This window comes from Dipodomys merriami, unplaced genomic scaffold (genome assembly GCF_024711535.1).
Source record: "Dipodomys merriami isolate MVZ:Mamm:240054 unplaced genomic scaffold, mDipMer1.0.p SCAF_7, whole genome shotgun sequence".
Lineage (NCBI taxonomy): Eukaryota > Metazoa > Chordata > Mammalia > Rodentia > Heteromyidae > Dipodomys > Dipodomys merriami.
Genome location: NW_027206290.1, coordinates 34,959,130 through 35,031,218, shown reverse-complemented (window position 1 = coordinate 35,031,218; position 72,089 = coordinate 34,959,130). Strand labels below are relative to the sequence as shown.

General features: G+C 39.1%; 1 protein-coding gene and 1 pseudogene across 4 annotated transcripts; one reads left to right on the top strand and one right to left on the bottom strand.

Moving 5' to 3' along the window:
* Positions 1-19,148: 19,148 nt before the first annotated feature.
* Positions 19,149-46,511, bottom strand: LOC138816528 (guanylate-binding protein 7-like). 4 transcript variants are annotated; one of them, XM_070006323.1, is made up of 12 exons: positions 46,437-46,492; positions 43,980-44,033; positions 42,114-42,309; positions 33,766-33,893; positions 30,876-30,985; positions 30,479-30,675; positions 26,118-26,363; positions 24,527-24,807; positions 22,594-22,806; positions 20,531-20,633; positions 20,033-20,226; positions 19,149-19,656 (listed from the first exon to the last, which is right to left on the bottom strand). In XM_070006323.1, the coding sequence occupies exons 3-12, from the start codon at positions 42,301-42,303 to the stop codon at positions 19,435-19,437; spliced, it is 1,884 nt and encodes a 627-aa protein (XP_069862424.1). In that variant the 5' UTR covers positions 42,304-42,309; positions 43,980-44,033; positions 46,437-46,492; the 3' UTR covers positions 19,149-19,434. The 4 variants fall into 4 exon arrangements, with proteins under 4 accessions (XP_069862424.1, XP_069862425.1, XP_069862423.1 ...); XM_070006324.1 differs by lacking the exon at positions 46,437-46,492 and adding an exon at positions 45,269-45,342; XM_070006322.1 differs by lacking the exon at positions 43,980-44,033 and having other exon boundaries at positions 46,437-46,511.
* Positions 46,512-54,281: 7,770 nt separating this feature from the next.
* On the top strand, positions 54,282-56,332 carry LOC138817090 (uncharacterized; annotated as a pseudogene).
* The last annotated feature ends 15,757 nt before the right edge of the window (positions 56,333-72,089 follow it).

Below are 72,089 nucleotides of genomic sequence, written 5' to 3'. Positions count from 1 at the left end.
ATAGGTCTATTTATGTATACAATATGTTTTAGTCAAAGTTATGAATTCTGTTATTCTCTCTCCTCAGAATTCTTCCTTTGCAAACAAGTCTTAGGAAGATTCACTGTTCCATTTTCACACCTGAACATTAAGCATTTGATCACATTCACTATTCTTCCCTCTGTGTGTTTACCTACTCACTCCCATGCCATCTCAGACTGAACAAATTTCAACTTCCTAATATTCCTTTTGTGAAAGAGCATGTTAGTTGTTCAGAGGAGCTTCACAAACGCTGTGAGAGATATGTATAGTGATTAAAGGGTATATAAGTGTATATATAATGAGAATCTGTATCTCTATCATTATGTGTTTACATGTATTTTTATCTTTTAACTCTAGTATCCAGATATGAAAGAAAACAAGTCTTCTTTTGTCTTTCTTGACCTGGTCGACTTTGATCAATATGACACTTTTCCAATCTATTCATTTCCTTTCAAATGATGTAATTTTATTCTTCATTATGGCTGAATTGTGTATCACATTTTGTTAATTCATTCACAAGATAGCATCAGCCTTTCTCTACATTCATATGCCATCCAATCACACTTCCTCTACACAGTCATAGCTGGCACAGGGATTTAAGGTTACCACTGTGTGGAGGCTTTAGAATCCTTTGGTATAGTACTATATGATCTTCGAACACACATGATATGGCATCTTCTTTCCCTATTTGATCCCTTTTTATCTCTTTCTCTTGTCTTATTCTTCTGGCTTAGAATTCTTATTATATTAATTAATGTAGAGAGATAGACACTTTTGTTTCACTCTTGATTTTATAAGAGATAGGTTCAGTACAAGACCCATCACCAACAAAAACAAAAACAACAAAGTGACAAATAGGTTAAATTTGACCCTATTTACTGTAATATTGGCTATAGATTTGTCATATAAAACTTTTATTATGGTAAAGAATGCTCCTATTACTAGTTTCTTCTGAATTTAAATCATTGAAATTCTTTCAAAGGGCGTTTTTGCATCAGTTAATAATTGTGTGATTCTTGTCATTAATGAAGTTTATGTGCTGTATTATGTTTATTGATTTATATATGGTGAACCAATCTTGCATAGCTGGATTGAAACCAAGTTGAGCATGGTGTATGATCTTTTGGATGTATTGTTAATTTTCTTCAGCAAGTACTTTTTTGGTCAATGGTTGTCTTCTTTTTTCTTCCAGGTATCACTGCTCATTCTCCTGAGCAGACTTTATTTTTTATGTATAGATATTATTTTTATTGTAATAGTATTGTACAGAGAGGTTACAGTTACATGAACAGGGTAATGAGCACATTTCATAGCTAGCTTTGTTACCTCCTCCTTTCTTTTCCCCCTACCATCACTTCCCTCCTTGCCTACCCAACTCGTACCGCTTCTCCCCATCCCGACATTGTAACGTTAATTTTCAATATAGTGTCCTATACATCTCATCATCACAATGGGTCAGCCTGCATCCCCATTTAAGCAATCTGCAATATCCCTTCCCCTCCCCAAATTACAAAAATGCATATACAAGGTGCAGAACACCAGCATCAAATCCAGTGATAACAGGGGTAATTCCATGGGGGAAGAACATACAATAGAAACAAAAGACTCACATAGTGCATTGTAAGTACATTAAGAACACTAGCAAGAAAGAAAAAAAAAGAAAACCTCTCGTGTCCCTGTCTTGGGGTACATTTTGATTAACATAATCTCATGTGGTGGTATGTACATAGCCTTTGACCTTCTCTGTTGTTGTAGACTTGTACTAGTCTCTGCAAACAAGGGAAACCATGGGACCTATGTTTCTTTGGGCCTGACTTACTTCACTTAATGTAATTTTATCCAAGTCTTTCCATTTCTTAGCAAAAGAAACAATGTCATTTTTTCTGACGGTGGGATAGAATTATATGCATACACACACACACACACACACACACACACACACACACACACACACACACACACACACACACATATATATATATATATATATATAATTCTCTCTATATATATCACATTTTCTTGATCCATTCATTTACGGAAGGGCATCTGGGTTGGTTCAATATCTCAGCTATGGTAAATAATGCAGTGATAAACATAGTTGTGTTGCTAGCTTTGGTCTAACCTTGTTTGTAATCGTTTGGGTAAATGCACAAAAGTGGGATTCCTGGGTCATAGGGGAACTCTATGCGTAGTCTTTTGAGGAACCTCCATACTGCTTTCCAGAGTGGTTGAACAAGTTTACACGCCTACCAACAATCCAATAGGGTTCCCTTTTGGCCCCATTCCCTCCAGCATCTGTTGTTACTGGATTTCTTGATTATAGCCATTCTAACTGGAGTGAGGTGGAATTTCAGCGTTGTCTTGATTTCCATTTCTTTTATGGATAGAGAGGTCAAGCATGCATCTATTGGCATTTCTTATTTCCTCTTCAGAGGACTCTCTCTTTGAGTTTGTAGCCCATTTGTTCATCAGGCAGTTGCTTCTTTGAGGATTTGTTGTTGGGGGATTTAGTTTTTAGTTCCAAGTATATTTTAGATATGAGACCCTTGTCCATTGTATGACTAGTGAAGATCCTCTCCCAGTCTGTGGGCTAGCTCTGTCCTTTGCCTTGCAGAAGCTCTGCAGTTTTATGCAATCCCATTTTTCCAACCTCTCTTTGATTTGTTGTGCTTCTGTGTCTCTATTAAGAAATTCTAGGCCTGTGCCCTGGAGCCCTAGAGTTTTTCTTATTTCTTCCTGTAATGTTTTCAGGGGGTCTGCTTTGACATTGAGGCCTTTGGTCCATTTGGAGTTGATTCTGGTGCAGGGTGATATATATGGATCTACATTTAGTTTTCTACAAGTGTTTAACCAATTTTGCCAGCACTGTTTACTGTCTTTCTTCCATTCTATTTTTTTAGCTCCCTTATCAAAGATTAGGTGGCTATAGGACTATGGATTCATTTCTGGTGCTTCAGTTCTATTCCATTGATCCTCAGGTCTGTTCTTGTGCCAGTACCAAGCTGTTTGGATTACTATAGATTTGTAGTAGAGTATGAAGCTGTTCTTTCTACTAAGGATTATTTTTGATATTTGGGGTCTTTTATTATTCCATATGAATTTTTGGATTGCTTCTTCTATTGCATTGAAGAATGAGGTTGGAATGTTCATGGGTATTGCATTACATTTGTAGATAGCCTTTGGGAGTATTGCCATTTTCACGATGTTAATCCTACCAATCCAAAGGAATGGGAGGTTTTGCCACCTCCTTAGTTTTGCTTTAATTTCCTTTTTCAGGTTTTTAAAGTTTTAATCATAAAGGTCCTTCACCTCTTTTGTTAAGTTAGCTCCTAAGTATTTTATTTTTTGTGGGGCTATTTCAAAAAGAGTTGCTTTCCTAATTTCACCCGTGCTTCTCTTATTATTGGCATACAGGAAAGCCATTGATTTCTGAGGGTTAATTTTATACCCTGGTAGTTTGCCAAAATTTCTGATAAGCTCAAGTAACTTGGGAGTAGAGTCCATGGGTTTTTTTAAATACAATATCATGTCATCTGAAAAGAGGGGAGTTTTACTTCATCCTTCCCTATTTGGATTCCTTTTATGTTTGCACCTTGTCTTATTGCTGTAGCTAGGCATTTTAATACTAGGTTGAAGAGGACTAGGGAGTGTGGACACCCTTGTGTCTTTACTGAATTTAGAGGAAATGGTTTTAACCTTTTGCCATTAAGTATATTGCTGGCTATGGGTTTGTAATTTATTGCCTTTATTATATTGAGGAATGTTCCATGGATTCCTAGATTTTCCAGAGCCTTCACCATAAAGGGGTGTTGGTCTTGTCAAATGATTTTTTCTACATCTATTGAGACAACCATGTGGTTCTTATCCTTGCTCTAGTTTATGTGATGAATCACACTAATTGTTTTCAGTATATTGAACCAGCTTTGCATCCCTGAAATGAATCCTGTTTGATCATGGTGTATGATTCTTTTGATGAGTTGTTGAAGTCGATTTACCAAGATTTTGTTGAGAAGTTTTACGTAGATATTCATCAAAGAAATGGATCTCAGATGGGAAAAGATGGGAAGGGGGGACAAAGGAAGAGGCAACAATGTTTGATAAGAAATGTACTTTTTATTATCTTGCCCATGTGATTGTAACCCCTCTGTATGGTATTTTCATAATTAAAAAAAAGAAATGGATCTATACTTCTCTTTCTTTGATGAGTCCCTGCCTGGAGTTGGGATGAGGGCCATGCTGGTTTCATATGAAGAGTGTGGTAGTGAATTTTGGCTTTCAGTTTCATTAAAGAGATGGGGGAATATTGGTGTAAGTTCTGCTTTGAAAGCCTCTAGAATTCAGCTGTAAATCCATCTGGTCTTGGGCTTTTCTTAGGTTGGAGGTCTTTTACTGCTGCTTCTATTTCTATGCTTGATATAGGTCTACTAGGTTGTTTTAAATCATCATGGTTTAGTTTGGGCATGTCAATATTTGCTAGAAATTTGTCCATATCTTTCAGGTTCTCAGATCTATTAGCGTAAAGATTTGAGAAGTATCCCCTTATTATCTTCTGAATATTGGCTGTTTCTGAATTGATGTTTCCATTTTCATCTCTGATTTTGTTTATTTGGGTGTGTTCTCTTTTTTCTCATAAGATTTGCTAAGGGCCTGTCAATTTTAGTAATTTTTTTGAAGAATCGCCTCTTTGCTTTGTTAATTCTTTCTATAGTTTTTTTGGACTCTATTTCATTTAATTTGGATTTAGTTTTAATTATTTGTTTCCATCTACTGGATTGGAGTTTAGCTTGTTGTTCTTTTTCAAGGAGCTTTAGATGCCTCATTAAATTGTTGGTTTCAGATCTTTCCAATTTATTGATGTAGGAATTCAGAGCTATAAACTTGCCTCTGAGTACTGCCTTTGCTGTGTCCCAGAGGAGCTGATAGTTTGTTGAATATCAAGAATATTTTAATTTCCTTTCTAATCTCTTCCACCACCCACTGCTGGTTCAACAGTGTGTTGTTCAGCCTCCAAGTGTTTCAGGATTTTCTTTGGTGGCTTTTGGTGTTGAATTCTAATTTAACTCCCTTGTGGTCTGAGGGAATGCAGGGTATCATTTTGATGTTTCTGAATTTGGACAGATTTGCTTTGTGGCCTAGAATGTGGTCTATTTTGGAGAATGTTCCATGTGCTGCTGAGAAGATGGTGTTATCTGATGCTGCTGGGTGAGATATTCAGTAGATGTCCATTAAGTCTATTTGATTTATGCAGATTTTAAGATTCACATTTTCTCTGTTGAGTTTTTGCCAGATTGATCTATCTAATGGGAATTGTGGCGTATAGTGTTATATTAAAGTCCCCCATGATTAATGTCTTTGGATCGAAGTGATATTTGAGAGAAAGTAGTTTTTCTTGGATAAATTTTGGTGCTTCGTTATTTAGTAAGTAGATGTTTAGAATCCTAATATCCTCTTGAAGGTGAGATCCCTTAATTAGTATGCAGTGATCTTCTTTATCGGTTCTCATTGATTTTAATTTGAAGTCTATTTTATCTAATATTAGGATTGTAATTCCCACCTGCTTATGGAGGCCATTTGCTTGATATAGTTTATTCCAGCTTTTGGCTTTGAGAATAGGTTTATTTTTGTGGGCAAGGTGTGTCTCTTGAAGACAGTAGATAGAAGCATATTGTTTTTGGATCCAACTGGACAATCAATGTGGCTTAATTGGAGAGGTAAGACCATTAATATTAAGGGTTAGGATCGAGAGGTGTTTGTCTGCCCCTACGTTTTTATCCATATTTTGAGGGGAAACCACCTTGGCTGCTGTTGATGTTATTATGTATTTCTCTGTTTGTGGACTGATTCATTGCCTGTACTCTGATCTTGTTGGTTTTCTATATGTTGAATGGCTTTGAGGATTTTTTGGAGAGCTGGTTTCACAGAGATATATTGCTTCAGATTTTCCTTGCTGTGGAAGGTTTGCCTTTGTCCTTCTGCTATGAATGAGAGCTTATCTGGGTGGAATAATCTTGGTTGGTAGTTATTTGACTTTGGAGCGTGGCATAGCTCTTTCCAGGCCATCGTTGCTTTTATGGTTTCTGCTGAGAAGTCTGGGGTAATTCTGCTTGGGTTACCTTCATATGTGATTGTTCTCTTCTCTGTGACAGCTTTAAGAATTCTCTCTTTAGTGGCGCTGTAGCTCAAGCGGTAGAGTGCTTGCCTTGAGCTGAAGAGCTGACGGACAGCGACCAGGCCCAGAGTTCAAGCCCCACGATCGACAAAAAAAAAAAAAAAAAAAAAAAAAAAGAATTCTCTCTTTACTGGCTATTGAGCTGGTATGGATTATAATGTGGAGGTGGGATGACCTGTTCAGGTCTGGTCTAGCTGGGGTTCCAAAAGTTTCTTGTATCTGGATGGGCCTGTCTTTTTGTATATTTGGAATGTTCTCTGTTAGGATTCTGATGAACACATTTCCTAATCCATTAGCTTCCCTCTACAGGCCCTCTTATATACCTGTTAGATTTTCTGTTAGAATTAGATTTTCTGAATGTATCCTGTATTTCCTGCAGTGATCTGTCGTGCTTCTTAGTTTTGTTATGAATAACTGTGTGCTCTTTATCTCTAAACTGTCTTGAGCCTCCGATATTCTTTCTTCAGCCTCCTCCATTCTACTTTGAAGGTTTTTTACTTTGGTGTTTATCACCTTTCCTTCTTAATGGTCTTTCCTAATGGTGGCCAGCTCCTTATTAAGGTTTTCTTTTAAGTCTCAGACTTTTCATTTCACTACTTAATCTGGATTCCTATCTTTTCATTAGCTTCTTTCTCCATCTGCTAGAATTCTTTAATCTTTTTCTTTATGGAGGTCATGAAGTCATCTATTAGCTTATGGTTGGCCTAATCACATTTTCTGATAACCCTATGCAAGGTGTCCAATTTTTCATTGAGCAGGTTTACCAGCCATGCTTTTAATCTATCTTGAGCATTATCCTCTAGGTCATTCTAGGACTGCTCTGTAGTTTGTTTATGTGGAGATGGTGTTGGGTTTGTCAGTTGGCCATGTTCCTTGTGTTTCTGTGATTAGTTCTACCCACTTGGAGACAGAACCACACTGGTGGGACAGTAGTACAGTGTTTTTTGTTTTTGTTTTTGTTTTTGTTTTTTTGGACCAGAGCCAACTCGGTGTCATGTAGATGTATAGATCTTAGGGTTTCAAAGTTATGTGTAGGTATTTTCCTGTTTAGCTCTCTTTTTCTTTTCTTGGAGAGCAATATTGTGGCTTTGGGGTCGAGATTATGTACAGTTGCAACTTTTGAGACAACCTGGGTTTGGCTGATAAGTAGTCTGCTCCTTAGAGTTAACAAGATGGGCCCCTTGTACTCAAAATAGTCAAATGGAACCAATTTTGTAGTCAACTATAGAACCAACTGTAAGTTGGTTCAGATATAAACTGTTAGGGATCAATGAGCTGGAGCAGATGGAGAAATGAAGATTTAGGATTGGAGAGATATGAATTTAAGTTCAGAAGAGAACTTTGGTATAATGATAGAAGGGGGTAAGAACAGATTATGGGACGGGCATATGTAGTAGGAGAATATAGACCTTGTTACCGAGTATAAGTGGTGGAAATGTACTCGAAGAAAGGTTATGTAGGGAGTAGAATAGAGATCCAGATGAAGGTAAGAAAAAGAATTATATATGAGTGTATTTGGGAGACTTGCTGAGATTAGAGAAATATTATTCAGATATTATTGGAGAATCGCTGAATCTAAGTCAACTCCTATAATTATTGTTTACCCACATAGAAGGAGACCTTAGTTTGTGTATAGAACTAGGCAGGGTAGCTCTGATGGTGTTGTAGTATAATGTGGAGAGAAAGGAGAAGAGGAGAGTGACAGGAAAAGAAAGAAGGAAAAAATCCTTACAAATTAGGAGATTGAAAAGTGGAATAAAAAAATAATAATGACAAATAGAAGCTGTAAGTGGAATAGCAAATCCTAAATCACAATACACATTAACACATAGAAATAAAAACAAACAACAAATGATCTGACATAAAAACAAACAAAATGGCCTGGGAAGGTGGATCAGTGGTAGAATATTTGCCTCACATGCATGAGGCCCTGAGTTTGACACCTGAGCACCACATAAGCAGAAAAAGCTTGATATGGTGCTGTGGCTCAAGTGGTAGGGCACTAAACTTGAGCTGAAGAGCTGAGGTACAGTGTCCAGGCCAAGAGTTCAGCCCCCAAGACAGACAAAAAAACTAACAAAACTAAACACAAACAAGAATAAACAACTAAAGAATGTATTTTTTTTTGTTTCTTTGGGGGAGCTTTAGTCTTCCTGTAGTCTTCAGAGCAGATTCCTGATAGAACCTTGTATGCCTTGCTGTAGTCCACTTTCCTTGTGCCTTGGTTGGGAGCAGATGGCCTTTTCATGAGAGAGGCTCCCTACTATCTACAGTCCCACTGTCAGGCCTGGTGGGAGGGTTTGGGGGGTTTCAGGTTTTTAGGCTGCTATCATAGGCCTGGAGCTGTATTCCCAAGCTTTCCCTGGTAGCCACAGGAACCTTAGGAACAGAAGTTATGTCCATGTTCTGTTCTGGTATGATCCCTAACTTTGGAAGGGGGCTCGGGTAAGAGGGCTTTGGAATCCCACAGGGAATTGCCTTCCAGGGAGTGGACCCAGTTGGGTTACTAACAAGGTCTGTAGCTGCTGGTGTGCTGGACCACAGAGCCTGTGCTGTGGTGGGTGGGATGGAGTTGGCAGGTTCTCATTGAGAGGGTCTGGGTGTTGGCAGGTGCAAGTGGGGGGTGGCACTGCTGATGCTGAAGGGTCTCCTCTGTGGCGGTGTGGGGACTCCTTGCACTGGGAGGAGCAGGTGGAGGTTCCTGCAGCACGTTGGTGTGGACTGCTGGGGTGGGGGGATGGTGGCATGCTGGTCTGCAGCAGAGGCAGCTGGAGGTGGCAGGTGGCAGGCAGCCTTGGGTGTGGCTGCCTGGGGCTGCCAGGTGCATTTGCAGAGATGACTGTAGCAGTTTGGTGGTGCCTCAGCTGTGAGAGCCTGGGATCTCTCTATGTTTGTCTCTTCTGTCAAGTTCCTTTCTGGCTTTTCGGTGAGTACTTGCCTCAAAAAGTTATCTAGAATAACTAGTGTATTTGTTCTGAATAATATCTAGCCATTAAAAATAAATGATAATCAAGACCAAATACATGGGATGAGGAGATAGCAGGAGAGATAGCAATGCATGTGTAGTATCATTTTTATAGTTCCAAGAAAGGATTAGTGATACCATAGTTCAAGGATCACACATGCAGTTCAATGTTTGAAGTAGGATAACATAAAGAGGAACAGACTCTGGAAAACACACTTTAGATTTAATGAAGTCGATAGACTGTGTGAAAAATCCTAGAATCCGAAAATAACATCCAGCGGACACAAGTTTAGTTCATCAAAGTCCTCAGCAAAACAGCTGAGAAGGATCAAAATCTCTGAGTTGTATGAAGAGAATGTTCTCTTCTAATTCACTAATTTTATACAAATGGGGTTGGAATTTGAAAACCATTTGTAGTCATCATCCCAGGCTTTATAGAGAATACATATGGAAAGAAAGATCAAGATGCAGACCTGTGCTTCTTTGGTTGTTGTGATAGCCACACTCTTCCTGTTGAACTGACTGGCACCATTTTCCACAGCATTAATAGTCCATCCTGTAGCGAGATCATTTCAAACCCGCAAATGTTTGCTAATATTTGTTTTCTGTTCTCATCTTTATTTCTTTTTGACTAAGTAGTAAGTGAGTATCATACTAAACATATACATGGCAGGAGAACCGTACTAATACCTGACAGACAGGTATATCCAATTGTCTGCCAGAAAACATATGCCTTTGTACATATTTTGGCACAGGGGCAATCTACCACATAATCCTGAAGTGGAGCACAAGCTTCTGCATTTAACCGTTTGATATACAAGTGGACATCACATTACCACTTTCACCAGCAATGAGAAAGTAATTCCTGTACCCCCAAATCTTTGCTAACCCAGGGTCAAATCAGAACCAAAACTGATAATCCTAACAGATCCATAGTGGGCACTGGCATCTCAGAAATTTGTTTTGCACAACTCATTTGCAATGAAGTTTCAATTCCTTCCTACATATGTGCTCCATTATTTCAAGGTGGATGTTCTTTTTTTTTTTTTTTATTTGTGAACATACTCTACAGAGGGGTTACAATTACGTGGGCAAGATAATGCATACATTTCTTACCAAGCATTGCAGCCTCCTCCTTCGTTTACCCTTCACCTCCCTTCCTAGACTCCCACCTCCCCCCCCACCCAATCCTTCCCCCCCCTGCTACCCCCCCACCGACATGGTAAAGCTACTTTTTGACAGGAAAATTTGTACTTCTCATTGTTGCAACAGGTCCACCTGAATCCTTAAACAACTGGTTTTTCCCCATCTCCTCCATAAGTTGTACTGACATCAAATATATTGAAAGCGGGGGTTATACTGTGGGAGAGGGACATACAAAGCAACAAAAAAATAAACTTATAAATGCGTTAGAAAGACATGCATGAAAGAAAAAAAAACATTAAAATACACATCTAAGGATTCATTTTCCTAACATCACATTATCTGACTTTTTCCGCTCGACTCATACATACACTAGATATTACAAATAAGTGAAACCATGGGACCTGTGTTTCTTTGCGCCTGGCTTACTTCACTTAATATAATTTTTTCCAAGTCTTTCCATTTCCTAACAAATGGGGCAATGTCATTCTTTCTGATGGAGGCATAGAATTCCATTGTGTATATATACCATATTTTCTTGATCCATTCATCTACTGAAGGGCATCTGGGTTGGTTCTATATCTTAGCTATGGTAAATAATGCTGCAATAAACATAGTTGTGCTGGTAGCTTTAGTATGGTCTTGTTTGTAAACATTTGGGTAAATGCCCAAAAGTGGGATTGCTGGGTCATAGGGGAGTTCTATGTGAAGTCTTTTGAGGAACCTCCATACTTCTTTCCAAAGTGGTTGAATAAGTTTACATTCTCACCAACAATGAAGTAAGGTTCCCTTCTGTCCACATCCCCTCCAGCATCTGTTGTTAGAGTTCTTGATTTTTGCCATTCTAACTGGAGTGAGGTGGTATCTCAATTTTGCTTTGATTTGCATTTCTTTTATGGGTAGGGATGTTGAGCATTTCTTCATGTGTCTATTGGCCATCCTTCTTTCTTCTTCAGAGAAGTTTCTCTTTAAGTCTTTAGCCCACTTATTTATTGGGCAGTTGTTTCTTTGAGGATTTGTTGTTGGGGGATTCAATTTTTCTGAATTCGAAGTATATTTTAGATATGACATCCTTGTCCTTTGTATGGCTAGTAAAGATCTTCTCCCAATCTGTGGGCTTTCTATTGATCTTGATAGCTATGTCGTATGCCATGCAGAAGCTCTGCAACTTTATGCAATCCCATTTGTCCAACCTTTCTTTGATTTGATGTGTTTCCGGGTCTCTATTCAGAAAATTTCAGCCTGAGCCAAGGAGACCTAGGGTTTCTCCTATTCCATCCTCTAATGTTTTCAGAGTGTCTGCTTTGACTTCTAGGTCTTTGATCCATTTGGAGTTGATTCTGGTGCAGGGTGATATATAAGGATCTAGCTTTAGTTTTCTACATGTAGTTAACCAATTTTGCGAGCACCATTTACTGAAGAGGCTGTCTTTCTTCCATTCTATTGTTTTAGCTCCCTTATCGAAAATTAGATGGCGATACGTCTGTGGGTTCATTTCTGGGTTTTCAATTCTATTCCATTGGTCCTGAGGTCTGTTCTTATGCTAATACCAAGCTGTTTTGATTACTATGGCTTTATAGTAGAGTTTGAAATTTGGTATTGATATTCCTCCAGCAGTGTTCTTTCCATTGAGGAGCGTTTTTGCTATTCGGGGTCTTTTATTGTTCCATATGAATTTCTGGATTGCCTCTTCTATTTCCTTGAAGAATGAGGTTGGAATTTTGATAGGTATTGCATTGAATTTGTACATAGCCTTGGGAAGTGTTGCCATTTTCACGATGTTAATGTTTCCAATCCAGGAGCATGGAAGGTTTTGCCCATTTTTTAAGTTCTGTGTTGATTTCCTTTTTCATGATTTTAAAGTTTTCATCATAGAGGTCCTTCACTTCTTTGGTTAAGTTAATTCCTAGGTATTTTATTTTTGTGGGGCTATTACAAATGGAGTTGCTTTCTCATTTCAGCCACACTTTTCTCATTGTTGGCATACAGAAAAGCCATTGATTTTGGGGGGTTAATTTTATAACTTGCTACTTTGCCAAAGTTTTGAATCAGCTTGAGTACTTTGGGATTGGAGTCTATGGGATTCTTCAAATATAAGATCATGTCATCTGCAAAGAGGGAGAGTTTTATTTCTTCTTTCTCTATTTGGATCCCCTTTATGTCTGCATCTTTTCTTATTGCTGTAGCTAGACATTCTAATACTAGATTGAAGGGAAGTGGAGAGACGGGACATCCTTGTCTTGTTCCTGAGTTAAGAGGAAATGGCTTTAGTTTTTCACCATTAAGTATAATGCTGGCTGTAGGTTTGTCATATACAGCCTTTATTGTATTGAGAAATGTTCCATGGATTCCTAATTTTTCCAAAACCTTCATCATAAAGGGGTGTTGGATCTTGTCAAATGCTTTTTCTGCATCTATTGAGATAACCATGTGGTTCTCATTCTTGTTCCTGTTGATGTGATGAATAATATTAATTGATTTGCGAATATTGAACCAGCTTTGCATCCCTGAAATGAATCCTGTTTGATCATGGTGTATGATTTTTTGGATGAATTGTTGAAGTCGATTGGACAAAATTTTGTTGAGAAGTTTTGCATCAAAGTTCATCAAAGAAATGGGTCTGTAGTTCTCTTTCTTTAATGAGTCCCTGCCCGGTTTTGGGATGAGGGTTATGATGGCTTCATAGAATGGGTTCGGTAGTGAGCTTTCTCTTTCAATTTCATTGAAGAGTTGGAGGAGTATTGGTGTAAGCTCTGCTTTGAAGCCCTTGTAAAATTCCTCTGTAAAACCATCTGGTCCTGGACTTTTCTTAGCTGGGAGGTCTCTTATTGCTGTTTCTGTTTCAGTGCTTGATAAGGGCCTGTTAAGATGCTTTAACTCATCCTGGTTTAGTTTTGGCATGTCAATATTTGCTAGGAAAAGGTCCATTTCTGTCAAGTTCTCAAACTTATTAGCATAAAGTTTTGAGAAGTATTCCCTTATAATATTCTGAATCGTGGTTGTTTTCATGGTGATGCTTCCATTCTCATCTCTGAGTTTATTAATTTGCATGTGTTCTCTTCTTTTTCTGATAAGATTTGCTAAGGGTCTGTCAATTTTGTTAAGTTTTTCGAAGAACCTACTCTTTGTTTTGTTGATTCTTTCTATAGTTTTTTTGGATTCTAATTCATTTAATTCTGATTTAATTTTAATGATTTCTTTCCATCTACTGAATTGGGGTTTATCTTGCTGCTCTTTTTCAAGGAGGTTTAGATGTGTCATTAAATTGTTGGTTTCAGATCTCTCCAATTTGTTGATGTAGGAGCTCAGAGCTATAAACTTGCCTCTGAGTACTGCCTTTGCTGTGTCCCAGAGGAGCTGGTAATTTGTGTGTTCATTTTTGTTGAATAGCATGAACATTTGAATTTCCTTTCTAATCTCTTCCATGACCCACTCTTGATTCAGCAGTGTGTTGTTCAGCCTCCATGTGATACCAGACTTTCTTTGGTGGCTTTTGGTGTTGAGTTCTAATTTATTCCCTTGTGGTCAGAGAGAATGCAAGGTATAACTTCAATATTTCAGAACTTTGACAAGTTTGCTTTGTGGCCTAAAATGTGGTCTATTTTAGAAAATGTTCCATGTGCTGCTGAGAAAAACGTGTATTCTGATGCTGCTGGGTGAAATGTTCAGTAGATGTCTGTTAAGTCTAGTTCATCTATGCAGCTGTTTAGATCTGCGGTCTCTCTGTTGAGTTTTTGCCGAGTTGATCTATCTAGGGGGGTGAGTGGTGTGTTAAAATCCCCAACAATTAATGTCTTTGGATCTATATGGGATTTGAGGGAAAGTAGTGTTTCTTTGATAAATATGGGTGCTCCATTGTGTGGCAAATAGATATTTAGAATTGTAGTATCCTCCTGAAGGAGAGATCCTTTAATTAGTATGTAGTGACCTTCTTTATCTCTTCTCATGAATTTTAATTTGAAGTCTATTTTATCTGATATTAGGATTGGATCTCCCCCCTGTTTATGAGAGCCATTTGCTTGGTAGATTTTGTTCCCGCCTTTAATATTGAAAATGTGTTTGTTTTTACGGGCAAGATGTGTCTCCTGAAGGCAGCAGATAGAAGGATCTTGTATTTTAATCCAACTAGACAGTCTATGTCACTTAATTGGAGAGTTCAGTCCGTTAACGTTAAGAGATAGAACTGAGAGGTATTTGGGAGTTCCTGCCATGTTATCCACCTTCTTGGGGGCTGCAAAAAGTGGGTTCTTCCTATGGTTCTTGGATTCTCAGTTTGGGTGTGGTTGCTTGGCCTTTATTTTGGTCTTGTTGGTTTTCTATGTGTAGGACTTTCTTTAAGAATCTTTTGTAGAGCTGGTTTGGTGGAGATGTATTGGCTCAATTTTTCTTTGCTATGGAAGTTTTTTATTTGGCCTTCAATTATGAAGGAGAGTTTAGCTGGGTACAGTATTCTTGGTTGATAGTTGTTTGTTTTTAGGGCATGGCATACATCATTCCAGGCTCTTCTTGCTTTGATTGTCTCTGCTGAGAAATCTGAGGTGATTCTAATTGGTTTCCCTTTGTAGGTGTTTAACCTTTCATCCCTGACAGCTTTAAGGATCTTTTCCTTGCTCTGAGTTGATCCTGTGTGGATTATAATGTAACGGTGGGATGTCCTATTCTGGTCTGGTCTATTTGGGGTTCTAAAGGCTTCTTGTATCTGAATAGGCCTATCTTTTTGTATGTTTGGGAAGTTCTCTGCTAGGATCCTGTTAAACAAATTTCCTAGACCATTAACTTCTGTTTCTAGGTGCTCCTCTACACCCATTATCCTTAGATTAGGCTTTCTGATGGTGTCTTCCATGTGCTGGATGCATCTATCATATTTCTTGGACTTGTCTTGGATGGTTGTATGTTCTTTCTCTATAATATCTAGGCTGTTTTCAATCCCTGAGATTTGATCTTCTGCATGGCCTAACCTGCTGTCAAGACTCTCTACTTCGTTTTTTATCTCATTTCCTTCTAGTTGGTCATCTTTGATGGCTTCAAATTCTTTGTTGAAGTTCTGTTTTAGGTCTTGTATGAATTTCTTTATTTCCTTAATTTGATGTTCAGTGTTTATTCTTAAATCACTTAGTTGATTGGTTATGGTTTCTTTGGACTCCCATTCCTTCTGTTGGGTTCCATTCAGCATTCCATTTGTGGTCTCCCTGACTTCCTTCAGCTCTTTGTCAATGGATTCCATGAATGTCTTTAGTGATCTTTGTGTATTCTCCTCCTGCTCTCTCAATTCCTGTATTACTCTTTGATTAGCTTCCTCCCATTCACGGGATTCCTCCAGTTCTCTTTGAGTGTTCTCAGCCTGCTCATACAAATCCTGTATGTTTTTGAGTAGCTTCCTCACGCTTATGATATTCCTGTATATACTTTTGGGTTGCCTTCTCTCTCTCCCTATCACGCTCATATGAAGTCCTTTGTGTGTTTTCAAACTTTTCATTTAGCATGTTTGCCAGCAGTGTTTGTAGAGCTATCTGGATTATTCATTATCTGTTCTGTCCCCTGATTATCAAGATTGGGAATTGAGATACCTGGATTTGCCATTTTTCTTGTGTTTTTCCAGCTTACTCTGCCCATTTGAGATGAAAATAGCACCAGTTTTGTGCTAGAACACTATCTTAAGGCTACCATCAACCAAAGTATGAATTTGTACAGTCAATAGTCTACAGATACAATCTAGTTCAACAGATGCATCTATTCAACATCAAACAACTATATGTTAATGGGCTTCAAACCGCAGAGAATAATTTGGAAAACCAGAAATTATTAGGGTTAGGGAGAGCTGTGAGTAAAAAAATAGGAATAGATTGGTGTGGGGAGGCACAGGGAGAGTTAACTATGTCCTAATCTCAAAGCATGAAATAGGTTGGGTAGGATGCAAGTAGAGAGAGAGAGGAAAAAGAAGAAAGGGAAAGGGAAATGAAAAGAGACCAGAAAATATAGACAAGTAAAAATTAATGATATTATGGAGATTCAAGAACAATCTATTTAGAGAGGAACATGAGTATATTGAGAGATGGGGGGATGTAGAGGAGATGTGAAAGACTTAAAAAAATGCTTAATATGTTATATAGGTATAAAGAGGTAGTACTGCTATTAAGGAATTTAAGTCTCAGAGGTTTTGAATTGAGTAATAAATTGAGTAATAAATTAAGTGTGTACACAATGGGGGATAGGATCTACTAATTAACTACAGGTTTGTCTGAGGATGTGCAGGACAAGAGTTAAGTCATATAAAGAAGAACAAAGGAGAGGAAAAGGTGAAAAGGTTAAGAAAGGGAGAATAAAAGGATCAGAAGTTCAGTAGAGCTAAACAAAAAACAAAAAGATAATTTAAAAAGAAGGAAAAAAAAGAGAAAGAAGACAAGAAAAGAAAGAAAAACGCACCTTCACGTACCCATAAAATAAAAATTATAAGAGGAAAAGAAAAAAAAAGTTACTGGAAAACATTTTTTTTTTCAAAAAAGGCAAAAATTAAAGATTAATAAAAGTTTTAGAAAAGAAAAAAAATTTTTTTTCTTATATATAAGGAACCAAAAAAAAAAGAAAAAAAGAAAAAGAAGAAGAAGAAAGAAAAAAAAAGTTCTTTGATTTTTTTGGGAGTGGTGGGAAAAATCCTGTATCTCCCTTGTGTCTGTAGCCAGCCTCTTGTTGGAGTCTCTGGTCTACTTGAGGTCCTGTGGCTTGATTGGTTTCTTAAGTCAGATTGTTCGAACAGGCAGAAAAATGCTCTGCTTTACCCAAGATTTTGAGATCCCCTTCCCAGGTTAGTTTAATGGGAGGGTGATCTGGTTTGAGAATCACAAAAGAGGGGAATGCAGTGATGAGTCTAGGTTCTGGGTAGAGTTGAGGCCTTTCAACAAACAGTAGCTTTTCCCTGGGGCTATTTTGTGAAAACCTCACAGAGCCCAGCCTGGAGCCATTCTCAGGGTTTCTGTTTTTCAATTGATTGTGGAGGCTGCTAGAGGGAGGGGCAGCCTCTGGCTCTGGTTACCCAGTGAGGAAAGCCACTCCTATGGCTGGCGCCTGAGCTGGGTGACTTTTCCCTGGATGGAGCTTAGTCTGGCAGGTCACGCCGCCCTTAAGTTCTTGTGACCTGCTAAATGACTCGTTTTATTCCAAGGCCTGAGCTAGAGCTCGCAGCTCCGCCGAGCTTTGTCGGTATCCAAGATGGAGAGCACCGGTGCTGGGGGGGGGGGAGGGGTGGCCTTCCCTCCTCTGCTCCCTGAGAAGGAGTGAGGTAGTCGGGTTTCTACTCACGCCCAGTCTTGGTTCCTGGGTCGTCTCTGGTCCGCAAACTGCAGGATGAAGATTTCCGCTCCTTGTCGGTTCTTGCTGGTGTTGAGTAGAATACGCTCGCTTGCCACGTCTGGCTCCTTCGTCCCGGACTGTGTGGCTCAGTTATGGTGCCGTGCAGTTGCCGCCGCGACCGCTGCCGCCACTGCGACGGCTGCTGGCAAGCGCTCAGATGTGTCTCTTTGCCTTGATTTCCCCTCTCTTGCCTAACCCTCTGTCCTGTGATGGCACACTTGGTGTGGTTCTCTGGCTTAGGGCTGTTCACTGGAACTCTAAAACTGCTTTCTATGTGAGAGCTTGTTCAGATTCCAGCTTCTCCTTCGCCATCTTCCCGGAACTAAGGTGGATGTTCTTTATAGTACTGATTTTCAAAATTACTATCCTTATTTTATTATCTAGTGACATAACTCCCTAGATTTCTTTTTTGAAGACTCTCTATAGTGTGGTTATTTATAGACAGACAGACAGACAGACAGACAGACAGACAGACACACACACACACACACACACACACACACACACACACACACACACATACCAATATAGAGAGATTTTTAAATTTGTTGTGGCCAAATAAAATTTGAAATTCATTGCATACATGATCCTACAATACCTATACTCGTAATTTTTTTTTTTACTCCTATGGAAATGTTCAGAGGCTGGTGCCACTATGCTATTTATGGGTTGGATTCTAGAACATGGTTGGAGCTTTTGCTCTCTAATTGATCCATCTTTTCATTTTCTATTATTTCCTTGGTTGTTTTGTTCATACTTTTTCTTTTTATTATTATGTTTAAGTAGTTGTGCAAAGGAACAGTTTCTGAACAAAATATATCTTGATCAAACCACCCTCCTTTATGTTATCCTTTTCTCATCTTCCATGTTTTTACCTCCTTTCTCTTATTCTTTTTAATTTTGTGGTTATAAATTACTTTCTTGACTGCATTCTCCCTCTCTTCTCCTGTTCATTAATCTACCCCATGTCCCCTTCACCTCACCACTTTTGAGTACACAATTCTTGGTGTTTTATTTTGCTGAACTTCTCTCGAGGGAATTTTAATATTTGTAATCTGACATATAAATATTAAAATATACTTCTTGAACATTGGTGTTACATATTTCGTTGAATCACAGTATATTGACATATTGACTTAGGAATCATCTACATTTTGATCCTATCAATCTAAAATTAATATTTTAGTAATAATTTAAAGAGTTTTTCTGATTTTTATTCTACAGTACTTCATGTACCTTTTTAGGAACAACTTTTTACTTAAAAATTTTTATTATTGTTAATTTTGATATATTACATAGGCTAGTATTTTCTTTCAGTATGTCTTCTAATCAGCTTATTAGTTACACTAATATGACTGATATTAAGTTCAGGTTTTGTACAGCAGGCCTTGATATATTCAAGTTACTTTTTTTATTTCCATTGAGATATTTAATAGTCTATATATTTTTGTTTTTAATATTTATAAACTCAATTTTTATTGTTGTTATTAAGGAGTTGTACAAATGTGTCACCGTTCGATAGCTCAGGTTATGAATACAAGGATTCTTGGTAATGTTGCCCTTTCTTTCACTTTCCCCCTATTTTTTCCTCTGGTCCTTACCCAAAATTACATTGTTCATTTTTAATATAATATATGTTAAATATAAGGACAGTATTTGCTCATCATCCCGCTATTCCTGTGTCCCCTTGTTGTTTTGACCTTTTTTAAAAAATAGCATATCAACCTGAAAATTAAGAATCAGATAAAAGAATAGCCTTCTTTATTGATTCTTAAAAGAAATCCAGAGTCTATTTCATTGCATAGGGTACCCCTTTCAAAAAGGCGCCAACATACTTAGCATAAGGATGTTTCACTGTCATAAGAAGCACATCACCCAGCCCATCCAATAATTTTCCACCCCATAGCTTCTCTTCCTTGGTTTTTTCAATCTCCTTCTTCAGTTGATGTATTTCTGTACCAATCTCTTCATATTTCCTTTTAAATCCTTCTTTAAACATTTCTTCTTGAATCTACAAAATGAAAAATTAAACTCTGAAAATAAAACTTACTGAATATCAAGAGTTATCCCTTAACAATCCTAGAAGCTTAGGATGTCTCTGTCTCTCTCTGTCTCTCTCTGTCTCTCTCTGTCTCTCTCTGTCTCTGTCTCTGTCTCTCTCTCTCTCTGTCTCTGTCTCTGTCTCTGTCTCTGTCTCTGTCTCTCTTTCCACACACTCCATCACAGTGTTCTTTGATACATTTTTCTAATGTTTCCTCCTGATTCATGGGTAGTAAGAACCTATGTGGTCCTAGCTCCCTGCGATTATCTCAGGAAGGTGGGAGGAGCTGGCAAAGGCAGGCTCACAAGTATCCTTGTGATATATCCCAGGCCCCATCCAGACTCACCTTCAGCTTGTGTTCCAGCTTCTTTACCTGATCTCTTATCAGATTCTCTCTTTCCCTTTCCATCTTCTCCTGTAGTTGGGCCATAGTTTCATTGTAGCTTTTTATGTGGGCCTCCATCTTTTGTTGCTGCTCCTTCTGTTCCTGTCTTAGCATCTCCTGCTTCTTCTCAGCTGCTTCCCTTGCAGCCAGCTCAGCTAATCCACATTGGTTTTAGAGAAGAAAAACAACAAAAATCAAGCATTAAGCCTAACCCACTAGGATCAGAACCCAAATTGTCTCTGAATATTTCCAGCGATCAAACCCAGGCACATGTGAGAATGACATGGAAATGTACTGCCACACTGGCTATGACTAGACCTGACCTCTTGTTTTTCATATTTAGCATCTTGTACATTCCACTGTAGAACAGGAAGCTCCTTTCATAAAGATCTTCATGTCCATCAGTTAAGGTTTTCAGGAACCAACCCCCTCGTCTGAAAGTGTTGCCTTGCCCAGTACCTGCTCTGGCCTTCTCTGCATCAGTGAGAGCTTTGTCTGAGTGTAGGATCGATTTTTCTATAGCATCCTGGGACTGCAGGAAGGTCTGGAGAACCTCATTTGCCTAGGAGACCAATAAACAAGTGGAATACGTCAAACAACAAAAGTCTATTCTCTTGTTGCAGAAATTATTTCCTTCTAAATCCTGTAAAATTTCAATTGTCTTCAAGATTCCTCTGTGTATGTTCCTTCTTGAACCATAATAGCAAGCCAATCTCTCTTGCAGTGCTTAGAAACAGTTTATAGCAGCGTCTGGCCTAGCTCTCCAGCCTTTTTTTTCATTCATTGTGGGGCTTGAACTAATGGCCTGGCTCTTGTTCCTGACCTTTGTGCTCAAGACTAGCACTCTACCATTTTGAATTACAATGCCACTTCGGGCAGCTGGTAATTAATAGAATTAACAGAACCACATATTTTCTTAGTGGCTATGAACTGCAATCCTCAGAGCTCAGCATGCTGAGATCATGTGTGTGTGTGTGTGTGTGTGTGTGCGTGTGTGTTTGTGTGTGTGTGTGTGTGTGTGTGTGTGTGTGTGTGTGTGTGTGTGTGTACTTGCAAGGATTATAGGCATGAGACACCAGCAACCAGATCCTAGCCTTTTTTTTGCAATAGAGAAATTATTGTTATCCCAAGATATCAATGGGATTTACATGTACCTAAATTGTATACTCACTATCTGGGCACTGGTGGCTCATGCCTACAAATCATAACTACTCAGATACTAAGATACAGCAGATCCTCATTTGAAACAAACCCAGGCAGAAAAATCCATGAGTCACTATCTCCAAAATAACCAGCAGAGAGCCAAACTAAAAGCGTGGGTCCAATGACAGTACACTACCTGAGCAAGTAGGAATCCCTAGGTTCAAAACCCAATACCACAAAAATAAACAATATATCCCTACATTCTATTCTTCTACCAAGATACTTGTATTCTTTCATTTAAAATACAAGGAATCCTCTGATAATTCATCTTGACCTTCATTCTACTCTTGGAGAAATCTTTCCTGAGCTAACTCCAGAGTTCTGTATGGCTATCCTATGAACTGCTTAACACTTTTCCCGAGTACAGGCTCTAGGAATTTACAACTTATTAGCTTCCCTATGCCTCATATTTCTCAACTACAAAACTTGGATAACATTAGTAGTAAGGATATTTCTGAAATTTAAATTATAGTTGTCCAACTAGCAGGAAATTACACATTATTGAGTATTTATGATACAAAATAGGGTGTCGAAATTGAGACATAGTGATGATGCATACTTATAATTATAGCATTGTGGAGGCTGAAGTGAAATGATATGAGTTGGAACCAGCCTTAAGCTACATGAAACACCTTGAATTAAATCAAAAAAGAAAAAACCCAAAATGCAACATACAATATGATTTTGAACATGTGTGAGCATTATTAACAATAATATTGTTACCATATTAATCCCACCATTATTTTGTACTTGGTGATCATGCCAGCATGACATAGCTTATCTTGTTAAATTCAGTTTACTATTTGTATCTGAGGCAAGACTATCAGTTTCTTGTGAATAGAACAAAGGGTATCTTTAATTTTTAAATCTCATCAACTTAATTAAGAAAGAATTGCACAGCTTGATCTATGAAAAAAATCTATTCTACCTGGAAGTATCTGGTTTAAGAATAATTAATTGTGGATACACAAGGAAAAAATGCAGATTTTCTTCTCACAAATGATTCTGTGTTCTTTATTAATGAGATTCCCATGCAGGTGCCAATGGCTCACGCCTGTAATCCTAGGTACTCAGGAGGCTGAAATCTGAGGATCATGGTTCAAAGCCATCCAGGGAAGGAAAGTCCATGAGACCCTTACCTCCAGACGTCCACTAGAGAACTAGAAGTGACGTTGTGGCTCAAGCGGTAGAGCACTTGACTTGAGCTAAAAAGTGCAGGGACAGAGACCCAACCCAGAGTTCATTCCCCACAACTGACAATAAATAAATACATAAATGAGATTCTCTGACTAACTGCAATTCATCCCCTTATTCCTCACCTTTACCCCTTTCCTGGGCACTAGCCTGTAGTCCTGTTCAACCTTCTTTTTGCCTTCCAAGTAGAGATTATACCCTCCGGGTATAGAGAAAGTGCCATTGGAAATGCTTTCCATTAAAGACTGGGAAATTTTATTCAGCTCCTTTTGGCAGTATTTGCCAGATGTATCTTCATTCTGCAGGATGAAATCTTCCTTCTTTCTCCCTATGGTGTTCTGTTAAGACAGTAGAAAGACAGAACAATAAAAGATATGTATTCAAATGTTTTTTTTCTTTCATGCGATTGTTTCTAACGCATTTATAAGATTATTTCTTTGTTGCTTTGTATGTCCCTCCCCCACAGTATAACCCCTGCTTTCACTGTATTTGATGTCTGTATAATTTGTGGAGGGGAAGGGGGAAGAGAAGTCCTTTAAATAGGGATACAGGTGGACCCATTGTAACAATGAGAAAGACAAGTCATTATGTCAAAAACAAACTTTACAACTGGTGGGGGGATGGGGAGGAATGGGAGGGAGGATGTAAAGGGATGGGAAGTGGAAACAAAGGACGAGGCTATAATGCTTGATAAGAAATGTACTCATGGGGGGAGGGGGGAGGCTTGGAAGGGATGTGAAGGGTAAACAAAGGAGGAGGCTGCAATGCTTGGTAAGAAATGTACGCATTATCCTGCCCATGTAATTGTAACCCCTCTGTACAGTATGTTCACAAATAAAATTAAATTAAATTAAAAAAAGAGTAAAATAAAAAAAAGAAATGTACTCATTATCTTGCCCATGTAATTGTAACCCTTCTGTACAGTATTTTCACAATAAAAAAATTAAAATTAAAAAAAGAAAGAAATTCTATGGTGATCTTCATGGAAGAAGTAAGGTGAAGGCCTCAGAGCACATGCTGACAGGGGAAGGAGCCATTACCACTTCTGAAAACAGTCTGAGTAATATTGGTAAGTCCCTGAACATTCTGAGAGCCAGGCTCATTCTCTGTAAAATGATGTGATTCAGTAGCAGGCCCGACAGAATTCTTTCAACAGCCCAGTGATGAACAACAATAAAGCCATAAAAGAAGCTATAGCAAGTGAATGTGGCTAAAAGGAGAATAAGCTCAGGATGTGTGTTGCAAGGATGAAAAGGAATGCATTAAAAAAGTTTGCAATATTTCTAAAGTTTCTCATATGTTCATGGTTTGGGAACCATTTTTTAATTCTTGCCAGTGTGCACATAAGAGTATGAAGTGCTTTAATCCTGACAGCAACTTGATTGCAGAGGCTGAAGTGACCTCATTTGGGTGCCCTGAGCAGAGCACTTGTTGGCTTATCTCACATCCACACACTAATGATAAACAGAACGTTATGTCATATATATACATATATATATGTATATATATATATATATATATCAACTGTATGTTATAAGTATATAATTAAATATGACATACAGAACCATAGGTCATATGTATACAATGGTATGAAATAAATATATAAATGCACATTTGCTTTTTTTAATGTTGTTCCTGGGGCTTGAACTCAGGGCCTGGGCTCTGTTCCTGAGCTTTTTGCTTGATGCTAGCACCAATTGAGTCATAGCTCCATTTCTGGACTTTGGCTGTTTAATAGAAGATAAGAGTGTCATGGGCTTCCCTACCCAGATTGGTTTGAACCATAATCTCAGATATCAAGTCTTCTGAGTAGGTTGGATTACTGTATGAGCCATTGGTGCCTGGGTTTGTTACTTGCCAACCATATTGTAATTTATTATGCAACAATAAAAGATAAATGTCTGGCACCCATCAGCCTGTAGGAATCCTCACACTCATAAAATTCCAGGCTCCTAAAAGTACGGATAGGAAATGATCCATAGGATTAAAATGATGAGAATAAACATTGTCTCAAAAGGGAAGACGTCATGAAAGACAGACCAGAAGCAGACATGTTACCATCAGATCCTGTTGAAACTCCCACTTGTCATCCTTGAATGATAACTCCATGAAGACTGCGATGGCTTCTCTCTCACAGGCCACATGAACATCCAACAGCTCCTGGAGGTCCTCAGTGGGGAGCCTCAATTTCTGAGCCATGTGCTGGCTGTAATGGTCGGCTGCCTTCTGCACAGCTGCTGAGTTCTCACGCTGGGCCAGGGTAGTCACAGCGTTCTCCAAACATGGCACTGCTCCACTGTTGATAGCATTGACATAAGTCTCCACCAGAGTCCCCAGTCCTGGATGAGCCCAATAATTTAAGGATAAACATCAAGCTGCACTTCTGTTTTATTCTAAAATTAGCATTCTGAAAAACATTAAGACTTTAAACAACTTTCAGACTTTTTTGGTGATATCATGTCTTGAACTCAGGGCCTTGAGCTTACTAAGCAGGTGCTATATGAATAGAACCATGCCACCAACACTTTTTGCTTTGTTTCCAGTCCTGTGTCTTGAACTGAGGGTCTGGGCACTGTCCCTGAGCTTCTTTTGCTCAAGGCTAGCACTCTACCTCTTGAGCCACAGAGCTACTTCTGCCTTTTTCTGTTTATGTTGTACTGAGGAATCAAACCTAGGGCTTCATGCATGCTAGGCAAGCACTCTACCACTACACCACATTCCGAGCCCCACTTTTGCTTCTGATATTATTTTAAGGATAGCATCCTTTGTATATACCTGTGCTATCATGAATTGTGAGCCTCCTTTTTATGCTTTCTGCATATCTGTGTTAACAGGCACAAGCCACCTTGCCTACTTACTGATTGAGGTAGCTTCTTGCTAATTTTTTTGCCCGAGATAACCTTAATTTGTTATCTTTCCAATCACTGACTCCTGAGTAGCTGATATGAAATTCCTTTATCCTATTTGACAAAGTCTACTTCTTCTGGCACCACTGCTTTTTCCTCTTCATTTTTTTTTCAGGTTCTTAATTCACACATTATAATTTAAATCACTAATAACCACCAATATGATCAATGTATTCTGTCTAGAGAATTCCATATAAAGTTTAAAAAAGAGCAGATTACTCAGGCAAAATGAATGAAGTTTACAAATGAAATAAATTGTCTAACTTTCAGAACCCAAGTCTAAATATGAATGTTAATTTAAGAAGAACATCATGACAGAACTTAGCATTATGTGTGCATGTTGTCCACATCCTGAAGACACTTCTGTAGCTAGAATTTAACTGAATTTTAATTTTAAACTCCTAATGAACCTTTAGGAACTTGGCATCTTATATGCTTCATAACTAGTTTAAATTCACAAAATATTTTTCTATCCATATAGAACACTTTCCCAAGTGACTTAATCTAAAACACAGGAATTAATCTTTAGCATCAGTCGGCTCTTATATGATCAGTGAAATAGTTTCTAAGGTATATTCTATCTCAATAAAGCTCCTTGTAGGCAAAAAATAACTAGGAAAGATGAAATTATATGAAGCATGAACTACTATTTTTCTATACCCTTAACAAATGCAAATATGTAATCAAAGCATTACTTAAGGGAATTAAGAAGAGAGGTAAATCCAGGAGCAAAGAAGACTCACGTTTCCCAGTAACAATAATTCCCTCTCTCAAGTTCTTGGGTTTTGCATTGGCAAAGATGTAGGAGCAAAAGTTTTTGGACTGCACTTGGAAATTGCAATCCAGCTGGTCTTCTGGCAAGTCTTCAATATGAATTAAGAGTTCTTTTTCTGTTGTAGGTCGATCAAAGACAAAACATTTGCGTTTTGGAAAGAAATGCCTAATACACTCCTTAGGCAAGTTAGCATTTCGAATTTTTGGATTCATGCCTATAGAAAATAAAAGGAATACAGTGAAAGCAGGGGCTATACCATGGGGGAGGAACATAAAAAGCAACAAAGAAATCATCTTATAAATATGTTCGAAACAATCACAAAAAAGAAAACAAATTTTAATCCTTAGCTTGGGGTTCATTTCACCTAACATCAACTTGTCTAAGAGTTTCTGCTTGCCTCAGACATATACTAGTTATTAGGGGGGAATGTAGGGGTGGAGGGGAGAGGGGAAGGGATGGAAAGGGAAAACAAAGGAGGAGGCAACAATGCTTGATAAGAAATGTACTCATGGGCTGGGAAGGTGGCTCAGTGGTAGAGCGCTTGCCTCCCATGCATGAGGCCCTGGGTTCGACTCCTCAGCACCACATAAACAGAAAAGAAATGTACTCATTTCCTTGCTCATGTAATTGTATCCCCTCTGTACGGTATTTTCACGACAAAAATAAAATAAAATGAAAGGAAAAAAGAGATAACTGTCGGTGAAAAATGCAGTCATATATGAATAATACAGAGTAGCGAGCCCTAATTGTAACAGTTATAAATGAAAGTTGATCTCTAAGTAAAATTAAGATACTTGTCTATAGACAACACACAAATTCAATAACATATTTTCAACATTTACAATAACAAAAAGTAAAAGGGAAAAATTGATCATTGGAAGGACAGTCTTCAGCAAAGGGATGAGTATTTTCATTGCCAGAGATTTTTACATCACTGTCTTAAAATCTCCTTAAAATGATACTTCATTGCAAACCAACCTTGTGCACAGAGGCAAAAGGCAACAAGTAATTGAGATTAGGCATCTATATGTCCACAAAAGGAGGAAATTGAGTAGTATCCCTAGTTCTGGCAAAACTCTCCTGAGTTAAGAATTTAACTAGTGAGTAGTGAAGCAAAATGGTTAGAAGCAGTTTCCTGATTCTATTGTATCTTTGTCAGAAATGAAATCTAAGACATAAAATTATATCAGCAAAGGGTAAGATGCTACTGGCAAAAATGCTAGAAAGAAGATACATAATATTCAAGTCCGAACACAAAAGCTGTTAGAAATATATATATATACATATGTATACACACTCACAAGTTTAAGTACATACCACAAGTTGCTTAAAGACTACTTTCACTGAAAATTTTGAAGGGTAAAATTAACTTAGATGTATTATGGATATCTCTTCATTCTCTAAATTACTCTATTAGGCTTTACAGAGACAATGTGAACAAGTAGAGCATTGATCAATAAGCATTTTGTTTTTTTCCCATCCCCTCCTCAAATTAGAGAAGTGTACATACAAGATACAGAGCACGGACATCAAATACAGTGAGAACAGGGGTTATACTGTGGGGCAGAAACATGCAAAAACAAATACAAAAACAAAACATCACATGGTACATTATAAATATGTTAGAAACAATAGCAAGAAAATAAGAAATTCTTTGTATAAGACACTATGTTGAAAAACAAACTCTACCATTTAGATGGGGTGGGGGAGTGGGGAGGTAGAAGAGTGTAGTTGTGGTGGTGGGAGGGAATGGATGGTAGGGGAAAAACAAAGGAGGAGGCAACAATGCTTGATAGGAAATATACTTATTACCTTACTCATGTAACTATAACCACTCTATAAAGTATTTGTACAATAAAAATGGTATAAAACTAAAAAAGAATTGATCAATAAATGTTGAAAGCTGAATTAAATAGTATCTAAAAATATCTAAAAATATTTCAAGTGCCCTAAACACTCCACTTTGAAAATATGTACATTTAAAAACTGTGAAATATATAATTCATTAAGTATAAGGGTGACAAATGAAGAGCGAGATATTATAGGGAACATAACTAATAGGTTGACAGCCCTATTCAAAAGAAATATCAGGGCTTTTTCTTAAGTATTCACTGTACAATATTCTTCCATTGAGAAACATCAATGAGCCAGATACTGGTAAAATATAATGTGGAAAATAATTATGATTTAAAAATTGACCCATTTTATTACACGTAATTCTATACTAACCAAATTTAAATTTTTTCACATAAGCACTTACTTTAAAATCTTAATAGGTTAGGGAAATGAACCCCAAGATAAGTATTCAAATGTTCTTTTTTCTTTCAAGCAATTTTTTCTAACATACTTATAAGATGATTTTTGCATTGTATGTCCCTCCCCCACTATATAATCCCTACTTTCACTGTATTTAATGTTGGTATAATTTGTGGAGGAGAAGGGAAAAAACAAATAGTCTAACTAGGGTTACAGGTGGACCCACTGCAACAATGAGATATACAAGTCGTTATGTCAAAAAACGAACTTTACAACTTTGGTGGGGGGTGGGGCAGGGGAGAAGGATGGGATGGAGGAAGGTGAGGAGAGTATGGAAAGGAATGGGAAGGGGAAACAAAAAGGAGGCAACAATGCTTGATAAGAAATGTTCTCGTTTGTTTACAAACAAGACCACACTAAACCTACCAGCACAACTATGTTTATTGCAGCATTATTTACCATAGCTAAGATATGGAACCAACCCAGATGCCCCTCAGTAGATGAATGGATCAAGAAAATGTGGTATATATACACAATGGAATTCTATGCCTCCATCAGAAAGAATGACATTGCCCCATTTGTTAGGAAATGGAAAAACTTGGAAAAAATTATATTAAGTGAAGTAAGCCAGGCCCAAAGAAACATAGGTCCCATGGTTTCCCTTATTTGTAATATCTAGTAGATGTATGAGTCAAGCGGAAAAGGTCAGATAACGTGATGTCAGGAAATGAACCCTTAGATGTGTATTTTAATGTTTTTTTCTTTCATGCATGTGTTTCTAATGCATTTATAAGATTATCTCTTTGTTGCTTTGTATATCCTTCCCCCATAGTATAACCCCTGCTTTCACTATATTTGATGTCAGTATAACTTGTGGAGGAGATGGGGAAAAACCAGTTGTTTAAGGATACAGGTGGACCAGTTGCAACAATGAGAAGTACAAGTTGTCATGTCCAAAACTACCTTTACAACGTAGGTGCGGGGGGAAGGAGAAGGATTGGGATTGGGGGGGAGGGGGTAGGCTGGGAAGGGATGTGAAGGACAAACAAAGGAGGAGGCTGCAATGCTTGGTAAGAAATGTACGCATTATCCTGCCCACGTAATTGTAACTCCTCTGTACAGTATGTACACAAATAAAATAAAATTAAATTTAAAAAAATGTTCTCATTTTCTTGCCCATGTAATTGTAACTCCTCTGTACGGTATTTTCACAATAAAAAAATACAAAATAAATAAATGAACTTAATAGGAAGTAGAGCTGTGGCTTAAGTGATAGAGCACTCCACTTGAGCTGAAGAGCTCAGGGACAGTGTCCAGACCCAGAGTTCAAGCCCCATGACCAACAAAAAACAAACAAACAAAAAACTAAAACTTAATAAATGGACCTTTCAACATTATAAGATGGATTATAATAGGGATGATTTTTCATGGTGTTAATGGGCCTTAAATAATTAGATCCAGTCTTTGTACCCATTAGTGATTTTATATTCCACTTGAAGACTTTCAAATGATAACACTAGAACAAGCATAGAAGTCTCTGTGGATTTATTAATTGTTCAGATGAAAAACCAAAACATTTTCTAACACATATTTCATGAATATTTTATTTGTATATACTTCTGTTGATGAACTATTTCAGTAGAACATGTTATTTTAAATGTTCAGGTACAACATAGTGAAAGAATTGTTGATTTTTATTTTGAAACTTCAAGTTTTATGACATATCTATGAGAACTGATAGAATTCTGTAAAACATTGGCTTACATGTAGTGTTTCATAAAATGATCTAATGAAATACATTTAACTTTTTTAGATATGAGAATTGTCATAAATGATTCTAGAGGACTATAATGTGGAAATAGACATTACATTTTTTAATGTAATTTTAATAGAATAAAAAATGTAATTTATTAAATAGAGTGATTTTTTTAAAAGGCAACTGATCAGTCACCTTTCAATAATTAGTGTATCATATTGTAGCACAATCCAATCTCAAATAAGCATACACATCCAATGCTGATTGAAAGGGCATAGTATATGAATCCTCCCCCTTCCCAGGCCTCCCTCTGGTACCTGGAATAAGCTTTAAGGCATTCTCTAGATATTCATCCTCTGTGATGGGCTGGTCATCTAACTTCAGCTCCAGAATGAAATCCCGAACAACCCAAACAAAGTCTGGAAAGAAACTCACAAATTCGTCAGAGTCATCCATTTCATCAGACTTCTTAGTGGACTTTGTCCTGATTAGCTCTGTTAGTTCAGTTACATAGCTGGGATCTTAGCTAAGGAATGAAAAGCACCATACATCATAAACAAGTTTCAGATCTCACCTACAAACCCATTGATAACATTCCATTTGGTGTAATGTACCCTTTCTCAACCAGGAAAACTGAGTCACTTAAAGAAACAGGGTTAGTTGCCATTTTCCTAAACTCAATACAACATGACTATTCTTTTCCAGGAAGGATACTGCAGCTGATCCAGGGCTTGCTGGTTGATGGTTCCCATGCTGTTGTAGACAAAGGTGCTGCTAAGTAGAATGGACAAGGCAAAGATCCATGAGTCATTCTTAGGATCACCCTAGAAAGCAAGGGACAGAGAAGTCTACTTGTTTCATTTTTTCATTTATTGTTCATTCAGGACTTCAGTTCTAATAGAGAATACGAAGATCAAAGTTTATGAAAATATCCTTAGTTTATACTTGCTTTTCATTAACAATGACCTTCCTCAGACCTTGGTTTCTTACAGTGAATGATATTGTCAATGTGCATAAAATATTTTCTACAGCAACTATATACAGGAGACCACAATATTAAAAAAAGATCATATATATATTGTATATAAACAAATGCAACATATATATGCATCTATATGCATATATGTATCCAAGATGATCATCTCTGCCAATAATACACTAAAATTTTATTGTGTGAGAGAAAATTGACCATTTTAGTAAATAGGAAAAAATGCTTTGCAGCTTCACACATGTGAATGTCTCACTGGAATAACAGCTCTTGTTTCAATGTGCTTCATTTATTTTAAAAGCTGATAGATGGGGCTGGGAAGGTGGCTCAGTGGTAGAGCGCTTGCCTTGCATGCTCGAGGCCCTGGGTTCGATTCCTCAGCACCACATAAGCAAAAAGAAAAAAGCCGGAAGTGGCGCTGTGGCTCAAGTGGTAGAGTGCTAGCCTTGAGATGAAGAGCTGAGGGACAGCGCCCAGGCCCAGAGTTCAGGCCCCACGACCGGACCCAAAAAAAAAAAAAAAAAAAAAAAAAAAGCTGATAGAATATGTAAGTAGAGATTAAAAGATCACATACATTGTAAAACCAATAGTAGACAAATGAGAAATATTATAAAGTATAAGTCATACATATGAATCACATAGTCATATCATTTGGCTGAAGCAGTGAGCATGTGTAAAGGGCTGAAAGATAAAACAGAAGCAAGATTAAGGATGAGATGGACCATGAAGTATAGAAAAATACAATTATGTACTACTCAACTCCCACCAAATTACAGAGGACAAAAGCAATTTATAGTATAGTATTAGATTCAAAGTCCTCTTGGCCTCATAAGTGAGTGCTGAGATGTCCTTACCTCTAGGAAATATTCTCTGACCCATTTACCTAAATTGTATGGTCATTTCTAGACATCTATAGCACCTGTACTGGTTATACAAAATGTGAATTGCCTCCTGAACTAGGTCCTTACCTTTTACTGATAGATCTATAGAATATAGGATAGGGACGTAGAATTGATATCCTGAGTGAATATTTACTACCTTGTATAATACTCTCAGCTGCAGAGAAAATTTCACCATAACATGACAACAAACTGAAAGAACTCTCAATATCCAAAGCTGGAACAAAGCAAAAAACAAGGTATAAGGGACCAGAGTCCAGCTCAGTGGTAAGCATATAACTAGTATGTATGCACGGCTCTTCTTTGTTCATTCCCAAATACCTTCCAGAAAAGCATAAATCAAAGAATAAATAGACTTTCTTTTATGCTGATATGAATGATTAAGTAAATGAGCAGCTAACAGAGTAGAGGAAAATTCTTCCTTACAGAAGATCTCCGATAGGTTCCTCAAAAGACTTCACATAGAACTCCCCTATGACCCAGCAATCCCACTTTTGGGCATTTACCTAAATGTTTACAAACAAGACCACACTAAACCTACCAGCACAACTATGTTTATTGCAGCATTATTTACCATAGCTAAGATATGGAACCAACCCAGATGCCCCTCAGTAGATGAATGGATCAAGAAAATGTGGTATATATACACAATGGAATTCTATGCCTCCATCAGAAAGAATGACATTGCCCCATTTGTTAGGAAATGGAAAAACTTGGAAAAAATTATATTAAGTGAAGTAAGCCAGGCCCAAAGAAACATAGGTCCCATGGTTTCCCTTATTTGCATTATCTAGTATATGTATGAGTCAAGCGGAAAAGGTCACATAATGTGATGTCAGGAAAATGAACCCTTAGATATGTATTTTAATGTTTTTTTCTTTCATGCATGTGTTTCTAATGCATTTATAAGATTATCTCTTTGTTACTTTGTATGTCCCTCCCCCACAGTATAACCCCTGCTTTCACTATATTTGATGTCAGTATAACTTGTGGAGGAGTTGGAGAAAAACCAGATGTTTAAGGATACAGGTGGACCTGTTGCAACAATGAGAAGTACAAGTTGTCATGTCCAAAACGAGCTTTACAATGTCGGTGCGGGGGGGGGGGGGGGGAAGGAGGGGAAGGAGAAGGATTGGGATTGGGGGGGAGGGGGGAGGCTGGGAAGGGATGTGAAGGGTAAACAAAGGAGGAGGCTGCAATGCTTGGTAAGAAATGTATGCATTATCCTGCCCATGTAATTGTAACTCCTCTGTACAGTATGTTCACAAATAAAATTAAATTAAATTTAAAAAAAAGAAGATCTCCGATAGCACATGTACATGCTTCCTGTGTCTGAGGTAGAATTTAATGTCACCAGCATCTCACATTAAGATGTCTATACTAGATTAAGGTTGTAGCACATTGGTAGAACACTGTCTAGGATGTACAAAAGCCTGATTTTGATGCCCACGACTAATAAAAGAACAAAGAATGGGTAGAACTAGTGACCCACTTCCAAAAATCAAAGTCAGAAAAAGGAGGAAAGTTTTTTTAAAAGAATAATAATTCATCAAAATATTAGAGTTTATCAGAGTAATGCAAATAGACAATGTAGCCTTAATTCATAACTGGATTTGCAGTTGTAGGAATTGAACTAAGCAATGGAAATTTAATTAAGGTGACATATGGTAAGTTAAGAAATACAACTAAAGGAGAATTCTCCATGATTTTGATTTACCTTCTCCACATCACCCAGACCCTCAGTGTCCAGAAGGACCAAGGTGAAATTTGTTTTCACTGGGTGAGTCACACACCACATCCAGATGCCTTTTGTTTGAGACCTCACTGTACTGCCCAGATGGAAACCTGCAACCAAAGGGAAAAATATTAATACAGGTGTGTTTTAAGGTCTGAGAATATCAACTGTGAGAGTCTGTCCTTCAAAATAATGAGCTAGAAGAGAAGATATACAATATAATGAAGGCAGCCTCCATAGGCAAAGGATTGATAGAACTAGCGACAGATTTTCTGGAAACCAAGAAGGAGCAAATAAAATTACCTTATTTAAGGAAAACACCCACACTGATCAAGATGCACTGCAATCATGAAATACTCTGTTGAATGCTAACATCTTTGTGCAATGACTTGAAGATAATAAAATTAAAAAATAAATAAAGATATCACAAAAATCACCCTGCATTTAAAAAAACAAGAAATAGAAGTTAGGGGGGACCAAGATGGCGACGGGGCAGTAGGGAAACGCCACAGCTCTCTCCAACCAAAAAGAGAGTTCGAGTTCCAACGCTTAATCTCCCCAAGAGACCGACAACAACAAAAAGACGAACACTCAGAGAAAAACCAGAGGCGGAGAATAACAAAAAAGAAAGAGGAAAAGAATTTCAAAACAGAGAAAAGCGAAGACCCCTCCCCCAACCTTTACTGGCCGCGCGGCAGCGCGCCAAGCCGCCGGCCAGCCGGCCCGGCGCGGGGGCTGTGGGAGCCCCAGAGAAACAGCAGAGACACAGGGGGCCACTTTCAGAACATCAGGTACTGGTTTGCAGAACAGCAGATCGCCAGGAACAGAGAAACCTACCAGCCGGGAGTCTCCACGAGGATCCCACCCCCACCCCTCACTCTCCACCCGAGCAGAGAGGCTCCATCCCGCCAAATCCGCTCGGCATCAGCAGAGTGACAAAAGGACCTGCGGCAGACCACCCGGCCCGCCTGATCGCGATCGCAACGATCCAGCACTCTCCACCCGAGCAGAGAGGTTCCATCCCGCCAAAGCGGCTCGGCGCGACAAAGGGTCCTGTCTGCAGACCACCCGCCCGCCCGATCACGATCGCAACAACCCGGCGGGGTCACTTGGGCCCCAGAGGTACCGAGAAGAAGCTGCCTGAGCATAGACACTCTTGACCCAACAGCTTCGACAGAGGCAGAGACAGAAAAGAATCACACAGAGCCACCACCGCCCAACCCAGCCCGGATTGCAACAACAACTGACGACCTACACCACACAGAAACAACCAGCTCCAGGGTGAGTACCCCACAGGGGAAGTGTATCCCTCAAGGGAGACCAGAGCTGGAGGGAATCCCCAGACCCTGACCTAGACTCCCTACCCCAGCACCCGGACCACAGGACCCACTAAAACTGGGAACTGTTTGAGAGCTCCACCAGCCCGTGGAGCACACTCAGCTGGCCAGGCTAGAGCAAGAGCACCCCTGGAAGGGAGCTTAAATGCCCAAGCCAGGAACAGCGCCCCTGGGTCAAGACTACCAACAGTAGAAGAAATTTGAACTGTGTCCCCCAGGCTGTATAACCTAGGGGGTATACACATCAGCACAGGCCTAACAAGCGCGCTCCAGGCTGGGGCCGGAACCAAGCCCGGGGATCCGGCGCCTGAACAACACAACCAACTCCTCCCAATTGAAGTAAAAAGCTGAGCATACGCCTCAACAGAGGGGAGAAAACCAGGAAACAACACTCCCCCGGGAAGCACGCCTGTGACAACAAAAGACCTGGAGGCCCAGGACAAGAGAAGCCCAAACCCCACCAAAACTCCACCCATATACCCTAGATTGGGAATTGGGCAACACAGGCTGCCAGCACCTGATAGTAAGCAGGAGCTCAGACTGTTAAGGCGGCTCAGCAATAGAGTGATAGTCTTGGATGTATGAGGCCCTGCATCTGATTCCTCAGCATCACAAAAGCAAAAAGGGTCAGAAGTGGTGCTGTGGCTCAAACGGTAGGGTGCCAGCCTTGAGCTGAAAAAGCTGAGGGACAGCACCCAAACCTAGAGTTCAAGCCCACAACCAGCCCAAAACAAATAAACAAAAACACATCAGGAGCCCATAGCAGACTCCAGCATTTGGGAGAGTGCATCCAGAGCATCTGTTCTTCACAAGAGCACCCGTAGGAGCAAACACAAGCAGTCTAGGCTGCTCAACCCTTCCAAAGGCGGGAACTGTCAGCAATCTACAGCAGAGAGCTGAGAATCCTAAGTAAGTCAGAATAGCAGCTGGAAATAGGCTCTCAACAGAACCCAGATCAGGCACAGACTCTCTCTACCAATACAGAATCAGCAACCAAGCAAAGACAGACACACCAAAACAAAATTGAAGAGCAGTCTCCTGAACCTCCATGCGAAAATCACAGAGAAAAATCACAAGGTTTACTACCACCCAGGACAGCAAGCTCACCCCAAAAGCCAGCAGCCACACAGGGGAGAGCCCCAGTGGGAGCAAAGCAGGAATGGAAGACAAAGGCTACTTCCAAGGGTTGCTGGAGGCAATGACTCAAGAAATAAAGCGAGAAATTTATCAGAAATTGAAAGAGCACAAGGATGATCTATCCAAAGAGATACAGGGTATCAAACAAGAGATGCATGCAAAAATAGAAGCTGCACAAACCTCAATAAGAAGTGAGATAAACGCCAAATTAGAGGTAATGCATACCTCATTGAGAGGTGAGATCAGTACTCTGAGAACCAACATTGAATCCATAAAGGGATCCATTTCCTCCATGCAAACCACAATAGAAGCCACTGTCAACAGAGTGAATGAAATGGAAGGTCGAGTGTCAGATACAGAAGACAGAATACACCAACTGGACCAAAAAGTGACAGATATGGAAAAATTACTCAAATTAAACCAAAGGGATATTCAAGAGCAAGCAGATAATGCTAAAAAATTTAACCTTCGCATAATTGGAGTGGACGAAGGTGAGGAATTCCAGAGCAAGGGAATGCAACACCTATTTAACAAGATAATCAATGAAAATTTTCCCCACCTCAAAAACGACCATCTTAACTACATCACAAAAGCTTATCGAACACCCAACAAGCAAGACCCCAGGAGAAACACTTCTAGACACATTATAGTAAAAATGATAGATCTGAATAATAAGGAAACAATCCTGCATGCAGCAAAAATGAAGAAGGAGCTATACTACAATGGGAAAAAAATAAGAATTACTGCAGATCTCTCCACACAAACAATGAATGCAAGAAAAGCCTGGGAAAGCACCATACGAGCCCTGAGAGCCAATAACTGCCAACCCAGACTGATCTACCCGGCAAAGCTAGCATTCACATTTGATGGAGAACTGAAAACTTTTAATAGCAAAGAAAAACTAAATGAATTCATAAACATTAAGCCAGCATTACAAAGAATTCTAAGAGGGGGGACACAACCTGAAGAAAGCAGCCAGGAACTGGGGCCTGCCCCAAACAGGCATTACTCAAAGTCTAACTGAGCAAGCACAGGAGGAAAGGAAAAAAGAAAAACTTAGGAAAACGGAATGGCAGGGACAACAATGCATCTCTCTATACTTTCTCTTAATATAAATGGGCTGAATTCGCCAATTAAAAGAAAACGAACTGAGGACTGGATAAGAAAACAAGACCCATCCATCTGTTGCCTTCAGGAGACCCACCTCTCAGCCAAACATACAAACAAACTCAGAGTGAAGGGGTGGAAAAGGATCTACCAATCAAACGCCCCCAGTAAGAAAGCAGGTGTAGCTATCCTGATATCTGACAAAATAAACTTTTCATTAAAATCAGTACAGAAAGACAAGGACCGACACTACATATTAATAAAGGGAACAATCCAAGAGGAGGATATAACCATCATCAACTTATATGCCCCAAATATTGGTGCACCCAGATATGTCAAACAAATGCTCTCAAACTTACAGAATAAAATAGATCCCAATACGATAATACTAGGAGACTTTAACACACCACTCTCACCAAAGGACAGGTCTACCAACCAGAGGATTGGCAAAGAAGCTACCGAATTAAGAGAGGCCATACTGCAAGCGGAATTAACTGACATCTACCGAGTATTTCACCCTAAAACAACACAGTACACATTCTTCTCAGCAGCTCACGGAACTTTCTCCAAAATAGACCATATCATAGTTCATGCAAGGAACTTAAGCAAATACAAAGGGATCGACATAATCCCCTGTATCCTATCTGACCACAGTGGAATCAAGCTAGCTCTCAATAACAAAGCATACAGCAGAAATTTCTCCAATACATGGAAATTGAACAGCACACTCCTTAACAATGCCTGGATAACAGAAGAGATCAGAGAAGAAATAAAGCATTTCCTACAACTCAATGAAAATGAAAACACCTCACAAAGAAACTTGTGGGACACAGCAAAAGCAGTCCTGAGGGGCAAATTTATTGCCCTCAGTGCCCACATCAAGAGAATGGAGACAGACCAAGTAAATAATCTCATGTTGCAATTAAAACAGCTAGAAAAACAGGAAAAAATGGAACCTAAAGCTACTAGAAGAAGCCAGATAACCAAATTAAAAGCAGAGATTAACCAATTAGAAAATCAGAAAACCATAACCAAAATAAACCAAACAAAAAGCTGGTTCTTTGAAAAAATAAACAAAATTGATGGCCCATTGGCTAGATTAATTAAAAAAAGAAGAGAGGAAACCCATATTAATAGGATTAGGGATGCCACGGGAAACATCACCACACGTACCCAAGATATCCAAACAATTCTAACAGACTACTTTCAAAAGCTATACTCTCTAAAGGAAGAAAATCGGGCAGAAATGGATGCATTTTTAGAGAAATACAAGTTGCCCAAACTGAGCAAAGAAGAAGTTAACCAATTAAATAAGCCAATATCCTATAATGAGATACAGGAAGCTATCAAAAGTCTTCCAACAAAAAAAAGCCCAGGACCAGATGGATTCACAGCAGAATTCTATAAGACCTTTAAACAAGAACTAATACCCATACTCCTCAAGCTCTTCAGAGAAACAGAGAAGGAAGGAGCTATCCCAAACTCATTCTACGAAGCCAATATCACACTCATCCCCAAACCAGGCAAAGACCCAACCAAAAAGGAGAATTACAGGCCAATCTCCTTGATGAACACAGATGCAAAGATCCTTAACAAGATTCTAGCTAACAGAATCCAGAAACACATAAAAAAAATAATTCACTATGACCAGGTAGGCTTCATCCCAGAGACACAGGGATGGTTTAACATACGTAAGTCAATAAATGTAATCCAACATATCAACAGAGCCAAGGTCAAGAATCACATGATTATCGCTACAGATGCAGAAAAGGCCTTTGACAAAATTCAACATTCATTCATGCTAAAAGCTCTGGAGAAAATAGGAATAGAAGGAACATTTCTAAAAACAATAAAAGCCATTTATGACAGACCAATAGCCAATATTATACTTAATGGGGAAAAGCTACAACCAATTCTCCTAAAATCAGGAACAAGGCAAGGATGCCCACTGTCTCCACTCCTCTTCAATATAGTCCTAGAACCCTTAGCCAGGGCAATAAGGCAAGAAAAAGACATTAAAGGGATCCTCATAGGAAAAGAAGAAGTTAAACTATCCCTTTTTGCAGACGACATGATACTATACCTCCACGATCCCAAAAACTCCATCCCCAAACTCTTAGAAATCATAAATCACTTTGGCAAAATAGCAGGATACAAAATAAACCCACAAAAATCAGTTGCCTTCCTATACACTGATAATGTACAGGAAGAGAGGGAAATAAAGGGAGCAACCCCATTCACAATAACCTCCCGAAAAATAAAATATTTAGGAATTAACCTAACCAAAGATGTAAAAGAACTATTTAATGAGAACTATAAAAAGTTAAAGAAAGAAATTGCAGAAGACACTAGGAAATGGAAAGACCTCCCATGCTCCTGGATAGGCCGACTTAATATAGTAAAGATGGTAATACTTCCAAAACTAATATACAAATTCAACGCAATTCCTATTAAAATCCCAATGACGTACATCACTGAAATACAGAAAACAGTCCAAAAATTCATATGGAACAACAAAAGACCTAGAATAGCCAAAACAATTCTAGGGGATAAAGACAATATGGGAGGGCTATCCATGCCGAACTTCAAACTCTACTACAGAGCTATAATAACAAAGACAGCATGGTACTGGCACAAAAACAGACCCGAAGACCAATGGAACAGAATAGAAGATCCAGAAATAAATCCACAGGCCTACAGCCAGCTGATATTCGACAAAGGAGCCAAAGACATACAATGGAAGAAACACAGCCTCTTCAACCGTTGGTGCTGGGAAAACTGGGCAGCCACATGCAGAAAACTAAAAGTGGACCCCAGCCTATCACCATGCACCAACATCAACTCAAAATGGATTAAAGACCTTAACATTAAACCTGAATCTCTGAAACTACTGCAGGACAGAGTAGGAGAGACACTTGAACTAATAGGCACAGGAAGGAACTTCCTGAACAGAGTCCCAGGGTCACAACAAATTGGAGAGAGACTCGACAAATGGGACTACCTTAAAATAAAAAGCTTCTGCACAGATAAAGCTATCGCAACCAAGCTAGAAAGACAACCAACTAATTGGGAAAAAATATTTACCAGCAATATATCAGACAAGGGGTTAACATCCTGTATATACAGGGAACTCAAGAAACTAATCCCTCCCAAACCCAACACACCAATTACTAAATGGGCAAGGGAACTAAAGAGGGACTTCTCAAATGAAGAAATAAAAATGGCAAAGAAACACATGAGGAAATGTTCATCATCCCTGGTGGTGAAGGAAATGCAAATAAAGACAACCCTGAGATACCACCTTACCCCAGTCAGAATGTCCCACATCCACAAATCAGCCAACGACAAATGCTGGAGGGGATGTGGAGAACGAGGAACGCTATTACACTGCTGGTGGGAATGTACACTCATACAACCACTTTGGAAAGCAGTCTGGAGGGTCCTTAGAAAGCTAAAGATTGACCTCCCTTACGACCCAGTCATACCACTTCTAGGCATCTACCCTGAACAACAGGAACCAATATACAAGGACACGTGCACCTCCATGTTTATTGCAGCACTGTTCGCAATAGCTAGGATATGGAAACAACCTAGATGCCCCACCACAGATGAATGGATCCAAAAATTGTGGTATCTATACACAATGGAATATTATGCAGCCATTAGAAATGACAAAATAATGGCATTTGCAGGGAAATGGATGGAGCTAGAAGGAATCATGTTGAGCGAGGTAAGCCAAGAACGAAGAGACAAACAGTACATGGTCTCCCTGATAAGTGGATGATGAATCCAAAATGTTAGGTGATATGACAAAACTAACAGGACTTAAGAAACAAAGAACTCCCACTCATCTGGTTGAACCACTACTAAATATCCCCATGCTGCTGATCACATATATGGTATATAACATATGAGCACCGTTATATATTACAGACTGTGATAGACAATTTGCTCCAGGAAAGTTAGAATGAACTTGTGACTTTAAATGAGCATCATTATTCCACAATACTGTGAATTTCCGGAAATTAAGTAATCACTTAATCACGATCAAAAAAAAAAAAAAAAGAACCTTGGGGAAGGGAGGGAGGGAGGGGATAGTAGGGGGAAAACAATGGAGGGGGTAACAATGTTCAAGAGGAAGTGGAAGTGTACTCATTACCTCACTCATGTAACTGTAACCCTCTGTATAGTATCTCTACAATAAAAAAAAATTAAAAAAAAAAAAAAAAAAAAAAAAAAAAACAAGAAATACACATGACAGTATGGGAAACGGTTTTCTACATCATTTATATGGGTTATAGGCCTTATAAAATTAGTAAAAATTATAAACCATCATTTTTTAGAAAATTCAATTCTTACTGCCTTCCTTATATCTCACAACCTTCCTTTATTTCACTTTTATAAACAAAGCATACTGAGTGACATCTGCATTGATTCTACAGTCTTAACGAAATTATGTCAATGGGAGGAAGGAAATAATCAAAGGAACTGAGTAGGTAAGATTGGATTGCACCAGAATACTATTCTTGTAGGTCACTAAACAGAATAAGGAAAATTCCTGTTTTTTACTGGAGTAGGGTGTGATCTTATGAATATGGATTTAAAATGAGAAGCTTTCATGTCAATCTTAATAAAGATTGAAAGTTTTTCCCTTAGCAGGAGTCAGATTCTTCTTGCTGGTACAAAAGCATGATTACCATGCATTATCAAAGATCCCAGCATATGGCTCCTGTCCTGGAAAACACTCACCTTGGTTGTATCCTGCCAGGCGGTTCATCAGGTAGGATTTTCCTGTACGATACATTCCTACAATGGCCACCACCACCACAGGCTGTGTAATCGCTTCAAGAACCTTGATTGCTTTGGGGTTCACCATCAACTGCTCTTTGTCATTTTCCACTAGACAAATGGGGGCCATCACCGTGGATTCTGATGCCATGTTAACCTGCACACCCCCCCAAAAAAAAAGTAGTCGAAGAAAGAATAAAAGATTAATAGAATACAGATCTAGTGGCAACCCCAGGAGCAAGTACAATCTCCTTTGTAGAATGTGTATTAAACTCTTTTTACAAAATTAATTTATTTTTAATACATTTTATTACCTTTCAATTGCTATACAGAGGGGTTTCAATTCAACATGTCAGTTTGTGAGGACAATGAATCTTGATCAACATCACTCTTCCTTCATTCTTCTCCATGTCTCCCAACCCCACTCATCCCCTCAATTTTGAACATAACAACTCCTGGCCAAAATAGCTCATTGTCATAGGTACCATCCTATCAGTAAGGGAAAAGCTAGGCTATCTCTTTTTCAAGGACATTTCTTAAATGAATCATCATTGCATAATAACTGCTCACACTCTGTTTGATAAAATTGAATCTTCAATCACAAAGAAGGCTAAAAACATTTAGTCTTTCTAATAGCCTGTTAATTATCTAGACGAATGCAAGTGTTTTATTACAGAAAAGAACAGAAATTGGAAATGCAAGGTGTTGGGTGGGGAGGATGGGAAGGGATGGGAAGGAGAAACAAAGAAGGAGGCTACAATGCTTGATAAGAACTGTACTCATTATCTTGCCCATGTAATTGTAACCCCTCTGTACAGTATTTTCACACACACAAAAAAAGGAAAAACAAACTTCACAACTTTGGCCAGGGAGGTTGAGGGGGAGGGGGAGGTGGGGTGGGGTGATGGGAAGGGATGGGAAGAGGAAACAAAGGAGGAGGCAACAATGCTTGATAAGAAATGTACTCATTACCTTGCCCATGTAATTGTAACCCCTCTGTACAGTATTTTCACAATAAAAAAGAATATAATATGAGTCAAGATAATTCTAATAAAATGATGACCATTCTAATAAAATGATGCAAATTTGAGTACAAGTATTTCAGACAGTAAAGGATTTTATACAGTGTATCACACTCATTACTCCCTCTTGATATTTGAAATTCTACAGTTGATTGTGAAGGATTTAAATACTACATAGTATTTGTGGGATATGTCAAATCATGCATATTATATAAACTTCAGTACATACCAGGGCGAGAAGAGTGAAATTCTAAATGAGTAAGGTACTGGCTTTGGATAGAATTAGTTCCATGGCTCCCAGCCAAGAGTCAGTTTGAATATGAAGGAGACAAGGATCCATGGGAATAAGGAAAGAGGCTTCCTGTGAGGAGGAAGAGTAGGCAGGAGAGAAGCAGTGGAAAAATGCTACAAGCAGGACCCATGGAGGATGAATGGGGAAACAGGAATCCAAAGCCAACAGAGATGTCACAGCAAAGATTCAGAAGACAGTCTTCCAGGGATCAATCCCCAGGGTTCCCATCATTTACTCACTATCAGATCTGGAAAGAGAACCTGCCTCTGTACACCTTCATTATATTGTCAACAGTATAAATAAAACTAGTCCTGCCTGATTCACTACGATACAGGTTAATGAAATCAATATTTTTTTAAAAAATTGCAGTAGGATTGTCCTGTTACCTCCAGTGAACAAATGAGACAGTGAGTTATTAAGTGTCACTGTATCCTGAAAATTATAAACTACCAAGGAAACTAGGCTAAAGAAGAACATTTCTGTCAGAAAAAACAAAGACACAAAAAAACCTGCCTTCCAACTGGCTTCTTCATAGAGTTGCTCTGTAAAACTTCCTTTTTTCTGTAGCTGTTAGAGAACACAAAAAAATTGGGTCAACCATGACCTTTTAACTACTGTGCTAGACACAGGAGAAACTCAAGATTGCTTTTCTTCAGATTTGACCCTTAAGAACGCACTGGGAAGCTGGGCGCTGGTGGTTGGCTAATGCCTATCATTCTAGCTACTCAGGAGGCTGACATCTGATGATCATTGTTCAAAGCCAGCTAGGACAGGAAAGTCTGTGAGACTCTTACCTCCAATTAACCCCCAGAAAACTAGAAGTGGTTCTGTGGCTCAAAATGGTAGAGCATTAGCCTTGAGTGAAAGAGCTCAAGACAGGCCCTGAGTTCAATCCCCATAAGAAACAAACAAACAAAAAGCACTGGGAAAAGGATGATAAAATTGTAAATATTCGTTTCTTTCGTGGTCTTCACTTTTTTTCTCTTTCTTTATTCTTTCTCTTTCTTTCTTCCTTCCTTCCTTCCTTCGATTTTCTTTTTTCTTTTTTTTTTGTCAGTCATGGGGCTTGAACTCTGGACCTGAGAGCTGTCCCTCAGCTCTTCAGCTCAAGGCTAGTGCTCTACCACTTGACCCACAGTGCCACTTCTGGTTTTCTGGTGGTTTTTTGGAGATAAGTTTTAGGGACTTTCCTGCCCAGGCTGGCTTTGAACCATGATCCTCAGATCTCATCCTCCTCATCTCCTTCCTTTCTCTCATTTTCTTCCTTTCTTCTCTCCTTCCCTTCCTATCCTTTTTTTCTAATTCTTTTTTCTCTCTTCTCTCCTCTTATTTTTCTTCCCATGTTCCTCCTCCTCCTCTATCTTTTCCCAATATTTCCCCTGACTTCCTCTCTCTCCCTCTCCCCTTTTCATCATTCTCTCTCTGCCACTTCCCTTTTCTCCCTATCTCTGCCTGTCCTTCCCCTTCTCACCTCCCCTACTCTTTCTCCCCCTCTCTTCTCTCTTTCTATCCTTCTTTCTCCTTCTCCCCCATGTCCGATTGCAGTGCAGGACTAAAATGCTGAGCATACAAGCTTTCAAATCCAAATTAAACAGAGAAAAAGGTCATATACTGGATTAGTGGTTTCCAAAAGCTATTGCCTGAATTAGACCAAGATACAATTAAAACTATCCCAAACTGATTTTCTCTAAATAACACAAGCACACTGGGGTCCTTCTTGGAACGCTTACACATTTTTAAAAAAAATTATCTTTAAGAAGTTGCACAGGGCTGGGAAGGTGGCTCAGTGGTACAACGCTTACCTTGCATTCATGAGGCCCGGAGTTCAATTCCTCAGCACCACATAAGCAAAAAGAAAAAAGCCAGAAGTGGTGCTCTGCTTCAAGTGGTAGAGTGCTAGCCTTGAGCTGCAGAGCTGAGGAACAGCACCCAGGCCCAGAGTTCAGGCCCCACAACCGAACCCCCCCCCAAAAAAGAAGTTTCATAAAGGAGTTTCAATTTCACATGTCAATTTGTGAGTACAATCACCTTGATCGAAGACACCCATTTGATGCTTCTCCTCAACCCGCCCATCTCCTTAGTTTACATGGTTTCATTTTCACATATAAATATCGAATATTATAACTGCATTTGCCCACCCTCCTCTCTCCGCCCACCCCGCCCCCAACATCTTGACCTCATGTTCACATGTTCAGCTTCAACACAGTAAATTGTTTGTGGGAGTTAAACAGTTCAGAAGAGATCCCAGGCTGAGATCTTACGGTTATTTGTTACATTTGACCTATCATTGTTTGTAACATTCAAGAATTGTTGAAATAAAGAAATGAGAAAAGAACGTAGTCCAAGCGGCTCAGATGCCGGGAATCCATGAACTAGTGCACATGGACAGCATGAAGATGGGCAAGCCGTGCACTGAGGTTTCAAATTGACTCGTGAAGACTACTTTTGCTCTCAGCTTTTCCAACTCCAGGCAGCTACCATCGGGGAAACATCTGAGAACTGAGGGTAATGGTGAAGTTGGGGCAAGAGAGAGCTGGAAGGAGCGACCCTCCAGCAGTGACTCTGCTGGGGTTTGGGGCTAGGGTTTGGTCCCTCAGTGCCAGGAGGGAACTAAGGTCCCTTGAGGCACAGGAGGGTAGGTGTCCCATGCAGGGCTCTCTGCTGCAGCCCCTGCTGGACACCTGAGGAAGAGCAGATCTTCCTGTGTATGCTTTGGTAGGGTTCACCACCCCATGGCTGCCTGGGGACTGCAGGAGCCTTAGAAGCTGAATTTCCAGAAGGAGTCTGGAGGATCGCAAACCATGGAGCTTCCCATATCTTCCCACTCCACTGTTGCCTTAACCTCTGACCTCTCCCCAATGTCCCTCCCCGCCCCATCCCCAGCTAGCAAAATTGCTATGGACCTAGCTCCCTGTTGCTGATCCTCAAGAAAATGCCATACCAAAGACCATGTTACTCCATAGAACTCACCTCTGTGTGGGCTCTGTAGCCAGGAGACAAGTTCTCAGCTGCCTTGGCTCTGAGTTCTTCTGTCTGGCTTGTCAGGAAAGCACTGCTCTTAAAGCTGAGCATCAAATCGCATAAAGCAGCCTGCCAAGTAAGTGTTGTGCAAGAGGAACAGTGAAAATCAAACTGTATTCATGTGTTGCTGAGGTAATCAGAGAGCTTTAGCACAGTTCCTAGTTAGAGGATCAATTTTGTAAGCAAAGGGAGGAAAGTTCCAGTGTTCTGCATCAGCTTCTCAAACTGAAAACCAAACAAACAATGAAAACAAAACAGAATAGTCAAAGATCACTGGTATTTATTCAGAAATAGCAGGGTATCATAATAGAAATATGCCTGCTATGTAAAGCACAAGAGTAGTAAAAGAACTCAAGGGACAATGAGATTTGCTTTTAAGCCAACAAACAAAAAGCTTTCTTTTACCCACATAAAATGGCATAAAATTTGCTGTATGATTTGAGTAACATGTAATGTTTGTTTCTGGTTTAGACTCCAATTGAAATTGAAAGGCTATTATGGTATACACTAGAAAGTAGCATTCATTACTAAGATCATCTACCAAACTGAATAATGCTCTTTGAGGGGTCCACTAATTCCTACTAGATGGGAACATGGTCATCTGCATGAAAACATGTAGAGAATAACCCTAGAAAGAATATTTATTGAAATTCTCTATGCTAAAAATATTCAAGTGTTAACACCAAATATAATGGGGCATTTTGGAAATTCCTTCAGCACTAAAAATTAGCAACAACATCTTACTCTAAGCAACATGATCAACATCACGATCACAATGTAGAGTAGTATGAACTGGACATGGTAGGATACATATTGTATACTGTTTGTATATGGCAATCTAATATCTAATATTAGAAGTCAGAACTGTTGGACATCTAGGCCTCAGGACAACATCGATAGAACTATAAGCCTAAAAACAAGACTCTTACTCAGGTTCTCACAACAGATGCTCAGATCCTGAAATTACTTGTCATTGTGTCCCTGAGGGGTTTGAACTCAGTTTAACCCTAAATAGAAAAACTAGAAAAGATTCATCCATTTTGCATCTCTTCTCTAGCGCTCTACCTTTCTCAGCCTGCCAGCTTATGTTTTGATAAATGAGAATGATTAGGTTTATCCCATGAGTTTTCATAAAAAGTGTATTTCAGGGCTTATTTCTCAACACAGATTGAGTCTCCGCTTGCCTCTAATAAAAGCAACTGAAAGTGAAAGCAGAACAGAGTTTCCTGGAAATAGGAGTAATACCCAGAAGTCAGTTGCTTTCCTTCTCACTAAGAATAGCCACTGTGTACATCAAGAAGCAAAACATTATTCCAAGGACAGTTGAAATCTTTTGTGAATTTTACTTACACATGAATGGGATTTCTACCTACTCAAGAAGCTTTCCCAAGTCAATTTATTTATTGTCTCAAGGTAAATATGGAGATATTCACTGAGAATGAATTAATTTTTAGTGTGATTTCATTGATGAAAATGTTTATATATCCACAATGATTAAATTATAGAGATATATTATAAAATTTTTCAATATTGCTAGCTCTTTGAAGGAATTAGTGATTGTTTTTATTTCACTGGTTTTGCATCTTATAACTATTTTCTATGAAGTGGTTTATAGTCATAGAAATAAACCTTCCTTCATTTTCAAAATGTAATGATTAGCTGGGTGGTGATGTCTCATGATGAATACTTCCTAAGTACTCAGGAACCTGAGATCTAAGGATCATGGTTCAAAGCTGACCCAGGCAAAAAGTCCCTATGAGACCCTTATCTCCAATTAACCACTAAAAACTTGAAGTGGCCCTGTGACTCAACTGGTAGAATGCTAGCCTTCAGTACAAACAGGCTCAGTGACAGTGCCCAGCCCTGAGTTGAAATCCCACAAATGACCAAAAAGAGAGTAATGATTGATTTCAAGAAGCAATTTCTTGGTAACTTCTATGAATTGAAAAAAACTGTGTATGAATGTATGTGTATATCTTTTGAGTGTCAGAACTAGGAATCTTCTCTTTCCAGGAAGGCATATATATCACAAAAGCCATGCCTCCAGCTTGATTTCTTTCTTCTTTTTAACTGTTTTGATTATCATTGCATAGTTATATAAAGGTGCTGCCCTTCATTGAAGTGGTTGATGAATACAGGGCATCTTTATCAATGTCACCCCTTTCAAGACTCTCACCCATGCCTTTCACCTCACCCCTTCCCTCGCTCATCTTCAGTTTAGGTCATGTGTTGAATTTGTTGCCATGTAATACAAATGTATGTGTATAATGTATCTTGATCTGGGTCATCACTTCAACATCTTCATCCTCCTTCAATCCACCTCTTCTCTTACATTTCTCAATTCTATGGAGCCTCTACCCCCCAGAGCCAGCCTGAATAGCAATCCTACTGTTGGGTCCACTTTCAGGACTCCCAAAGACCGCCAGAGACCTTAATCCTTGCAAAAGCAAAAGAGTCCTTTATTGCAAGCTAGAGCTGGACCTCCCTGCACACAGTCCCAGCTGGTTAAGCAGGAAGGCCCTGAAATCTGTTTTCTCATAGCTTGTATAATACAAAATGAGCAAGCAAGGGGTCTTTGTTCTGCTTATCTTAGGTTCTTTGCAACTATTCCTGTTTCCCTGGGGATTGGCTGACTCATACCGTGGTTCTCAGCAAGCACCAGGCTTTTCAAAGACTCAAGGACTACCTTAAGATTAGAGTACTCTGTCTGGGAGTCACTCTGTCTGGCTCTTCACTACCTAACTGAACACCTACCAGGGACACAGGAACACAGCATAGTCTCCATGCCCAGTTTATTGTTGGAGATGGAGTTTGATCATGAACTCTTTGCTCAGGTTGAAGGAGCTAGAATCTTTTCTATCAAAGGAGTTGCTTATCATAAACACTGCCTCCATTTTACAAGAAAATACAGTCCAAGATTTGAACCTATTGTCAGAGGATTTTTTATTTTGAATATAATTTTATTGTTATTATTAAGGCTGTACAGAACAGTTACCACTTCATAGGTCAGGTAATGAGTACATTTCTTTCTTTCTTTTATACTTTGGACAATGTATTCTTCCTCTTAGAAAATGAGAGCTACCAAGTTAGGCACAGGTCATTCATGTCTGTAATACTAGATACTCAGAAGGCTGAAATGTAAGGATCAGAGGTTAAAGCCAGCCCAGGCAAGAGAGTCTATGAGACTTATCTCCAATTAACTATAAAAATTGGGAAGCAAACGTATGGCTTCAGTGGTAGAGTGCCAGTCTTGAGTGAAGAAGCTAAGGGGTAGTAACCAGTCCCTAGGTCCAAGCACACACACACACACACACACACACACACACACACACACACACACACACACACACACACACACACACACACACACACAAATATTCTAAGCCAGGTAGGTTATCAATGGTAGAGGCTTGCCTGGCATATGTAAAGATCAGACTTTGAACTCAGCCCAGGGGGAAATAATTACTGTACTTTCAACTACAGTTTTCATACTCAAATCATAAGACAGTAAATAAAATGTCAGAAAGAACATAGAGAGTTTAGGGACACAAGTTTTGAAAACTAATGTGTGTGAAAATTTAGTTGATTGCAGTGGCTTGAGCTTTTGTAAATCTGAAGTGTTCTGAGAATGTTTTCTTTCTTTTTTGGTGGGAGGGAGGATGTTAATACTAGAGATTAAATACAGGTTCTCTACTTGAATGGCTAGAATTCTACCATCTGAGTTATCACTGTCCCCAGACTTGAGAAAAGATGTTTACAATACTTGATAAAAACAGGTGCCAGTGGCTCATACCTGTAATCCTATGTACTAAAGAGGCAGAGATTGGTGGATTATGGTTTGAAGCTAGCATAGGCAGAAAAGTCCTTGAGAATTTTGTCTCTAATTAAATAAGCAAAAGTGAAAAAAATTGGAGATGTTCATCAAGTAGAGCTGTAGGCTTGAGAAACAAATCCTCAAGGACAATACCCAGGCCTGAGTTTATGCCCTGGAATTGGCACAGACACACACACACACACACACACACACACACACACACACACGAAAATAAAACTTACCAATTCCACTATTATTTTATCTATCATACAGATAAATATTCTGGTTTTGATCTGGTCTATAGTTTTAGGCTCTGATAAGATATTATCTTACTGTTTATATCATCTTTAAACTATACCAGCTCCTACTGCCTTGTAGGAGGTGTTCAGTTCAAGCATGATTTTCATCTCTGAAGATTTGGCTGCTGATAACTGACTTTTAACAAGCCAGTAACGGTAAAGAAAATATGAAATTTTTTTGAAGAAGCTGGCACTGATGGCTCACAATTGCAATCCTAGCTACTCAAGAGCCTGAAATCTGGAAGATTAGGGTTCCAGCCCAGGCAAAAAGTATGTGAGATTTTTACCTCCAATTCATCAGGAAAATGGTGACTACAGGCTTGGCTCAGTGGTAAAGCACCAGCTGTGAGGATAAGAGCTGAGCAAACACAAGGATCTGTGTTCAAGCAACATTACCTTGGGGTTGGGACATGTGAAAATGTTTAACATCATTTGTTGATGAGAAACAAGACACTATCAGAGAAATATTGATGGTTTTCACAAATGGAGATAAGAATGATGATTTCAAGATGCCACTTGATCTTTGATCTCAACCCCTAAGGTGAGATTTGAATCAAATTTTTCACGAACCCACAGCACAACACAAAACACAGTGTACTCACACAGTTCTATGACAATTCTTTCTAGTTTCTAACCTGGATTCAGAGGTTCTGCCAGGCAAATTAATGGAAGCAAAGTAGCTCATGGGCAGGTAATTTTAATGTGAACTGGGGGTTAACTTCAGGTCCTGTCACACTTCAGCAGCACAGGCCCAGAGATATTGGAGCCCTTGTCTTTGCTTGGCAAGCAGGAACCGTCTCCTGTTCCCTTCTTTCTAATTTCCCCCACAAAGAGTTCATTGAACAAGTAAAAGCCACTTAAGAGAGTGAGCAGGGGGACCAACAAACTGGTTGTCCATAAATGTATTATTTTTCCCCTGTGAACCCAGAGACCTACAGGAAGGAAAACTGGGACAGAGGAACAGGGCATTTGTTGCATCTTTTATGTTTCTGTGTTATATATTATAAATCATATTTAAAGAAAAGATAAATAATCAAAAAAGAATACTCCTATCACTGTAAGAAGTTCAGAAAAAAACACATTCTCCAAGCAAGAACATTTCCAAGTATTTGCAGATCTCAGAGACAAATCCACTAATTAGGCAATGGTCAGTTCTCAGGGCCATGCAAAGTGGATGCTGTGAATTTCCACCTGATACTAGGAAAGCAGAACACAAGGGAGGACATTTTGTTGCTCATGACAACATTGAAGCAGCTCAACACCTCCACACTCCCATAGATTTCTGTTGCAACTTTTCTGTCCTTAAAGGAAAGACAAGTGTGTGTGTGCACATGCCCAGCCTGTGATCCTCTGCCCAAGCTCTTTGGGAATAGGCAGGAAGGAAGCAGCCTGCAGAGGGGATGACCATGTAGGGAATGAGACAGAGGTATCAACAAATAATTCTAGCCTGATCAATGACTAAAGCTAGGATTGGAGCAAACAAGTGAACTTTCCAGAACACCTTTCTTTGCCTTTCTGAGAGTCCTGTTTATTGGGATTCAAGCTTCCTGAAAGCAAGTATGCATCCTGTTGCAATGCTTTGGGGTGATGCTTGAAGCTTGCACAACTTCTGGGGTGGGTGGTACTCAATAAATGAAGAATGTCTCCCAGGATTTAATCTGAGTTAAACCCAACAATATGTCAGTAGTTTAGCATAGCAACTGGGCCTAGTTGAACAGAAACAATGTTGCCTTTTGCTATAACCAGCATTTCACTTTGTTGGGAATTTGCTGAGATATTTTTAATTTTAATTTTTGTTGACTTTTTTTTTAACCAGTACTGGGGCTTGAACTCAGAGGACCTCGTAGTCTGTTTGCCTTTTTCCCTCAAGGCTGGTTCTATCACTTGAACCATTCCTGCACTTTTAGCATTGTGCTGGTTGAGATAAGAATCTTTACTGACTTTTCTACCTGGGATGACTTCAAACCTCATTTCTTGAATTTTAGTCTTCTGAGTTGCTAGGATCACAGGTATGAGCTACCAGTGCCAAGTCATTATTTTGGAATTTTTAAGATAAACTCTAGCTATGTATTCCAGGTTTGCTTGGAACTCACAATTCTACCTGCTGAGATTACAGGCATATACCACCACAGGTAGATTCCTTATATGTTTTAACTTGCGATATTCATAAACAAATGAAATTACCCCAGCAATCTGGACCCACCCCATCCCCACTTATCACTATCTACAGGCACCAGGGCCAAAGCCTCCTTCCTGCAACAGGTGGTTCCTGCCATGGCAGCTCTGACACCTCAAGCTACTTATCCAGTTAAAGGGTGGCTTCACTTGTCCACATTACAAACTGACTTGGGACAATAAATTACCTGCAGAAAGTACACTTGGGAGGAATGACTGTCAAGAGCCCATCCCAGTGGAGGAAAAGTTACCTTCAACTGTAGTCACAATGGTCAGTGGCTTCCTCATCTCTGTCCTCCATGAGAGCTTGTCTCACAAGGGTAGGGCAACTGCTGTCAGGCATTGAGGTACTTTACTGGGTCAGGGAAAGCTATAGGTGATCTGCTGAGCTAATCCTTTATTCCTTCACTTTACACCCCATTTTCACTGATCTACATGTTCAGCTCAAAGCCATAAGTTAATTATAGCCTCAGCCTCAATCAGGTAGGCATCTTCTATGTTAAGACCTTGAGTGACTGTGAATAATCTCAGGGAGGTTCAGGGCTCTAAGAGGGAAGTCTGAAGTTACTTGAAAGCGCATACAAGTGATAACTTAGTGGAATGAGGGGGCATGTGGAAGGCCTACCTGGGGTATCAAAGCTGTTCATGGAGAGACTAAAGCATGTGAGACAAGGTGTTCTCCAGTTCATATAGAGAGTTTCCTTCAGACTGGTATCATTGAGCCATGTCAGAACAACATTGTGACTAATACAAGGCTTTTCTGGGTTTCTTGAAGGTACACATACTTTTCTCAGCAGAGAGTAGAATCCAGCTCTCAAGAGGAAGATGGGGAATTACTACCCAGTACCCACTGGGGCTTGCTTGATTTAGGAGTTAGAATTTTTTCTATCACAGAGGTGGCTTGGCATAAGCACTGTTATTTTAAGGATAGCCTCCATCTTACAAGAAGGTATTTTAATTTAGACACCTTGTGTTTTAAGAACTGTTTCCTAGGGTTTGGAGGTGTGGTTCAATTCTTACTCAGGTGAGTACAAATGGTTTTTCTGAGTTTTTGCTTTTTACAGGTATCTTGGTTTTAGTTATTGCTCAGGTAAATTTTTAAACACTTTCAAACTAGCTAATTGCACAGATTGTGAAACTAAGTTCTGACTAATCATAACAAAGGCAGTATTAGGCATAAAACATGGATGGCCTTCTGGCTCAGAGTACTTGCTTACTTGGCTTCCTGTCTAAGTGAATTTTGTCTTGCTGAGTTCAAGTTGGTGTCTTTATTCCTACATGTGTGACACCCCAATCTCTCAACATATTTCCAACAATTTTAGGACCCATCTGGGATTTCTTGGCATTGACTAAGAGGATCAAAGAAAGCTTCTGTTTAGGAGGAGACATGTTCTACTGCCCAACCTCAGCAGCCTCCAGGTCTGGCTGACATTGGACCTGCAATTCAAGGTTAATCAGGAATGTGAGGAAGGGGAAAGAACACGGACCTCAATAACTCATGACCCCATGTATGCCAAGGCAAGAATAATGAGAGTACAAGAACTGAGCTTGGTGTAAATGGTCTACAGGCTGCAGTTGGCAATCTATCAGTAACTGAGTTTGGTGTTTTGGAAGCAGCTGTGACACATGCTCTGACTGCCGCCTTGGCCCAACATCGCAATGTCCAGGACTATAACTATGATGAAGATTTTGAAGATGATGATCTCTATGGCCAGTCTATAGAGGATGATTATTGTATTTCTCCATCAACAGGTGCTCAGTTTATTTACTCATGACGTGACAAACCTGTAGAATATGATTATGAAGAACTGAAAGACTCTCCCAATTCTTATTTGAACCACCAGCTAAGTGAAATTGACCAAGCTCGTCTTTATTCATGCCTTGATCACATGAGAGAGGTACTTGGAGATGCTGTGTCAGATGAAATACTGGTTGAAGCAATTTTGAAGAACAAGTTTGATGTGCAGAAGGCCTTGTCCATGGTTCTGGAACAAGATAATGTACAGAAGTTGAAGGACAAGAGTGAGAAAGCAGTAGCCACAGGGAAGATAGCAAAAGGTAAGGAGTCTTATTTCCTTCCTTTGAAGTTTCAGCTGATAATGTTCAAAGTTCTTATCATCAACCAGAGAATCATTTGAATTAGAATAGCAAATGTGATTTTTCTAGCTTAGGAGCAAAGAATGGATCATATCATGCTTCAGTTGTTCCCAGTAACCATTCACTTCATAGGAAAAAAAAAACTTGACAGGCCTAAAATTGAAAAGAAACTAGAATCATGTAAGTTACCAAAAGAGCCAAGAGATTCTTGTAAAAATCAGCCATCAGTTGGATTATCATCCACAGATAGTCTGGAAAGTCCCCTTTCGAAGAATGTAGATACTGATTTGTTAAGACCATATGTATCCAAATGTGTTCCCAAAGATGATCTTGTTTTTAAAGGGATACCAAATTTAAAGTCCTTAATGAGAGAGAATAAAACAGCTAACAATTTGTCTTTTCAAAACAGTTCAGTACTGGGGCTGGGAAGGTGGCTCAGTGGTAGAGTGCTAGCCTTGAGCTGAAGAGCTGAGGGACAGCGCCCAGGCCCAGAGTTCAGGCGCCACGACCGGACCAAAAAAAAAAAAAACAGTTCAGTACTTGATTTCCAAAGCAACCTAGCAGAAAACAGCATGGGAACTTTAAATAATCCTTTGTACTTAACAAGCTCATTCGAAAATATGACGCTTGGCAATTTAAATATCCTTGAAAAGACTGAAGTTGGAAAGGTCTCTTTAGTTGAACCAAGTGCCAAGAATTCCAGTTTAAAAAATGACAGTTTACACCTTGCCCAGCATGGAAGTCCATCCCTAACTGAACTGGTTGAGAAACATGAAGAAAACAACCCAAATCAGTGCTATACTTTATCTGATCTTTGTAACCAGTCTGCCAGTTTCCCAGATCTAAGTTTGGGATCCTTTCCCCTATCACAACTAGCAAATCGTACTCAGTCTTCTACTGAATATGAGACTTAACAGGATCCCTGTCGTCACTGGTATTTTGTAAAGCTTCTCCCTCAAGAGACCTTGAGAATTTGTCACTTTTTTATTTGATTGCAGAAACAATTGATGTACATAACTCTCAGATTAAGAAAGATTCTTTTGATCTCAATTTATCGAAATAAGGCCTGCTGGAATTGATTCTTAGTGTTCTGATAAAATCTTCAGATTTTGTTCCAAAATCTACAGTTGACCAATCTGTTACTCCAATACCAGGAACTAAAGTTCTAAGTTCAAAGTTATGAAAAAAATGTCAATTCAGCTAAGGATAAGAAAACCAATAAAGGCTGTGTGACTAGGAAATCACCTTTTTCTTTGTCTTGGACCAAAGCCCTTGCTGCTAGACCATCAGCTTTTGCTTCAACATTGTGTCTTCATTACCCACTGAAAAGCGGCAAGTGGCATGCCCTTGACCTGTATAAGACTTTTGAAGATGGAAAGGACAAAGAAATAAGTCCTCTGATTCTCCAATTAGGGAAAACAAAATGTTGGAGGTTGAGGCAGCAGTCTCGTACCAAATGAGAAATCTCAGTAGCAGAGGGTCTGTATGAAAGAGGCACACAAGAAACTTCCAATTAGGAAAGTTAAATATGGAGCCACTCAAAATGAGTAGAGGGGTAGACAAAGAAGAATGGGGAAGGAGAATACTTTCATAATCGTCCATGGATATCTTCGAAGAAAACAAGGATAAGGGTGGCTTGCGAGGGACAGAGGAGATACTGAAAGGAGTGATATGGATTTGGATGCTGTAAAGAACATAAATTGATTGGGCCAGGTCCTGACTGATACCCACTTATTTGTGCCAGTCCAGTTCAGTCCCTGAAGGTCAATAAATCTATTGGGGTAGGTCAAGGTAGGACATGAAGGAAAACAACTTGATTAGGGTAGGCTAGGACAGAGTAGGAAGGCCCCAAAGGACAGCAATTCAATTGGGCCGGGCCATTTTAGACTCTGAAGATCAACAGCTCTATTGGGCCAGACCTTTCTAGGTCCTCAAGAACAACAACTTGGTTGTACCAGCCAGGGAAGGTCACATACTGAAAAATAACCCTATTGGGCCAGTTTAGGCCAGGTCAGGCCCTGAAGGGTAACAACTTAATTGGGCAAGGACAGGCTCTGAAGGACAAAAGCTAGATTGGAGGATGACAACTATTGAGCCTGGCCAAGTCCTGAAGGCTGACAAGTAGATTGTAGAAAGTAAAATAAGGAATAAGAAAGAAGCAAGCACCACAAAATAATAATAAGGTAGGGAATGTGGATATTTCTCAATGTCTCACAAAGAAAAAGAAATTTATATGGAACCACAAAAGGTTCTGAATAGACAAAGCAAATGCTGAAGTTATTATAATTTTAGTCCTCAAACATTCCTACAGAACTATAATAACTAAACAGCTTCATGCTTCAGCCCAATGGAATAGACTAGAATATCCAGAATTAAACCCATACACTCACGTCCATCTGATATTGGACAAAGAAACCAAAAATATATGTTGGAAAAAAAGACAGTTCCCCAAAATTGGTGTTGAGAAACCTGGAAATCCATATGTAGAAAACAGAGATAGTGATTCAAAATGGATCTAAGACCTCAACATAAGACCTGAGACCTTAAAACTACTATAGAAAAGACTAAAAGAAAAATTAGGATTTCTTGGCAGTCAGGAACTTTGGATTTTCAAGGGCTCAAATTGGAAAGGAAATAGACAAATAGGATGGCATCAAGCTAAAAAGACTCTGCAAAAAAGAAAAACCATTTGAGTTCTTATCTTCAGGTTCATTTTGCCTAACATCAACTTATCAACTTATTTCTGCTTGTCTCAGATATTTACTAGTTATTGCTAATAATGGAAAGCATGGGACCTATGTTTCTTTGGGCCTGGCTTACTTCGCTTCATATAATTTTTTTCAAGTCTTTCCATTTCCTAACAAATGAGGCAATGTCATTCTTTCTGATAGAGGCATAGAATTCCATTGTGTATATATACCACATTTTTTTATCCATTCATCTACTGAGGGGCATCTGGTTGGTTCCATATCTTAGTTATGGTAAATAAGGCTGCCATAAACATAGTTGTGCTGGTAGCTTTAGTATGGTCTTGTTTGTGATTATTTGGGTAAATGCCCAAAAGTGGGATTGCTGGGTCGTAGGGGAGCTCTATGTGGAGTCTTTTGAGGAACCTCCATACTACTTTCCAAAGAGGTTGAACAAGTTTACACTCCCACCAACAATGCAGTAAGGTTCCCTTCTGTCCACATCCCCTCCAACATCTGTTGTTATTAGAGTTCTTGATTATAGCCATCCTAACTGGGGTGAGGTGGTATCTCAATGTTGTTTTGATTTGCATTTGTTTTACGGCTAGGGAGATTGAGCATTTCTTCATGTGTCTATTGGCCATCCTTCTTTCCTCTTCAGAGAAGTTTCTCTTTAAGATAAGGACTCAAATGGTTTTTCTTTCTTGCTATTGTTTCTAATATATTTATAAGATGATTTCTTTGTTGCTTTGTATGTCCCTCCCCCAGGGCATAACCCCTCTTTTTACTGTATTTGATGTTGGTATAATTTAGGAAGGGAAAGGAAAAAATAAATTGTTTAAACAGGGATACAGGTGAACCCATTGCAACAATGAGATGTACAAGACATTATGCCGAAAAACAAACTTTACAACTTTGGCGCAGTGGGGGTCGGGTGGGGGGGCAGGGGGAGATAGGAAAGGATGGTAAGAGAAATAATGGAGGAGGCAACAATGTTTGATAAGAAATGCACTCATTACCTTGCTCATGTAATTGTAACCCCTCTGTATGGTATTTGAGAGAGAGAGAGAGAGAAGAGAGAGAGAGAGAGAGAGAGAGAGAGAGAGAGAGAGAGAGAGAGAGAGAGAGAGAGAGAGAGAGAGAGACTCTGCAAGCAAAAGACTAAAAAGACAGCCTTTCAATATGGTATTAAATCTTTACCAGCTTTGTATTTATTGGATATTAGACAAGGGCTTAATATACGGAATATGCAAGGAGTTTAAGAAATTAACCCCAAATCAATATCCTAATTAATAGATGGCCAAAGGAGCTTAATAGAGGCTTCTTGGAAATAACAATGGCCAAAAAAACACATGAGGAAATTCTCAGCATACCTGGTCAAAAAGAAAATGCAAATCAAAACATCATTGAGATTCCATCTCTGCCTAATAAGATTGGCCATCAGCAAGAATACAAATAATGCTGGTGGGAATGTGGGGAAAAGAAACACTATTATATTGTTGGTAGGAATGTAACGTAGTGCAGCCACTTTGAAAGGAAGTTTGGAGATTCCTCATGCACTAAACATAGAACTACACTATGTTCCATCAATACCACTCTTGTGTATCCATCCAGAATATTACCCAGAATAGCACAAGTCAGGATGTGCTAAAGCCATTTGCACATCAATGTTCCCTGTTGCACTATTCACAATTGACAAGTTATTGGAAATACCAAGATGTCCTACAATGGCTGAGTGGATCAAGAAAATGTGCTTTATCCCCTCAGTAGATGAATGGATCAAGAAAATGTGGTATATATAGACAATGGAATTCTATGCCTCCAGCAGAAAGAATGGCATTGCCTCATTTGTTAGGAAATCGAAGGTGTGGAAAAAAGTATATTAAGTGAAGTAAGCCAGGCCCAAAGAAACATAGGTCCCATGGTTTCTCTTATTTGCAATATCTAGTATATGTCTGAGTCAAGCAGAAAAAATCAGATAAGTTGATGTTAGGGAAATGAACCCGATATGTATTCAAGTGTTTTTTTTTCTTTTATGCAATTGTTTCTAACACATTTATAAGATTATTTCTTTGTTGCTTTGTATGTCTCTCCCCCACAGTATAACCCCTGCTTTCACTGTATTTAATATAGTATAATTTGTGGAGGGGAAGGGGAAAAACAAATGAGATGTACAAGTTCGTTATGTCGAAAACAAACTTTACAACTTTGGTGGAGGGGGAGATGACAGAGGGTGGGGGGGGTGGGAGGAGGATGGGATGGGAAGGGGAAACAAAGGAGGAGGCTACAATGCTTAATAAGAAATGTACTCATTATCTTGCCCATGTAATTGTAACCCCTCTGTACAGTATTTTCACACACACAAAAAAAAAAGAATTGAAAACAGGTTGAAAAAAAAGATCACGCTAAGTTGAACAGATGAGGTTGGAAGAGATGAGGGAGAATGATGAAAGTGTAATATTGATCAAGATGTATCTCACTCATAAACTGACAGGTTGACTTAATCCCTTTGTAAAACTACTTAAAGATTAAACAAATAAAAGTTTAAAAAATAAAGGCTTAAAAAAAAGAAAATGTGTTTTATACATACAATGAAATTTTATTCATCTGTGTGTTTCTCTCATATGTGAAAGTTGATCTAAACCTGGATATACTTGGCAACACATACAGTATTATATGCATATATAAACGAATAAATTGATCAAGGACCATATACTCAGGATAGGAATCTATTAGTGTAACTCTTCTAAACAATTAACAAAATGAATAACAGAAAGCTGAAACATGTTTTGTTTGGAAAGGATGGAAAGTAGAGAGAGGAAACACAAATGAAAGATGAACAAAGTCCCATGAGACACTTATCTCTAATTAACCACCAGAAAAACAGAAGTGGCATTGGAACTCAAAGTGGTAGAATACCAGTTTTGAACAAAAGAGCTCAGGGACAGCATTCAAGCCCTGAGTTCAAGCTCCATGACTAACAACAAAAATTTGTTAATTTTACAATAGTGAATACCACAGTAGATAAAAAACATAGTGTAGTTGTTACAGTCTGCAAACACTGTCCAACATCACCTTCCAGTATCACCTCATTTGCCACATCTCTGTCCTATGAGACAATTAGGGCACAAGTAGGAGCCAAGGAACCTGAAGAAAAAAAATTTGGTGAATTACTAATGAAAGTAGCATACACTTCTTTTTTTTTTTTTTTTGTCTGTCGTGGGGCTTGAACTTGGGGCCTGGGCACTGTCCCTCAGCTCTTCAGCTCAACGTAAGCGCTCTACCACTTGAGCCACAGTGCCACTTCTGGTTTTTCAGTGGTTTATTGGAGATAGGAGTCTCACAGTCCATCCTGCCCGGGTTGGCATTGAACCGCAATCCTCAGATCTCAGCTTCCTGAGTAGCTAGGATTACAGGCATGAGACACCGGTGCCCGGCTCAAATGTAGCAAACTTCTTATTTTTGGCTCTTATTTTTGGCAGGGAACGTAGACAAAGAAGAAATGTAGATAACAGTATAAATCTGTGATATGTTCCAGGCTAATAGCACCAAGGTGTAGAAAGTTTGGAAGTAAATTATGTTGGATCTCAGGGATTTAAAATTGTTTATGTTTCCACACTTGAAAATATATGCATCAATTATTTTTTCAAGGAGTTTCATTTTATGACTTATTCTTTTTCTTTTTTTTTTTTTTTTGGTCGGTCATGGGGCTTGAACTCTGGGCTTGGGCACTGTCCCAGGAGGTTCATTTTAATATATACCTATATATGTTCATATCACCATACATTCAATGTACCTTGGATCATGCATGACCTCCATCACTATCATCCTCTCTCCCTCTTCCCAAGTGAATCTCAATAAACTTTCATGTTCATACATATACACAAATATTTTGGGCATATTCATTTTCAACCTCTCAATTTGCTCTTCTTTCTCCCCATGCCAGAGAAAATCCATTTTCTGCCTAGTTTAATAAAAAGAAATTTTGTTTTAAGCATACCTGCTATGCTATCAGTTCTGATTTTCCCCTGATTTGAGCCAGAATATGAAGATGAATTTCTTGAAATTCTGTATGATGGAAGCTGCTGTTCACCCCCTATGGCCAGGATAGGAAGCCATAGGCTAGGGGATAAAACTCACTTATTAGGCATGCCACCAATAACTTATATCTAAAAGTTAGGATCTACCTCCTAGTTTCTACCACCTTAACTAAATAATCTCAAATTATGAATTGATCAGTTGATAAATCTGTTGATTTGATCAGAGCCCTCATAATCCTGCCACCTTCCAAACATCCCATATCTAAACATTCAAATGGAAACCAGGCCTCCAGTGTATACCTTTCAAAAGGATTTTATATATCAAAATCAAAATGAGGAAAAAAATGTGCAGGAATCTTTGTATGTTATTAAATTTCTTCAACAAATTGTTATAACTTAAGGTGATTTATGCATCCACAGAAAACACATAGCTAATGTATAGAAAATGAAAAGAGAAAAATGCATAGCACTATAAAAATAACAAAACAGCAAAAAGAAAATGGAAAACAAAATCAAAATATTAAATGTACAGAAATTAACAGCAGACTACAGTAAACCTTTCTCTTTCAATGATGACGTTCAGGGTAACAAGTTTAGTTCCCATGGTAAGGACATAGTCAGGTTGATAGAGGTTTTTTTTTTTTTTTAACCCAGTTATATTCTCTCTAAAACTCACTGTAGATATAAGATGAACTAAATATGAAAGAAAATATGGTAAAACTCTCCCTATTTGCAGATGATATGATCTTGTATTTAAAGAATCCCATGGACTCCACTCTCAAGTTGCTTGAGCTGATCAGAAACTTTGGCAAAGTAGCAGGGTATAAAATTCACACTCAGAAATCAATGGCTTTCCTGTATGCCAATAACGAGAAGAGCACAACTGAAATTATGAAAACAAACTTTTTTGTAATAGCCCCACAAAAAATAAAATACTTAGGAGTTCACTTAACAAAAGAGGGGAAGGACCTCTATGACAAAAACTTTAAAAACATGAAAAAGGAAATTAAAAGAGAACTAAGGAAGTGGAAAAACCTCCATCCCCCTGGATTGGGAGTATTAACATCGTGAAAATGGCAATACTGCCAAAGGATATCTACAAATTTAATGCAATACATATCAACATTCCAACCTCATTCTTCAATGAAATAGAAGAAGCAATCCAAAAATTCATATGGAACAATAAAAGACCCCAAATGGCAAAAACAATCCTTAGTAGAAAGAACAGGGATGGAGGAATATCAATTCCAAATCTCAAACTCTACTACAAAGCCATAGTAATCAAAATAGTTTGGTACTGGCACAAGAACAGACCTGAGGACCAATGGAATAGCACTGAAGCCTCAGAAATAAACCCAGAGATGTATAGTCACCTAATCTTTGATAAGGGAGCTAAAGAAGTAGAATGGGGGTTGGGAAGGTGCCTCGGTGGTAGAGTGCTTGCCTTGCATGCCTGAGGCCCTGAGTTCAACTCCTCAGCACCACATAAGAAAAAAGAAAAAACCAGAAGTGGCGCTGTGGCTCAAGTGGTAGAGCACTAGCCTTGAGCTGAAGAGCTAAGGGACAGCACTCAAGCCCAGAGTTCAGGCCCCATGACCAGAGCCCCCCCCCCCAAAAAAAAGAAGTAGAATGGAAGATAGCCTTTTCAGGAAATGGTGCTGGCAAAATTGGTTGAACACTTGTAGAAAACTAAAGCTAGATCTATCTATCTATCTATCTATCTATCTATCTATCTATCTATCTATCTATCTATCTATATCTATATCTATATCTATAGATATAGATATATAGATATATATCTATATCTATATATATATATATATATATATATATATATATATATATATATATATCACCCAGCACCAGAATCAACTCCAAATGGATCAAGACCTCAAAATAAAAGCAGACACCTGAAAACATTACAGGAAGGAATAGGAGAAACTCTAAGTCTCCTTGGCACAGGCCCAGATTTTCTTAATAGAGACTCAGAAACACAACAAATCAAAGAAAGGTTGCATGAAACTACAGAGTTTCTGCAAGGCAAAGGACATAGCTAGCAAGATCAATAGAAAGCCCACGGACTGGGAGACCTTCACAAGCCATACAATGGACAGGGTCTCATATCTAAAATATACTTACAACTCAATAAGCTAAATTTCCCAACAACAAATCTTCAAAGAAAAAAGTGCCCATTAATAAGTGGACTAAGGACTTAAAGAGAGACTTCTTTGAAGAGGAAATAAGAATGGCCAATAGATACATGAAGAAATGCCCAACTTCTCTACCCATAAAAGAAATGCAAATCAAGACAACATTGAGGTTCCACCTCAAACCAGCTAGAATGGCTATAATCAAGAAATCTAGTAACAACAGACGCTGGAGGGCCAAAAAGGAACTCTACTGCATTGTTGGTGGGAGTGTAAACTTGTTCAACCACTTTGGAAAGCAGTATGGAGGTTCCTCAAAAGAATCCACATAGAGTTCCCTTGTTACCCAGCAATCCCACTTTTGGGCATTTACCCAAAAGATCACAAACAAAGTCATACCAAAGCTACCAGCACAACCATGTTTGTTGCAGCATTATTTACCATAGCTAAGATATGGAACCAACCCAAATGCCCCTCAGTAGATGAATGGATCAAGAAAATGTGAGATATATATATATATATATATATATATATATATATATATATATATATATATATATATAGGCACACACACAATGGAATTCTATGCCTCTATCCGAAAGAGGACATTGCCCCATTTTTTAGGAAATGGGAAGACGTGAAAAAAGTAAGCCAGGCCAAAGAAATATAGGTCCAATGGTTCCCTTGTTTGCCAACCTCCAGCTGCTGGTCTGACCTACATAGGATTCTCAGCTCTCGGCTGTAGATCGCTGGCAATTCCCACCTTTGGAAGTGTTGAGCAGCCTAGACTGCTAGTGTTTGCTCCTATGGGTGCTCTTGGCAAGATCGGATGCTCTGGATGCACTCTCCCAGATGCTGGAGTCAGCTATGGGCTCCTGATGTTTCGTTTTTGTTTTTTGTTTTTGGGGGAGCTGGTTGTGGGCTTGAACTCTAGGTTTGGGTGCTGTCCCTCAGCTCTTCAGCTCAAGGCTGGCACCCTACCATTTGAGCCATAGCACCACTTCTGACCCTTTCTGTTTATGTGATGCTGAGGAATCAGATCCAGGGCCTCATGCATCCAAAACTATCACTCTACTGCTGAGCCACCTTACCAGCCTGAGCTCCTGCCTACTATCAGGTGCTAGTGGCCTGTGCTGCCCAATTCCCAGTCTAGAGTATATGGGTTGGGTTTTGGTGGGGTTTGGGCTTCTCTTGTCCTGAGCCCCCAGGTCTTTTGTTGTCACAGGCGTGCTTCCTAGGGGGTGCAGTTCCCTGTTTTTCTCCCCTCTGCTGAGGCATATGCTCAGCTTTTGACTTCAATTGGGAGGAGTTGGTTGTGTTGTTCAGGCGTTTGATCCCCAGGCCTGGTTCCGGCCCCCCACCTGGGGCGTGCCAGTTGGGCCTGTGCTGCTGTGTATACCACCTAGGTTATGCAGCCTGGGGTACACAGTTCAAATTTCTTCTACTGTTGGTTGTCTTGACCCAGGGGTGCTGTTCCTGGCTTGGGCATTTAAGCTCCCTTCCAGGGGCGCTCTTGCTCTAGCCTGGCCAGCGGAGTGTGCTCCATGGGCTGGTGGAGCTCTTGAACAGTTCCCAGTTTTAGTGGGTCCTGTGGTCTGGGTGTTGGGGTAGGGAATCTGGGTCAGGGTCTGGGGATTCCCTCCAGCTCTGGTCTCCCTTGAGGGATACACTGTCCCCTGTGGGGTACTCACCCTGGAGCTAGTTGTTTCTGTGTGGTGTAGGTGGTCAGTTGCTGTTGCAATCCGAGTTCAGTTGGGGTGGTTGTGGGCTGGGCTGGGCGGTGGTGGCTCTGTGTGATTCTCTTCTGTCTCTGCCTCTGTTGAAGCTGTGGGGTCCACAGTGTCCACGCTCAGGCGGCTTCTGCGAGGGTTATCTGCAGACCACCCCCTGTGTCTCTGGGACCCTTGGCAGCCATCACAATCGGGGGGTACACCAATACCTCAAGCGGCTTCTGAGCTATCTGCAGACAGCTCCCTTGGGCGGCTTTGGAGGGATGGAGCCTCTCTGCTTGGATGGAGAGTGAGGGGTGGGGGTGGGATCTTCGTGGAGACTCCCAGCTGATAGGTTTCTCTGTTTGTGGTGATCAGCAGGTCTGCAAACCGGTACCTCAGGTGGCTTCTGCGTGGGTGATCTGCAGGCGGCCCCCTGTGTCTCTGGGACTCAGCAGCCCCCACCGGGCGACTGGCCACGGCTTGGCACACTGCCGTGCGGCCAGTGAAGGTTGGGGGAGGGGTCTTTGCTCTTCTCTATTCTAAAATTCTTCTTTTCCTCTCTTTCTTTTTTGTTATTTTCCACCTCCTGTTTTTCTCTGAGTGTTCCTCTTTTTGTTGTTGTCGGTCTCTTGGGGAGATTAAGTTTTGGAACTCGAACTCTCTTTTTGGTTGGGGAAAGCTGTGGCATTTCCCTACTGCCCCATCGCCATCTTGGTTCCCCCTTCCAAGAAAATTATTTTTTGAACAATAATATGATACCTTCTCCTGTGAGATGCCCCAACTAGCCACACTCCCTCACATACTTAGTGGTGAATTTAAGAAAGTGCTATGGTATTCAAAATCCTCTCCAGATGATATTTGAAGAGACTGAGAAGTCCTGCCAAAGCCTCCCACTAGCACAAGGCTGAATCCTTTTAAGGTTGTGGATGTGAAGTCCTGTGCACACTTTCACTTTCATGTTATCCTAATCCATAAAAGTGCTTGCTGTACACTCTCTTTCACAACTGTTCCCATCAGGCAAATCCAGAGAGCCTTCAACATTGAAGGAGGAAAGAAGAGGGAAAAGGTAATTTACCCAAAGTGAAAGGAAAGCACAGGTAAGAATTCTACCTTGTCATCACAGTAACCTCTCCCCAGATGATGTAAAAATGAGAAGGATTTATAAGGGCCAATTTGTTTTATGAGAAAATACCAGGATAATGGGCTGCAGCTGGATCTGGGAGAGAGCGTCAATCCACTCAGTGCCCATTCCCTTCCTTCCCAAGCCAGTTGAAGACAAGCTCCATTCTTTATGACAGGCTGGCTGTGAATCTCCAAAGTGCAGTCAGTACTAATGGCAGTATCTTGTTTGCCTTGGCCTCCTTAACTCCCTCTGCTTAGTGGGAAGTCATTTTCTGAATTCCTGGTCAGGGAACAGGCAAATCTATCACTTCTTGGAAAACATGATTTTTTTTCACTTCTTTCACTAGATCTGTGCTCCCTACTTATGTGAATTCTGTATTCCCATGTGCAGTGGCATAAAAATTCAAAAAGAGTCATGTTGGTTCTGCGTCTAGAATGTCATTGTGAGAAGCCTATGATAGATCCTCATGCCAGTGAAATAATCAACCAAAATGAGAAGGGGAGTAATAGGCAATAAAATATTCATTCATAAGGTGTTTTAGTCATCACCAGAATGAACAATGTGGAAAACAATAATGAAATTATTGATAATAGGCTGGATGAGAAAAATATAGTCAATTTTAATTTATAGAAATTTTATCTGCTAAAGTAGTATTTTCTAAATTTTCTAAATAGAATTTTAAGAACTTTTTCTATTCTTGTTTGCTTTTGACATCCACCCTAAAACTTTACTCAAAAAGTAATATATCCTTTAAACTGTAATTGAAAGGTATGAGTTGTGATACTAGTCAAATAGCAATGTTATATTGTTTGACTAAGTTTGTTTAAACCAAATACATTGATAATACTTCCATAATTTTCTAAAATGAAGTATTTCATTGCCCCACCTCACTACACACACAAAAGTTCTGTTCTTGCTGTAGAATTGTCCACTTCTGCCTTGTGAGATTGAAGATTCAAATTCTTCCTCCTCTTCCTTACAGACAAGGGACAACCCTGGACATGGCCTCAGAGATCCACAAGCCAGGCCCCATGCGCCTCATTGAAAACAACTGAAAGCCTCTTTTTCTTTTTTATCCCTGAAATACTAACCAATTGATTTCACATCCCTACTTCGATTTATGAAGCTAAATACAATGAAAACTCTTTACAGGAAGAAAACTCAAAGAAAGGTTTAAATGACTCATGACTTCCAGACACTTTTATTTCCCTTGCATTTTTATAAATTCCTTAGGGTCCAGTGAGGAACTTAAAAAGTTCAACTTGCCCCGATTCTGTATTCAAAAATTCTTTCCTAAAAAGAAATGCTTTGCCTTCTGCCCACCCACTGATTGGAAGAAGTTGGTCAGGTTGGAGGCCCTGCATGATGATGAGCTAGATTCTGATTTTGTGCAACAAGTGGCAGGCTTCTGTGCCTATGTCTTCAAAGAGGCATCAAGGTCAATGGACCTCATAAGTAATATTATTTAGTCCCTCAGCTCATTGTAAGATAAAAGGAGGATGAAGCATTTATTTATCTAAATTTAAAAAAATAAAATTTACCATTATTCCAGATAAACTCCACCAAGTTCTAACTAAAATGTTAGTTTGTTTTGTCATTGTGCTACTGAGCTTGATTTTAAGATGTCACAGTTGATAGGAAATACCTCTATCATTTGAACCATAGCTTCAATAATGCTTTTGATTAGCCAAATGTTGTGAATAGAAATGGTCTTGAAAAGCAAGTTAAATAACCTCCATCTTGATTATTATACTAGAAAGCACAACTGTTCTGCTAGTTTTGTAGGTAACAGATGTATGTATAATGATTTACAATTAAATGAAAATTGAGAAAAACTTACCATTTCATTACATAGCCTCATTTCAAAGCTATCATAATGAAAAGCACCCACATAGAACAATTCATTTATCTCAAAAATGTATCTGGCTGTCATTGAGTAAAAATGAACCTAAGTAAGAATGCCTTTCAGCAGGAATACTATTATTTGTTTCACAAATATTAGCACCAATGTGACATGTACATAGAACTGATGATTGAAGAAAACAAGAGAAGAGCTTATCCCAAAGAGCTAGCAAGCCAAATAGATTCAGATTCAATTAAACCATACCTGTCTTATCTAAAGCTATGGCTTGTGTATTAATTAATCTTTCTTGTGCATTAATATTATCCGGCTATCTTGTTCACAAAAAAGCTCTCTTTTAATAGGTCTCCGTTTGTACCAGGTTTCCCAATAATGCTTATGCCATTGATGAGACTGTTTATAATTGCTGTTTATTAGTATACTTAGAATTACTCATAATGAAGAATTTCGATTGACAGAAAAAAAGAAAGTTTTCTTCATTCTTTGTAAATAATCTTTATTTATTCTTTTCCCATTTGAAAGGATTGGGAAGTCAGGTGCCTAGCTATGTTAAGGCCATCAGCAGTGGGGATCTACCCTGCATGGAGAACACAATCCTGACTTTGGCCCAAGAAGAGAATGCCAATTGCTGTTACTTAAGTGTTCACTTTTGGTCTAAGATGAAGTATGAACTTGTGACCTAGAAAAAAATACATGGAAAGTGAGCAGTCTTTAAGCAAAAGTGAGCATCATTGTTAAGTGATTAATGAGATGCATTTCTACTGAAACTCGAGAAACAACTTTGTGTAATTAAAAAAATTATTAGCATATGTAATGTGTGCTAACGAATGGACTAGATGGTCACTGGTAGTGCCATGACTAGAATCGGTATGCAGAAATTTCATTTGTCTATGGACACTGACAAGGTTCTATAGTAAAGGCACAAACAAAGCCCAATGTCAGTCCTAGCCACCTCAGATATAGGGAAAGTCTAGTAAACCACACAAGAGCATGGGATATATGTTGGAGTTAGAATAATTACCCCCAAAACACACTGTTTCCTAACATGGTCTGTGTAAAGCAACAACATAAATGAGCATGCAGGAAGTATGTAATGCAAAACAATTTTTTTCTTCTTCAATATTTTCGGTTGAAGAAGCAAAAGCTGAAAAATTCAGAGAAAACGAGAAAATTATTGGAGGAAGCAAAAAGGAGAATGAACAGTTGATCAAAAAGAAAAGAATCATGAGAAGCACATTAGAACCCTGACTGAGAAAATGAAGAGAGAGAGAGAGAGAGAGAGAGAGAGAGAGAGAGAGAGAGAGAGAGAGAGAGATCAATTAAAATTACAAATGTCCATGGGTCTGCAAGTATATCAGTGTGTCATCCCAGTTTTCTCACTCACTGCCCAGATATGAAAGAATGATTAGGGAAATTATGGTAACTATTCCAGTTTTCATGCTTTTCATGTTCCTTTCATTCAATGCTAATTTTGATTACTAAAGGCCTTTTACAAACAGACTAAGTTCCATGGACCCTGCTGCTGACAGTGACTCCTAATGAAACTTGTACTGCAAAAGGAATGAATCTGCTGGATGAACTTAGTCATTGGATGGTATCATGAGATCTTGGAAGTCTTAAGATGGATATCAAAATCAATGTTGGCTGCATATTTTGTGGCCCCAAGTACCCCATTAAAGCTTGCATTCATTTTAGAGCCTGAATCCTCATCTTCAATATTGAATCCCTATCACTGGAGGATTTTCTGTGCTCTTACACTACCACAGTGTCAGTGAGCATGCTGTTATGAAAAGACTTATTAACATCTTAAGCAACATGGGAGAAATCATGAAGAAAAAGCCCAAGTTATTGACTAAAGGTCAGAAGGCATTAGTTGAGCTTTACAGAGATAACAAGAAACTAGGGAGATTCATGGTGTGTTACAATGGCTACTGGTGTCCTCACTAAGATGAAAAGTGATGTCAAAATTTCTACCACACTTCCAAGTGCAACCAAACAGCAAATGGCTGGGAGGGAAAGAAAAGCAATGAAATAAGAAACATGAGGATTAAGGAAACAGGTGCAGAAATTATACATGTAAATACCAGAAGAAGCAATCTAGATATTACAAGAACCTAGAACTATAAAAATACAGTTTAATGTTTACAAATTCCTGCAACGTTGAATGAACTGAAGCACAAAGGGATTTGATGTGATATTGGAATGAAAATGAGAAACTGAAGAGAGGTGAAAGGAAGTATATTCACCAATGTGTGAAGATTGTAGTAGGATTGGGTTTCAGATCACAAGGGGAAACCAGAGTTTTAATTTGAATATATTACACTTGAAATATTCATTGCTATAGGTTCCACAGAGAGTTTAAGTGTTTGGAACTGAGGAGTGAAACTAGAACTGAATGAATTCCATTTTCCTTATACAGTTTGCCCTGACAATAGACTTGATTCAAATGTAAGCACCACAATAACCTGAAAAGCTGCAGAAGAAAAGCAGCGTCAAGTATCCGTGGCTCATGCCTATAAGCCTAGCTACTAGGAAGTCTGAGAATGAGAGGATAATGGTTCAAGGCCATACTGGGCAGAAAAATTCACGAGACCCTCCCATTCTCAATCCCAAATGGGTTCAGTAGAACATACCTGTCATCTGAAGATAAGGTTGAAAGGTTAAGACTGGGAGGACCAGGTTCCAGCAGGCCTAGACAGAAAATTCTGTAAGACTCCATCTCTGCAGACAGATTCTGGATGCAGTGGTATGTCTGTCACTCTGGGAACATTAGGAGGACACATAGTCACAATAGTTCATGCACGTGTCTTAGCAGGAAATGAGATCCTATCCTCAAATAAACAGAAAAAGAAAACCAGGTCTAGAGACATGACTCAAGTTGGAGAATCATACCAAGAAAGCAAAATGCCCTCAATTCAAACTTCAGTACTGTGGGGGGAAAAAAGAGCAATGGTTGACTGTGGGTCACAGCTATAATCTCAGCTACTCAGAAAGCCAAGATGAGGAAGATTGAAGTTTGAACCCAATCCTGGCAAAAAGTTCATAAGACCACATCTGAACAGAAAAAGTGGCGGATGACAGCACATCAGTCCTGCTAGCTACCTTAGAAAGTGTAAACACAAAGATTACAGAACAGGAAAAAGAGAGAGGGAAAAAAGAGCAAGACCTTATGTCAAAAACAATCAGAGCAAAAAAGAGATGGAATCATAACTCAAGTAATAGACCACAACCTAGCAAGCAAGAAGCCTGAGTTCACACCCACATTCCCAAGAGGAAAAGAAAAGAAGAGACCCAAACTGTTACATCAGCCAAAAAACCTTAAACACTAAATGTAGTTTACTACTTAAACACATTAATTGTAGCATTATAACATATTTCTAAATACATAATCAAAAGCTACTTCTACATAAATTACACTATTATTTTACAGGTATTAGTGGTAATCATGAGGATTTCAATTCTTCAACCAGACAGTTACATGTAATAAACTGACTTTATTATTAAATAAAATGTTTTATGTATATATATATATATATATATAGTGTGTGTGTGTGTATGTGTTAATTGATTTTTTTTCTCTATATAGAATTCAAGTTCATTGTATTGGGTTTCCTACATTGTGATGTATAATATTTCCTATAGGAAGA

Bases quoted from the DNA above. Each gene is read 5' to 3' on its own strand.
- LOC138816528 (XM_070006322.1), bottom strand. From the start codon at position 42,303: ATGGCATCAGAATCCACGGTGATGGCCCCCATTTGTCTAGTGGAAAAT. The intron at 26,364-30,478 runs GTACCAGAGGGA...TATTTTCTATAG, and splicing joins TGCCTTAAAGCTTATTCCAG to GCATGAATCCAAAAATTCGA. The intron at 20,634-22,593 runs GTGAGGAATAAG...TTGGTCTCCTAG, and splicing joins TGCCCAGGAAAGGGGTAAAG to GCAAATGAGGTTCTCCAGAC.